Source organism: Myxocyprinus asiaticus, chromosome 5 (assembly GCF_019703515.2).
Source record: "Myxocyprinus asiaticus isolate MX2 ecotype Aquarium Trade chromosome 5, UBuf_Myxa_2, whole genome shotgun sequence".
Classification (NCBI taxonomy): domain Eukaryota; kingdom Metazoa; phylum Chordata; class Actinopteri; order Cypriniformes; family Catostomidae; genus Myxocyprinus; species Myxocyprinus asiaticus.
The window spans coordinates 3242622-3313008 of NC_059348.1; the positions used below are offsets into that span (position 1 = coordinate 3242622).

Below are 70387 nucleotides of genomic sequence, written 5' to 3' on the forward strand. Positions count from 1 at the left end.
CAAGTGGCAGAAATGAGCTTTCTTTGCATGATGTCAGGGCTCACCCTAAGGGATAGGGTGCGAAACTCTGACATCCAAGAGGAGCTCAGAGTAGTGCCACTGCTCCTCGGCGTTGAAAGCAGCCAGTTGAGGGGGTTCGGGCATCTTATAAGGATGCCTCTTGGACGCCTTCCTGCAAGCATGTCCAACTGGGGTCCAGCTGGAGGGATTATATCTCTCAACTGGCCTGGGAACACCTTGGGATCCCCAGGATGAGCTGGAGGATGTGGCCAGGGAAAAGGACATATATGCTGCTTACTTAGTCTTCTGCCACAGCGACCCGGTCCTGGATATGCGGTTGAAGATGAATGGATGGATGGATGGTTGGCTACAACAGTGAATGTCAGGGACAGTCACTATATTTTCAGAGTTTGGACATGAACTTTACTACCACCTGCTGGTGGAATCTCCAAACTGCAAATGCGGGAACTGAATTTAGACTTTACGATGAAAATAGACTTGCTTTTGAAACATCTTACCGCAATGACCTGTTTCTCAGGAAAATAGCAAATTGCGCTTTGCGCCATCTTATTAATATACACACAGTTTGCGTGCATACACCCACAGATAGCGCAAACACTCCCACCCAAGCCCACTTGCACTTTGCACTGGCACAAAAATTGTGCTTAGAATTAGTGCTCTCATGAAAATTGGATAAGATGTAGCACACAGTGGTTGTGCATAGCACTGCGCTTTGTGTGCTCACAAAAATAGAGCCCTTAATAATTAATCTTCATACAAATTAATTTAGTTTAAACATTGGCTACCAACATCTACTCAGTTTACTAATTTAAACCATTTCTTGTATTACACATATTGTAGATAACTAAGATTGGCATTATATACATGCTTTTAAAACAGAGGGGAACTGGCTCCCCCTGTGAGCCTGGTTTCTCCCAAGGTAAACTAACATCTTTATGGAGTTTTGTGTTCCTTGCCACAGTTGCCTTTGGCTTGTACACTGGGGGCCTAAAGAATTGTTTATTTTATTTTTTTCAATTTAAGGCATAATCTACAATCACGTTATTCAATCAAATCACACATTTAGGACTATAATAACATTACAAATTTTACTGAGGACTTTAAGACATTACAAACACTAAAGCTTCTTTTTTCTGTTAGAGCCTGGTTTTCTGTAAAGCTGCTTTGAAACGATGTGTGTTGTGAAAAGCGCTATACAAATAAAAATGACTTTACTTGGTTTGACTTGTTGACCAATCAAATTCTGCTGTGTGTAAAGGGATAAAAAGTATATCTAAGGGTCAAATATAGTATATAGGGTAAAATGACCATCAGGTGGTCAATTGTCTTGTGCACATTGTCTTTTCTTTATTGTTTAGTGCATTAGCTCAATAATATTGCATCAAAAATAGAAAAGAAAAAAAGGCTAAGATAACACAGTGACAGTAATGCACTTTTTGACTTTACAAAGAGTTGTTTATTGTGAACAGTTATTTGGCACTAATCTGATAATATAACACAAGCTCATGAAGGTTTCAGTATAAGCAATAGTTTCAGTTTGTAGAATAGAGCAGCGCAGGCTCAACAAATTTGTGAATACCAGGAAAATGACAAATTAAGTCATCTTAATTCAGCTTTTCCAGATTCTAAGGATAGTTGTGCTATATTATGTACTAACACTTTCTCCATGTGTGTCTCTTTAGAAATTAAAAACTAAAATGTGGCTTTGTCTGCATCAAAATTGTGACCACAATTGTGGTGTATATGATGATAAATGTATTACTTTTGCAATTCCATTTGGTTACGTGAAGAAATTGTGCACTTCAGTTTCAGTATTTGGGTTCAGGAGAAGCATTTGTGTCATGAGATCATACCCTCTCAAGCACCCTTAAGGACATGTTAATTTACATATTTTCTTATTTTGATGGAGCCTGTTTCCCAAACTTGGGCCCAGTTGCAACTATTTTTTTTAGTTAAGAAAACCCTCAGTTATAATTGTAAAGTTATGGCTTTTCTCAACTTAAGTGTTTCTTGCAATCGGCTCTGGTTCCCAGAGGTGCTGATATAAAAGTTAAAACCATGCATCATTTTATTTGAATAGTATTGTTTATTTAGAAGACTAATCACTATAATTTGGGAGTAAAAATGGCCACTGAATGTACAGTGGGAACAAAATATATTAGCAATATATAATAATAGACACAAATATATATGCAAAGATATCTAATGCTTTCCTCTGTCATGTAAAATTATTAGGTGATTTATGATTCAGAATGTGTATTTGTGTGTGTTTGGGGGGCTTTTATTGACACCCCTAAAGAACCAACCAGTGGTGGTTAAATATTATGGTCCATCTTCATATTTTACTTCTGTCAAAAAGGTCTAAACTTTTTATTTTTTATTTTTATTTTTTTAAGCATAGATAATAACTTTAAAAATGGCTACAGTGAAACCATTTTTATTTTATTTTTTAAACTATGTAGATACACTATATGTGCAAAGGAGAAAGGTGAAACTCAGGTCTGCCAGTCACTCTGACCTTTTCCCCTAAACAGTTCACACTGAGACTGTTTGCATCCACCCCCTTCCTGTTCAAAAAATTCGACCTTTAGAGTCTCTCATAAAATGGAAGAGTCTCTCATAAAAAAGTTGCTATGTGTTTCTTATCTCTTTAAACAACACAAGTTAATCATTCATTCCGCTCACAAGAGCTCAACAGAAACACAGAGACTCTCAACAGTTTCAGTGTAATCTTCACAGCAGGTTTGTGCATTCAGAATTAATTTAAGAATTCCAATTCAAATCCAGTTCAGTTGCTGAATTAGAATTGAATTAGAATTGAGGTTGCAAACAGGAAGTAAGATTGTAGAATTAGAATTAAAATAGAATTCAATTAAAAGAAATTCATATAACCATTAAGTTTCGTTTGACTTGATTTTTAAGTATAACATGAAACATGTTAACATACACACTACATATGGGGTATTTCCAGAAACATTACACGTCAAGTAAATAATGCTGAAAATAATAATAATAATAATAATAATAATAATAATAATAATTACTTGATATGTAGCTCTGTTTTCAGTTTGGCAACTCACAACTTTCAGGAACACAAGAAGCCTTAAGCATCTCGATGCAGACAAAAAAAAAACAAAAAAAAACAAACAAACAAACAAAAAAAAATAGATCAGATTTGTTTTAGTCAAACCAGCAAGCACTGCAGGGAGTTAGATAACTGCATTTATTTCATTCAGTTTAAATGGGCCACACAAAATATTTATCTTCTTTAGCCCTATTCATCCTAGTCCCAACAGGAGAATGAATAATATGGTTCCTATGGAAGGATTGGAAACAGTGCCATCTGGTGATTCATAAAATTGAACACAGCTATAAACCCGAGGATGCAGCTCCATTAGATAAGCGTTTCAATCAGATGTATGCAAATAAAAGCCTAACATGCTAAGTGATTGATTTTCACCCTCTGATGGAATCATTCACATATTAAAGTTTGTCAATAAATGCCAGTGTGGGACAATATTGATTAAATTGTATATAGTAAAATAATGACCATAAATAAATAAATACCAATAAATAACAGTTGTATGTAGCAAGGAGCTATTTGGTGATGCAGTTATTTTTGTAATTATCTATACTATTTGTATGGCAAGATATATCACAATGTAACACTGAAGAAGTTTGAAAATGGACAGAAACATCCATAAACCCATAAAGTAATGCTGCGTTCCATTCAAAGTGAAAAGGCTGCAGCATGCAAAATGAGCCCCAATTTTTAATCAAGTGGGTGGCTCAAGATTTCTGTTGATGTGTGACCAGTGGCGGACCTGGCATAGGCGATATAGGCAACCGACTAGGGCAGCAATGCTCCCTGGGGCGGCACGACAGGTGGGTGTTGCCCGACCCCGCAAAGAGCTCTCATGCTGGGTGTCCACTGGCGCATGGTGTGCGTATAGGGAAGCGGGCGTTTTCAATACATTCCAGGTGCGAGTTGGATTTTCATTGGAATTAATTGAAAATGCCCGCTTTGCTCACCATTGGACACATACAGTAAGATGCACACTCAACTACCGCTCCATACGTGGCAGTTTCACAGGATTCCTCGCTCCCAGGATTCCACACACACTGTATATCACCAGTGATTGGTTGAGTGTTGACCACTGATAGTCAGGGGGTGGGATGGGTGATTTTTAATAGCCTGTGTCATTGCATATCCTTAAAAAATCTCTGAAAATGAAAATATCAAAACTATCATGACTATTATTTCAATTTCGAAATAAAGGCTTCTATTCCATTACAGATAAAGGGAAAACATTTGAAAATTTTATATAACATCTACCCTGTCAAGTCTATGATTGCTAGATACACTATCATTGATGACATTTGTACTTTTTGTAATGAGGAAAAACACGACACATTATTTATTTATTTTTTACTGTAATTTTGTTAATGTGTTTTGGACCGAACTGGCAAATTATATATTTAGTACAGTGAATGTTAATTATTATTTTAAAATTAAATGTATTTCATTTAATGAAAATAAGGAAAATAAGGATCATGAATTTATTGTTAACCTCTTTTATTTCGTTAGCTAAATAATATATTCATAAGCAGAAATGTGCACCTTGAAAACTTTTTGCAATCATAAACAAAAAAAAAGTCCAAAGGTTTTGCAAGGTGGGTAGGCCTAATATAAATAATATATTCACAAATCCCTTTGGAGTGATATAACTTTTATTCATTGGATTTTACAATACTATGCTTAAGTAATTATGTACAAGTTTGTGTAAATTAAATTCATGATGTAAACAAGGTCAGTCAGTCACCGTCAGTCCCTCGCGAGTCGCTCTCATCTAATTCAGTTTTGACTGAGGGTCCGTTTACACGACAACGTTTTCAACTAAAAACGGAAAACTTTTTATGCGCTTTGGCTGTTCGTTTACACGACAATGGCGTTTTGGGGGCATGAAAACGCAAACTTTTGAAAACGGGTTTCAAAGTGCAAGTTTTTGAAAACGATGCCGTTATTGTCTCCGTGTAAATATACAAAAACAATGACGTCATGCGCACGCGTATTATGTGTTATATAAAGTGATGGATTGATAAGCATCAATTTGAGATGTATAATTATCAATATGAATACTGGTGTCTGTGCAAATAACAAAAATCAACAATTTATTCATCTGTAGTGTTTTATATGGAGTGTGAACATTGTACAGTTGGCAGAACCTGCAATTTGAAAATCTTGAAATTAATGGATTCAGATGGGAAAAATTTATTTGTATTTTAAATGTTATTTATTTATTTACTTAATTTTATATGATGTACCTTTAACCTGCAATTCATTCACCCACCACTTATGTATATAGCCTATAGACAGAGATGTGGTGCCATGTACAGTATTCAATGATATGCTTAGAATATGAAAACATGAGGCAGTGAAAATGCATGTTAGATCCAGTATACACAAGACGTCTCTCTCTGTCAGAAGATATCCATATATCAGAGTTCTGTCTGATATCCAAAACCAGTCAACATCAACAGCTTGTTATGTTAACTTACTCTCATACCAACCCAAGAGTCAGTAGGGGGAATACAGAAGGCAGGAGACGAAGTGATGGTAAAAAGTTGAGCAGAGATTATTGAATAATCATGAGAGTTAAGTCTATAGGCATGCGCGCGAGCACTTAAAAACTACAATGGCGGACTACAGTACTGTGTTTGTGCTGCTCAAGATTTTGAGTTTATTGACGCTTCTCCAGCAAAGTGTAGATTTACTGCATAACTACTACGACCAGCGATCGCCATCTTCATTGTTTGTATTCACCGCTCTGTGGAAGAATGCGTATGTGGACAGGCGCGTAGTGTTTCTTTACAAAGTGACATCGCCAACTACTGGCTTGGCATGCATAATACAGCGTTTAAGTCGTTTTCGCGGATCCGTGTGAACGGGGATCGTTTTGACAACGTTGTCGTCTGTACGCGAAACTTTTCAAAAACGCAAAGGAAAAGCTTTTCCGTTTTTAGTACATCGTTGTCGTATGATTCATTCGCTCTATGACTCGTCTCGCAGGGAGAAACCATTACTACCAATGAAAGCTGTGGTTACATTGCTCTAGCACGTATTGTTATATTAATTAAAATAAATGGAACTTTACTTACTAATTATAAATGTAAAATGGTATACACTGTCAAGCGTCTTGTTATGAAACGGTCTTGTCAGTTCATTGTTTAGAGTGAGAGTCAGCTCAGGACTTACCCACTCTCCAGACAGCAGTGGTTCAGTCTGATGTTTGTTCACAGTCACTATCGCTTCACTCGGCCAACATTAAATCAACATTAAACTCAACTAACAGAGAAGCATCATGTCTGTGGCGTTTGCACCGCACCGGCAGCGCGCTAAAGGTGATATAACTCCCGCGGGAATTCAAAAGGTGAGTTCATTCAGTCATTTATGTTAGTGATGTGCGTTAGCTGTAGCATCTCTCCCGCCAACACGCTCGTAACACCAGAAATCAACATCACACACGTCTATCATGATATTCATAAACTGCTGGAGAATAAACGCACACTCCTGCGGCATAGATGATTTACATACAGTATTCAGCGTTTCACAACGGCTCAGATTTCACCTGCTCTGCGGGCTCTTTGTTTACCGCGATTTGTTCAGCACTCTCATTTATCAACGCATTAAACAATATTCATAAGCATCTCGATGCATGTGCGCAAACAGAGAACAACTTGCTTGCCATTTAGCATAACTTAAGTGTTACTAATCGCACGTGTTTAGTTTAATATGCTTATCTTTACAAGCACGTACGCTAACGTCACTGCTGTCGATTACATGGGTCTGATCAGATCAGTCAAGCTCCATTTTTGATTACTCAGTTCTGATTTGAAGAACCGAAGCAGATACTCTTATAATCAGCCATCTATTGTTCTATAAAAACTATACAATTCATTTACAGGTTTTAAATGAGATGCCAACCTCAGCAGCTCTAAAAGCGTAAGAGTTTATGTCAACAAATTATCATTTGCGAAAACCAAACAAATTAATGGAAGAGCCGTAAACTGAATCATAGCTGTCTCAAAATTGTTTGACTTGTTTTATAAACCAGCACTTTTCGTACTGAGCTTCACACATAGTTCGCTCAGTTTTTTTTTTTTTTTTTTTTTTTTTTGTGTGTGTGTTAAAGATTAGTAAACAGGCAGTCAATTCACTGAGTGATTAGCTCTTCCCTCACAAAATCAGTTTTTCAACATAAGCCTAGTTTCCATCCACTTTTCGCTCCATTTTGTTATCGACAAAGTGAAAATGCGTTTGCGAAATGTGCCGTCTTCTGCTTGTTTCCATTCAAATTATCTTTTATCGATAGAAATGGTGTGATGACGGCATGCCTAAAAAACACTTTGACGCGTAAGTTTTGGTTTATCGCAAAATAAATCTGCCCTTAAGCCGTTTCCATACAGAAATGTGTGTTTATCGCTAATTGTGTACCTTTCGCCTCCCAAATGTCCCTAATTTTATTCCTCCGAAGTTTTGGTAAAATGGGGAGAGTATTGAGACAGTTCATTGAAATTTGCCTGCTTACTGCCATTTTAATTTCACAAATAAATGCAATCAGAAGACGGAATTGCAATCACAAGGGAGCATTTGCCCTTCTGATAGGACTGTAATATTGGTCCTGATGTTGCGCCTGTCGCATGTTGCCACATGTTTCAACCGAAAGCGAATCATCATGGCAGCTGGCAACCTGCACCAAGTAGAGGGGGAAACTTTCGGTCTTAGTATAGTGACCATCCATTGATGTTTAGGCTATATGCTGTGTGCACAGCTATTAAATAAATTGATGCAGTGTAATATCAGGTTTTACATATGATACATTCCTGATATTCAATAGACTATTTTGAACAATCATCTATTCTAAAGCATTGCCATCACAACTTCATTATGTCCTGCATATTTGTCCAGCAACTTTTAACGACCTACTGAACTTGATTGTCATCTAAAATTAATTTTAGCATCATAATGCAATTCACATTTTTGGACGAAGCTCAGCAAATGTGATCCGAGGTAAAGAGGGTTAGATTTAAAATATTTAAAAGTTTTAAGATGTTCAAAAGCTCGTTTTCTGACGATTGGACAGATAGTTCTGATAGTTTATAGTCTTGAAAAAAGTGTAGAACATTTTGAGAAAATCATTCAGCTGACTTTTTTGTTTACAGAACAGGGTAAGGGTAATTTAAGTTTGTGTATAGAAAAGGCAAGTATATATGCCTAACAATATTATTTTTTTCATTTGGTAATTAATTATTTTATTTAATGCTTTATTCATTTGGTAGGCTAATTTATTTAATTTAATACGGGGAATTTTGTTGGCATTTTTTTCAAAAGTAAGCTAAACAATAATTTTATAGAACTGGGCTAAATGTTAGTGTTCCAAAAAAGCACACTGAAGCTTTTCTCCTAGTATTGTGTATTTATTTTGAATTTAAAAATCTTTGTGCATAGAAATTATATTTTTATTTGTATTATGGGCTAAGTCCATGACTGCCGTCTATTATTTTGAATGGTGTGGAAAAGTAGTTTTAATAAATAAAAGGATAGCTACCGCGATTAAATTAATTGCAATCAGTGGCCATTAATTTTTTCTCTGTGCACTTGTTGATGTGCATGATACGAGATATTTGTGTTGGCACTCCTGGAGATCTGTGCCATGCCATTAAGATCAATCCATAATCACGTACAATAAATTGGCTTTCAAGGATGTATACCGTCGTCATGATTAACACAGGTTAACGATTGGGGTAAATTTTGTCATGTGACACTATTTTTGCATTAATGTCAATTGTCTCGACAAAAAGTGTTTCCATTCCAGTTTTTCGCAACATTTGAAGTATTGACAGAGTTTATGCGCTAGAGTTAAACGGAAAAAATATTATGTTGACACTTTACTTTGCGTTTCCATCAGCTTTATGTTGATGCGCTAAAACTTTTTTTGCAAAAAATCTTTGGATGGAAGAGGTTCTGACTGAACTTCTTTCTTACCTCACCCAAGAATGAAAATTCAGTCATCATTTACTTGCCCTCTTCATGTTGTTCATATGACTTTCTACCATGGAACACAAAAGAAGATATTTAGCAGAATGGTCATTGTTTTGTTCATGCAAAGTGAACAGAAAGAATGGGGCTGTTAAGCACCAAAAATGACAAAATAGCACCAAAAAAGTAGTCCACATGACTTGTGCGATATATTCCAAATAGTGATGCCGTGGTGTGAGTTTTTGACAGTTGTATTACCATCTATGAAAAAATCACGGTTAACCGGTTTTATGATTACTTGCAAATTTTCTTATGCAACAGCACTGGGACAAAGTCATATCACATCACAATTGATAGTGTTAGTGGACGGGTTTTTAGACTCTTAAGCACAGCCATACAATAGGACATCCGATAAATACACAACAAATAAATTTAAGGTATATAATAATAAGAGATGCTCCAACATTGTGCGCAACACAACATGGGCTTTCAATGTAACCTGAGTGCTTGGAGTCGCAGTGCGATCCTGGCTGCAGTTTCAAAAGTGCAGAACTGTTACATTATTGTGAGAGCGCAACATGTATTTCACGACGTCCAGCAATTGTTTTTTCTTCTGGAACAATTTAGTAAAGCAGTCCGATGTTTGTTGGACACCCCACCATAAAAAAATCATCAACAGGCTCTATAAAAATACTGTCCTTTAATCGGTCCACAACACCTCACAAATAAACATGTGGACTATGAATAATAACAGGAATATTGCTTACATCAGGCGATTAAAAGTCCAATAATGACTAAAATTTTTGATGAATGCTGTGAATTTGTACACAAGCAATGCTTTAAATGAGGATGATTTAAGATGCAACTTCTCAAAGTTTAACACACTGATAGTAACTACACGCAGATGCACTGCCAGCACCCTTAGTCATTACAAAAAGTTGCATCTCTCAATTCATCCCTACCCCTTTAAAGGTGCAATATGTAACTTTTTTTCATGTAATATTCGCCTTCTTTTTTTTTTTGCCAATGTGTGAACGGCTTGTAATGCAACTTTAAAAAATGAGCCCATCCCGGACTTCCTAGGTTGCCTATTAAAGCCTGTAGACTGATTTTCATGCGAAGGGAGCGGGTCGCTTTTGCTGGGAAAATCCAAAGGATGTGACGTTTACGTGCGCTCCCGAGAGCCTTGCCTCAGTGCTTCCACTATTCAACAGCAACAACAAACTGCAACACTAGGTAACGTTGTCTTAGAGATGGAATCCAGCAAACGTCCAGTTCCCAGTACAACACCAACTCCTACACAAACTCCGAGTAAGCTAAAAGAAAACATTCCCATCGGGCTAAGCGGAAACATGTTCGTGGTTGAGCGAAAACTAGAGTGAACATCAGCAGGCAGGGTATTTGATTCCTGGAGGGACATTTGTTCGGTTTTGGGGATCAAAACCGACCCTGAATTGGCATTCTTCTTATTGGACAGGTAAGCTTACATAACTGCAAAGCATGTGAAATATAGTGCCATAAGGATTGATCTGTGTAATTTTAGCTAACTTGACCTTGCCTGCTAACACTGACGAATTGCAAGCTACCTTGCTTCGTAACTTTCAAATAATTTCAACGATGTTCTCTTTATACTAAGTCAGGTATGCTGATTCACAGTAACTGACATAATGTTAATCTGTAATTATTCAGCAAGGTAAACTACAATAATACATGAAATGAATGCTAGACAATGTTCAAGGTAATGCAAAAAGCTCCAATCATTAGTGTAACATAAATTGGTTATACAGAAAATATATACATTCTATTATTATAAAACAATAGCGCATCGATATATCAAAATGACAGTTGTGATGGAATCATATCAATACTGAATTGTGTCAACATATTTATAATGTACAGTGTATTTTATAAACAGCTACTGTCATCATCCACCAAATGTAGCTAACAGCTATTGATAAAGCTGGCTAGCTAGCTAACGCCGACATAGGCTGTCACATAAATGCAGTCAATGTATCATGCAAAGAAAAGTGATTACTTCAAACTACAGTCTCGCATAGTCAGACCTATCTCCACACTTTGTTTAGCCCTGTTTCAGCACTGGAGAGTCAAATATAATATGCAGTCTCAAAGTTTGTAGTAAAACAATCATAACTGTGTAATTTTAATTATGCTACCTCATCTGTCACCATGAAGCCGGTGAATCACATTCAGTCTCTTGGTTTTGTTCCCTATGGAGTGCGCACAATCACGAGCTACAAGCTGCAGTTCACTTAACGGCCACAGGTGCCTGGTACGGCTCGGGACCCATCTTTATGATGGTAGCCCGTGAAAGGAACAGTGGCACACTCCTTCTCTCCGTAGTGCTAGGGTCGTCTCCTTGGGCAAGAGAGAACAACCCTCAAGCCCCCCCGTTAGTGTTACAGCAAAAAGTTTTTCCATCACTCTTGTAAAGACCTGGAGTAAAATAGATCCTTATTATCCCATTTCTGTTATAAGAAATATGGAAAAGGATGACTCGTTTGCCATGAGTTGCGACCCGTGTCGGTGGAGGAAGAGATCCTGGTCCCTGAGAAATGTGGTTTCCTGCGGCTTCCACTATTTTAACACGGTACTTCGGCTCCTACTTCACCTAGGCGGGAGGTTGGAATGGCTCGATCCAATCAATCGGCTGGTCAAGACATGTCCTGGGAATACTCTGTGATAGCTGAACTTCAAATATCTGTCAGATTCCCAGTAGGCATTGGCTAAGGGTCAATCAAGTAAAAATGCTTGAGTATATCATCCCTGTATCCCTGATGCATAATCTGCTGGAGATCCTCGGCGCTGTGCATCCCTTACTTTTGGGCTCCAAGGTGGGTGGGGAGCAAAGATGATGAAACTAAAAACCCAAAACATGGCTACAAAACACACCTCAAAAAAACATTTCTTGGACCTGGATACCTCAGAAAATAGACGTGCTCTTGTGCCGAGTAATGATGACTGGCCAAAATTCATCATCATTGAAGCTGCTGCTCCAGATTCTCCAATCATCAAGCTTTCCCCTTTCGCTATACAAAAAGGTATTGCAGGAATAGCGGGAACAGTAAAGGAAGTGAAAAAACTACGATCTGGACAGATTCTTGTGGAATGCAGTAAAAAGGCCAATGCTGAAAATAAAGCTTTAATAAACCGCTAATCCCAGATAAACTTCGAATTGCATACTTAAGTGTTCCAGTGGACTTATTTGTACCCAACCCTCTGTGGTGTTTCAACTGTCAAAAATACGGCCATGGATCTAATGGCTGCAACAACAATTATGCCTGTTGTAACTGTGGGGAGGTAGGCCACGACAAAGGGACTGTGAAAAACCATCAAAATGTTGTAATTCAGCTGCATCAAAACAGTGTCCCATGTGGATCAAAGAAAAGGAAATATAGAAGACCAGGTGTCCTAAGAATCAGTTACCTCGAAGAAAATGGTGGATGTCGTCCCTGTTTTTACGCTGAATAAAACCTTCACCTCTGTTGCAAAAAAAGCTGTGAGAACATTAGACTGCCAGACAAATAATCACCTGGATGCATAAAGACAAAAGCCCAAACCGTTAACCATAGTAATATTCCCCCAAAGATCAAGAACACAGGAACCTAAATGACATTCACTCCAGTCAGAGCTCAATAACAGGAAACCAAAAGGCAAATAAAAACAACGGTAAGGCAAGTTCTTCACAATCAAAAGTATCCCATGATGAAGCCTCAAAGACAAAACAAACAAAAGATGTGGAAATGAAAGAGAATGAATACCATAGTAGAAGTCCATCCCCTAAAGGCAGAACCAAGAAAACCGTCCCTATTCTCCCTAATAGGTAATGGAAAATTATATCATCCAATGGAACTGTCGTGGTATCAGGGCAAATTTTACGGAGCTGCAGCGTCTAACTGCAATTATTAACCCTCTAGCCATATGTCTTCAAGAAACACAATTACCACCAGACGGTACTCTCTCTTTTAAAAATTTTACAAGTTTTAACACTTTCGGTCCCAGTGATAAGCGGGCTTCCGGTGGTACAACCATTTTAATAAGAAAAGATGTGATCCATAATCATATAAATATTAATAGCAACCTACAGGCAACAGCAGTACACCTGACTTTGCAGAAAACCATTACAGTCGTCTCTATCTACATTCCTCCAAATTTTAACTTGACACACATGGACCTAGATCACCTCATCACTCAGCTCCCATCTCCTTTTATTCTCATGGGAGATTTTAATAGTCATAACACTTTGTGGGGCAGTAATCACTGTAACACAAAAGGAAAGAAGATTGAAGATTTTATAGATAACCACACCTTATGTCTTTTAAATAATGGATTGAATACCTATTTACATCCAGGACATGGAACGTACTCTGCAGTCGACCTAACAATTTGTCAGCCTGAATTATTTTTAGACCTCTCATGGAACGTTTGGCATGACCACTGTGGAAGTGATCATTTCCCAATCATTGTAACCATCAAAGGCAGAGAGGATGAAACAAATATACAAAGATGGAAAATTAAAAAAGCAAACTGACATGGTTTCCAGAAGACAGCAAAATTTCACTGAAACGCTCATCTATAGCTAATGATACAGTCCCAAGAACATCTTTAAACGTAAAACATAGAGGACTTCCATGGTTTGATGATACATGTAAGGAAGCTATAAAAGAGAGGAAAAAAACTAGCTGGAGTAAAAGTAAAAAAAGGAAAGCTGGAGAAGATTCGTTTCCAGCATGACAAGTACTCCATCATACAAAATATGGAACCTGATGCGAAAAATGAAGGGAAAAACACATCAAACAGCACGGCACACTCTTGACTTCAAAACAAGAAATTGCAAACATTCTAGCAAAAACTTTCAAAAACAATTCATCTATTAAGAACTGCCTTCCTGCTTTTCGAACTTTTCTTGCTCAACAAGAAAAATAAAAGATTAACTTTGGCTCCAGTAACACAGAGCCATACAACCAACCTTTTTCTATGGAAGAACTACAGCGAGCCATTAAAAAATCCCACGACACAGCTGTTGGACCGGATAAAATCCACTATCAATTTTTAAAGAATCTACCCCACTTTTCCCTGAAAATGCTCCTTAGAATTTTTAACTCCATCTGGATATCGGGGAAAATCCCATCTGCCTGGCATGAAGCAGAAATAATAGCTATTCCAAAGCCAGGAAAAGACCATAACGACCCCATAAACTACCGCCCTATAGCTTTAACCAGTTGTTTATACAAAACAATGGAGAGGATGGTCAATGATCGCCTGGTCTGGATACTGGAATCTAAACACCACATAAGTAACGCCCAGTGTGGTTTCAGGAAAGGTCGGAGCACTACAGATCATCTTATTTGTCTTGAAAGCTATATTCGTGACGCCTTTACCAGAAAAGAACACGTTGTAGCTGTCTTCTTTGATTTGGAGAAAGACTATGACACGACATGGAAACATGGAATTTTAAAGGATTTGTACCAAATGAATTTTAGAGGTCAACTGCCAATCTTCATTAAAAGTTTTTTATCGAACAGACTTTTTAGAGTTAAAATAGCAAACACCTTGTCTAACCTACATAAACAAGGACTTGGAGTACCTCAAGGAAGTATCCTATCAGTAACTCTCTTCAGTATTAAAATAAATAGCATTGCAAAAGTAATTGGCTCTGATGTCCTCTGCAGTTTATATGTAGATGATATCTGCATTTGCTACAAGAGCAAGTACATGAATACTATCGAGCGAAAAATCCAATTGAAGATAAACAAAATGCAGTCCTGGTCAACACAGAGCGGTTTCAAGTTCTCACAAGCAAAAACCATCTGTATGCATTTCTGTCAGCTTTGTTCGCTACACAATGAACCAGAGCTGTTTATGGATGGAGTCCCCATTAAAGTTGTTAAAGAGAACAGGTTTCTTGGTATCACTTTTGATAGGTCTTTTATTCCTCACATTAAATCACAAAAAAAGAAATGTTTTATAGCTATGAATGTTTTAAAGGTTCTATCCAAAACCAAATGGGGAGCTGACAGCTCAACTCTCATGAACTTGTACAGAACCATGGTACACTCAAAGCTGGACTATGGAAGTATCATTTATGGATCAGCTAGGAAGTCATACATACGACTTTTGGACACTGTACACCACCAAGGTATACGACTAGCTTTGGGAGCCTACAGAACATCACCAATCCAAAGTCTCTATGCGGAAGCCAATGAACCTCCTTTGGAAATCAGACGCCTAAAGTTGGCCTTACAATATGCAATCAAACTTAAAACAAATAAAGAAAACCCAGCCTATTCAGCAGTTTTCCCACTTCAGCGTTCAACAATATATGAAAAAAAAAAAGTTTCATTCGTCCATTTGGCCTACATATAAAAACCCATCTGGAGAATCTGAAAGTGGATCTAAGCAGTGTGGAACAGACACATTTCTGCAAAATTCCTCCATGGGATCTCAAAAAGCCTAAAATCCATCTGGCTTTAACAAGGAACTGAAAATCCAAAACACATCCAAATGATTTCCATCAACAATTTCTGGACATAAGAGCAGTATACCCACAACGTATCCTAATATACACAGATGGATCTAAATCTGGAAATAAAGTGGCAGCAGCTTTTGCAACAAACCAACTGTGTCAGGGTATCCGCATCCCTGACCAAAGTTCAGTCTTCACTGCAGAGGCAAACGCTCTACTACTGGCACTGAAGTTTACTGAGACTGCTCCACAAATTTTTTTTTTAATAATAACTGATTCAAAATCATGTCTTGAAGCTACTAAAACTGATTACCTAACAATCGTGAAGATTTTAATCAAACTGTCATCTCTTGAAGCAAAGAGTTTTAATATTATTTTCTGCTGGGTACCTGGACACTCAGGAATCTCCGGTAATGAACAAGCAGACAGAGCTGCCAGAGAAGCACAATCTACTGAACCAGTAAAATGCCCTATACCTTCCACAGATCTGAAACCAACTCTGAATGTATATATATAAAAAACAAATGGCAGTCGGAGTGGGATTAATGTTTAAACAACAAATTACGAGAAATAAATCTTGTTGTTGGAACAAGATATGTGTTCCCTTTTAATAATCGATCAAGTCATTTATACACTGCCGGATAGGACGTATAAGACTCACACACCAGTTTTTACTATCAGGAGAAAATTCACCAAAGTGCTCATCTTGTCAGAACCCACTATCCATTAAACATTTTACTGGACTGTCATACCTCTACACATCTGAGGAACCTGTATTACAGTGCATCCGGAAAGTATTCACAGCGCTTCACTTTTTCCACCTTTTGTTATGTTACAGCCTTATTCCATAATGGATTAAATTAATTATTTTCCTCAAAATTCTACAAACAATACCCCATAATGACAACGTGAAAGAAGTTTGTTTGAAATCTTTGCAAATTTATTAAATAAAAAACGAAAAAAAAAAAAAATCACATGTACATAAGTATTCACAGCCTTTGCTCAGTACTTTGTTGAAGCACCTTTGGCACCAATTACAGCCTCAAGTCTTTTTGAGTATGATGCTACAAGCTTGGCACACCTATTTTTGGGCAGTTTCTCCCATTCTTCTTTGCAGGACCTCTCAAGCTCCATCAGGTTGGATGGGGAGCATCGGTGCACAGCCATTTTCAGATCTCTCCAGAGATGTTCAATCGGGTTCAAGTCTGGGCTCTGGCTGGGCCACTCAAGGACATTCACAGAGTTGTCCCATAGCCACTCCTTTGTTATCTTGGCTGTGTGCTTAGTGTCGTTGTCCTGTTGGAAGATGAACCTTCACCCCAGTCTGAGGTCCAGAGCGCTCTGGAGCAGTTTTTCATCAAGGATGTCTCTGTAAATTGCTGCATTCATCTTTCCCTCGATCCTGACTAGTCTCCCAGTTCCTGCCGCTGAAAAACATCCCCACAGCATGATGCTGCCACCACCATGCTTCACTGTAGGGATGGAATTGGCCAGGTGATGAGCGGTGCCTGGTTTCCTCCAGATATGACGCTTGCCATTCAGGCAATCTTTGTTTCATCAGACCAGAGAATTGTGTTTCTCATGGTCTGAGAGTCCTTCAGGTGCCTTTTGGCAAACTCCAGGCAGGCTGTCATGTGCCTTTTACTGAGGAGTGGCTTCCGTCTGGCCACTCTACCATACAGGCCTGATTGGAGTGCTGCAGAGAAGGTTGTTCTTCTGGAAGGTTCTCCTCTCTCCACAGAGAAATGCTGGAGCTCTGTCAGAGTGACCATCGGGTTCTTGGTCACCTCCCTGACTAAGGCCCTTCTCCCCCGATCGCTCAGTTTGGCCGGGCGGTCAGCTATTGGAAGAGTCCTGGTGGTTCCAAACTTCTTCCATTTATGGATGATGGAGGCCACTGTGCTCATTGGGACCTTCAGTGCTGCAGAAATCTTTCTGTACCCTTCCCCAGATCTCTGCCTCGATACAGTCCTGTCTCGGAGGTCTACAGACAATTTCTTGGACTTCATGGCTTGGTTTGTGCTCTGACATGCACTGTGGGACCTTATATAGACAGGTGTGTGCCTTTCCAAATCATGTCCAATCAACTGAATTTACCACAGGTGGACTCCAATCAAGTTGTAGAAACATCTCAAGGATGATCAGTGGAAACAGGATGCACCTGAGCTCAATTTTGAGTGTCATGGCAAAGGCTGTGAATACTTATGTGTTTTTTTTTTTGTTGTTTTTTTTTTAACAAATTTGCAAAGATTTCAAACAAACTTCTTTCACGTTGTCATTATGGGGTATTGTTTTTTTTTTGGTGCAAATCCAGTATAAGATACAGAATGTGCTATAGAAACATTATATTTCACAAATGCCACACAAAACACATATGAAGACACACGTTTTTATTTCTGATCACCAAGACAAATTCCTTGTATGTGTAAGCATACTTGGCAATAAAGCTTATTCTGATTCTGATATAAAATGTACAATAGACTATAACAGGGTTTTCAAACTTGTTGATGCCAAGGACCCCTAAATATGGTGATGCCTATGTGAGTGACCCCTGTGTGAGAAAAATAGTAAACATGATTTTGTAAATTACATGTTTGAAAAATAAAAATTACTGGCTTTTTTTGTAATGCCATTGTACAAGAGCTAATAATTTGTGCCGATACCGATAAATCGGCCGATATTCTGACTTTTTAAATTATCGGCATTGGCCGATACATTTTCCCGTTTGGCCGATTTGTTTCTTGAGGTGCTGAGAATCGCCTGCTTGGATGTGAAGCGACTGAGACATGTAAATGACCAGTCACGGTTTGTTTTCTTATTACGTGCCATCGTGTTACTACAATAATAGACCAGTGTGCAACAGTCTCATTTAAACATTCCGCATATCAGAGTTTCGTGACAGACGCATTTGAGCTCATAATGTTGAAGTGCTCGCCTGTTTCATTCTCCTTCTCTCTCCTCAACAGTTCTGTCTTGTCTAATGATAAAAAGTCAAATATCAATAAAACTAATATCATACCGTCTGCAAATATGCGCGTATCTCGTTTAAATAGATGTAATAAAACAACCTCACACAACTTCAGCAGATCTAGCGTCCTGTGGAGGACTCATTTATATAATGTTTGCAAATGTGCAGATGTCTCGTTTAAACAGATGCAATTTATGAACCTCACGAAAATCCAGCATTTTCTTCCTGTCAAGCGATCATCTAATATCTTCCTCTGAAACGCATATTCTGTCAGCCAGAATCAAAAGTTCCTCTGATTCACAAATCATGACTGTCACTCCGTGTTACTCCAAGCAGGCGAACCAGGCTGTTTAAACTGACTGCTGCTTGCACTGGATCCGCATGAGTGCAACTTCAAGGCTGCGTCCGAAACCAGGAAAATGCTGCCTCCGGAGGCTGTATACGGAGATACGATGAAAATAAGGTGCTTTTCAAACTGTTCGGAGACCAGTTTCCTTAAGAGATCCATTCATTCAAAACAGATGTCAGTTAAGCCATTAACTGATTAGGCGGCAAGGTAGCAAGTCAGCTGCCTACGTTTTCGGATGCAGCCCAAGGTAAAAGCACTTCACGTGCTATAAGTAAATGTCTTATCCACTATGCACTGTATGTACAATTGGTTTGATTCTGTATTTTTTGAGTAAATGCGATTACTAATGTGGACATGCCATCCATGGTTGCTGGACTTCTGTGTGTACTGTTATTTCCTTCTTCCTAATATATTAACAATTTCTTCATGTGCAAATAAATTGCAAAAATTTGATGACTGAACAGAAATCTGAAGAAAGATCTACCATTTAAAATACAGTATTAATTTTTGTGTGAAACTGAGTAAATGTAGTGCTAAATATGAGTTTATATATTTATATTATAATTTTTAATTTTATGTTTGTTATTTACTATATTAAATTGTGATATATCGGCCTATCGGCCACCCTGCTTTCTGGATATCAGCATCGGCCATTAAAAAACCCATATTGGTCGACCACTAATAATTACGTTTACATTTATTTATTTGGCAGACGCTTTTATCCAAAACGACTTACAAAAGAGGAACACATATTTATTAGTGTTACGAATCAATTACTTTTTTTATTATAATAATATAAGATTCTTTCTTTCTATTATAGTAATGTCAGATGTTAAAACCTGAAGAGGAACATTTTCAATTCAAATTTGTTTGTATATAATTTTTCACAATAATTTTTTGTTTTCCATAACATTTGAAATTATATGCAGATTTGTTTTATCATGTTTTAAAACTACGGATGTCCATAGAATAAATGGTCTGATGTTCCCCACCCCTGCTCATTTTTGGTCGAGTGCTGGTGTAGGGCTTTACTGGTTGTTTAGATCAGTGTTACTATCAGAAATAATTAATAATTATTTCTGTAGTTATTAATTAATATTTAAGTTAATTAATTGGATCTAACTCATTAAAACCGCATATGGGACTCCAGTAAATGTAGTGAGCTATGTTTAGGAGCAAGTTTGGTTATTAGCAATAATTAATAATTATCAAAGATAGTTATTAATTATTAAAATCAATAGAACATTGATTAGAATCAATGTTAGTTTTTTAAAATCCTTTAAATCAACAGTTATCAAAGATAATCGTAAAAGACAATTGTTAACATCGATGAAACATTAAAGTTAATACTAGCTTATTGATCATTCAAATTCAATCATCCAAGATAATTATCAATTATCAAAAATCAATAGAATATTAATAAGGATTAACATTGACGGGGCACCACCCTGAAATCAGGGACTAATAACCGAATATTAAAACAGTCTCAATATTAGATTGTTTTCTTAGGAAAATCGACATCTGAAGAATATCGATTTTCGGGAAAAAAAACAATGAATGAAGGTTTGAATCCGAGCACTGACATCCCGTCAGCATGACACAGGTGTATGCAAAACAAACCAAAACACTTCTCTTTGTAATATAAACAAAAGTTTATTTATGCAGTAATATCAATTAATAATTAATACAATGCAGTCAAGAAACTTCCGACTTACAACTACAAACTAAACAGTGATATGATTAGATATGGAAATAAAAATAGTCCTATAACACACAAAGTGTGTGTGTGTGACAGTGTGTGTGTGTGTGTGTGTCAGTGTGGTTAGTGAGAGAGAGAGATTATTAAGTGACAGCCCGAAAGCTGATTTCGCGATAGCTGGAGAGAAAGCAGCTGTGCTCATCACTCAGAGACGCGGTTTTACGAGCGGGGCTCGTAAAAGTCCTGCGTTATTTGACTCTAATGGATGAACTCAGTTTCTGTCTCACCCGCGATGGTGAAAATGCACAACAATCCAATTTGGTTGGTCCACAATACAGCAAAACAAATTTGTGATAATTAATACCCTGAGTATTAATAATGAGCGGACATGGTGGTCCGTAAACTGTACAAGCAAAAACCTTGAAACACAAGAATAACACGCTATAATATTCTATCTCTGCCCAGACATAACCTCTTACTTGAATCGCATGAGGACACAGGTAGAATGTGTTTTCCTCCGTCCTTTAACTTTGTCCTGGAGGCTCGGGTGATGTCGGGAGGCCGTTTCCTCGCTTTGTCAGCGGGCGGTACGGCTGTTGATTGTCAGTGGGCGGTACGGCTGTTGATTCTCGGCGGGCTGGCGGAGAACTCCGAAATGTCGACTTGATTGAAGATGGAAGAGAAATCTTTAATCTCTTCACTTCTGTAGGCCAACGGATGAAGATGTGAATTGCTCAGCGGTCTCCTTCGGATCTGTTAGAGTGTTCGGTTGAACACAGAGTAATCTCAACTCGTCCAGCGAGATTACTGTATGGCTACAGTTTCAAGTCGGACATTACTTCCTTATGCCACGAGGTTGCACCAGAGAGCAGCAAGAAGCTGCTTCCGTATTCGGTGAACTAAGTCGCTGGAAGCGAATTCTGGACGCATTTCAGAATTATTTGAACTCCTGATGATGTCATGTTTGAGGGACGTTCTGTTGTGTGCCTCATCCAATAGGAGTTGAGAGCTTTAGTGAGCAAGGCTTCCTGAATTTGTAGTCTGTTTTGGATTCCCTTTGTTTGATTTTGGCGCGATTTTTATCAGTAAAATTTACGACATGGAATGTGTGGGGGCTGAGTTAGGTTTTACGACTGTTAGGCCTGCCTTTGTCTTCTATCTGAATACATGAGGCCCAACACCGGACTAGTCTAAGCTTCACTGTATGCGGGCCGAGCTGTTAATACATGCATAAACATTTGAAGTCAGAAGTTTACATACACCTTAGCCAAATACTTTTAAACTCAGTTTTTCACAATTCCTGACATTTTGTCGTAGAAAACTTTCCCTGTCTTAGGTCAGTTAAGATCACTACTTTATTTTAAGAATGTGAAATGTTATGGGGGGCATGGGTAGCTCAGCGAGTATTGACACTGGCTACCACCCCTGGAGTCATGAGTTCGAATCCAGGGCGTGCTGAGTGACTCCAGCCAGGTCTCCTAAGCAACCAAAATGGCCTGGTTGCTAGGGAGGGTAGAGTCACATGGGGTAACCTCCTTGTGGTCACGATTAGGGGTTCTCGCTCTCAATGGTGCATGTGGTAAGTTGTGCGTGCATCGTGGAGAGTAACGTGAGCCTCCACATGTTGTGAGTCTTCGCGGTGTCATGCACAGCGAGCCACATGATAAGATGTGTGGATTGACTGTCTCAGAAGCGGAGGCAACTGAGACTTGTCCTTCGCCACCCAGATTGAGGTGAGTAACCGCGCCACCACGAGGACCTACTAAGTAATGGGATCTGGGCATTCCAAATTGGGAGAAAAGGGGATAAAAAAAAGAAAAAAAAAGAATGCGTAATGTCAGAATAATACTAGAGAGAATGATTCATTTCAGCTTTTCTTTCATCACATTCCCAGTGGGTCAGAAGTTTACATAAACTTTGTTAGTATTTGGTAGCATTGCCTTTAAAATGGTTTAACTTGGGTCAGACATTTTGGGTAGCCTTCCACCAGCTTCTCACAATAAGTTGCTGGAATTTTGGCCCATTCCTCCAGACAGAACTGGTGTAATGGAGTCAGGTTTGTAGGCCTCCTTGCTCGCACACGCTTTTTAAGTTCTGCCCACAAATTTTCTATCGGATTGAGATCAGGGCTTTGTGATGGCCACTCCAATACCTTGAATCTGTTTTCCTTAAGCCATTTTGCCACAGCTTTAGAGGTACGCTTGGGGTCATTGGTCGCAAATGTGTCTTCCAAATGGACAATCTATAACTTACTGGCAGATGTCTTGTGATGTTGCTTCAATATATCCACATAATTTTCTTCCCTCATGATGCCATTTATTTTGTGAAGCGCACCACTCCTTCCTGCAGCAAAGCACCCCCACAACATGATGCTGCCACCCTTATGCTTCACGGTTGGGATGGTGTTCTTCGGCTTGCAAGCCTCACCCTTTTTCCTCCAAATATAACAGTGGTCATTATGGCCAAACAGTTCAATTTTTGTTTCATCAGACCAGAGGACAATTCTCCAAAAAGTAAGATCTTTGTCCCCATGTGCACTTGCAAACTGCAGTGGTTATGTCGAAATAGGACTCATTTTACTGTGGATATAGATACTTGTCTACCTGTTTCCTCCAGCATCTTCACAAGGTCCTTTGCTGTTGTTCTAGGATTGATTTGCACTTTTCTCACCAAACTACGTTCATCTCTAGGAGATAGAATGCGTCTCCTTCCTGAGCGTTATAATAATAATTTATTATTATTATGTTTAAATTATATAGCGTCTTTCCAGAGCTCAAGGACGCTTCACAATAAAGAAAAGTAACATAACAAACATATCGACAATCATATGGACAGTGGACAGTTGCCCAGTCCGGAACAGAAAGCAAATGCAGTTGCATACTATTTATACATGTTTATACTTGCATACTATTGCTTGTACAGATGAACGTGGTACCTTCAGGCATTTGGAAATTGCTCCTAAGGATGAACCAGACTCTAGTGGAGGTCCACAATGTTTTTCTGAGGTCTTGGCTGATTTCTTTTGATTTTCCCATGATGTCAAGCAAAGAGGCACTGAGTTTGAAGGCAGGCCTTAAAATACATCCACAGGTACACCTCCAATTAGCCTATCAGAAGCTAATTGCCTAAAGGCTTGACATTTTCTGGAATTTTCCAAGCTGCTTAAAGGCACAGTTAACTTAGTGTATGTAAATTCTGACCCACTGGAATTGTGATATAGTCATTTAAAAGTGAAACAGTCTGTCTGTAAACAATTGTTGGAAAAATTACTCATGTCAAGCACAAAGTAGATGTCCTAAACGACTTGCCAAGACTATAGTTTGCTAATATGAAGTCTGTGGAATGGTTAAAAAATTACTTTTAATGACTTCAACTTAAGTGTATGTAAACTTCTGACTATATGTGTGTGTGTGTGTGTGTGTGTGTGTGTGTGTGTGTGTGTGTGTGTGTGTATATATATATAAACAAAATATAAGTAACTGTATTCCACTACAGTTACAATTTAAATCATTGGTAATTAGTTACATTAAAAAATTATTTTGATTACTGAAGAGATTACTTTGCATTTTATTGTCATTTGTTTCATTTAATATTTAGTCCTTTCAGATGGAAAACATTTATACATATAAATTATGCGATCCAAAGTGCACTTGAACAGCGGTGAAACACCTTCTTAAGATGTGTTACATTCATACGAGCAGACAAAGAATTAAGTTTGGAGCAGAAGAAATAGAAATATTGTCAGCTTTACGCTGAGCTAAAATGCTATTTCTAGCCATTTTACATGCACATGTTACCAGGCACGGTCATATATTTTTTTTATCAAGAAAATTCACGTTAGGTCATAATAAATTTTTTTCTAGTAAGACCTTTGATATTAGGGCAAAATGTTTGTATTGTTTTCCTGTAAAAATATCGAAAATTCCTTAAAACAAGATCAGTTTGATTTATCTTGTTTTAGAAACACTGCACAATATATTTAGGTTTTTCAGAGAATGTATTTTTAACATGTGTATTTTGTTTACTGTACTGTCAGATTTGTTATAGTCAAAACAAGTGAAAAATTCTACCAGTGCTGTAGAAGTAATCCAAAGTATTTAGAATACATTACTGACCTTGAGTAATCTAAAGGAATACATTACAAATAACATTTTACTGCATGTATTCTGTAATTTGTAGTGGAATACATTTCAAAAGTAACCCTCCCAACCCTGTGTGTATGTGTGTGTGTGTGTGTGTGTGTGTATGTGTGTGTGTATATATATATATATATATATATATATATATATATATATATATATATATATATATATATATATATATATACACACACACACACAGTTGTGCTAAAAAATTTGCATACCCTGGCAGAAATTGTGAAATTTTGCCATTGATTTTGAAAATATGACTGATGATGCAAAAAAAACTCTTTTATTTAAGGATAGTGATAATATGAAGCCATTTATTATCACATAGTTGTTTGGCTCCTTTTTAAATCATAATGATAACAGAAATCACCCAAATGGCCCTGATCAAAAGTTTACATACCCTTGAATGTTTGGCCTTGTTACAGACACACAAGGTGACACACACAGGTTTAAATGGCAATTAAAGTTAATTTCCCACACCTGTGGCTTTTTAAATTGCAATTAGTGTCTGTGTATAAATAGTCAATGAGTTTGTTAGCTCTCATGTGGATGCACTGAGCAGGCTAGATATTGAGCCATGGGGAGCAGAAAAAAATGTCAAAAGACCTGCGTAACAAGGTAATGGAACTTTATAAAGATGGAAAAGGATATAAAAAGATATCCAAAGCCTTGAAAATGCCAGTCAGTACTGTTCAATCACTTATTAAGAAGTGGAAAATTCAGGGATCTCTTGATACCAAGCCAAGGTCAGGTAGACCAAGAAAGATTTCAGCCACAACTGCTTGAAGAATTGTTCGGGATACAAAGAAATACCCACAGGTAACCTCAGGAGAAATACAGGCTGCTCTGGAAAAAGACGGTGTGGTTGTTTCAAGGAGCACAATACTACGATACTTGAACAAAAATTAGCTGCATGGTTGAGTTGCCTGAAAGAAGCCTTTACTGCGCCAATGCCACAAAAAAGCCCGGTTACAATATGCCCGACAACACCTTGATTGACAACGCCTCACAACTTCTGGCACACTGTAATTTGGAGTTACGAGACCAAAATAGAGCTTTGTTTTGAGAGGGGTCAACAAGGCCTATAGTGAAAAGAATGCCATCCCCACTGTTAATTATGGTGGTGGCTCACTGATGTTTTAGGGGTGTGTGAGCTCTAAAGGCACGGGGAATCTTGTGACAATTGATGGCAAGATGATTGCAGCATGTTATCAGAAAATACTGGCAGACAATTTGCATTCTTCTGCACGAAAGCTGTGCATGGGACGCTCTTGGACTTTCCAGCATGACAATGACCCTAAGCACAAGGCCAAGTTGACCCTCCAGTGGTTACAGCAGAAAAAGTTGAAGGTTCTGGAGTGGCCATCACAGTCTCCTGACCTTAATATCATCGAGCCACTCTGGGGAGATCTCAAACGTGCGGTTCATGCAAGACGACCAAAGACTTTGCATGACCTGGAGGCATTTTGCCAAGACGAATGGGCAGCTATACCATCTGCAAGAATTTGGGGGCTCATAGACAACTATTACAAAAGACTGCACACTGTCATTGATGCTAAAAGGGGCAATACACAGTATTAAGAACTAAGGGTATGCAGACTTTGAACAGGGGTCATTGCCATGTTTTGTTTTATGATTGTGCCAACCTACAGTTGAATATGAATCCCATAAGAAATAAATGTGTTTTGCCTGCTCACTCATGTTTTCTTTAAAAATGGAACATATATTACCAATTCTCCAAGGGTATGCAAACTTTTGAGCACAAATGTAACAGTCTGTAATAATGAATATGCAAGATGTTGTAAGAACAACAAGATACAATGCAATTTTGTCTGACTTGACGAGTACTCGAGTAATTATTACTTTGCTTACACAAGTAGACAAAATGACCAAAATGCCTAATTCCTACTGAAAATCTTCCACTGTAACTCTAAATTTATTTGACCTCGTGTTTAATTTCAAACATTTCAAACGTAAAAATGCAATGCGAACAGCCACAAAATATATAGGAACCAGTGACGTTTGTTGTCATTGACCTGTCTTGAGATGTCATATTTGTACACTGGTGGCCAAAAGTTTGGAATAATTTACAGATTTTGATACTATGGAAAGAAATTGGTACTTTTATTCACCAAAGTGGCATTCAACTGATCACAATGTATAGTCGGGACATTAATAACGTGAAAAATTACTATTAAATGTTTTTTTGTTTTTGTTTTTTTTCAAAACTTCTTAAACTACTTCAGAGTTATCATCAAAAAATCCTCCACGTGCAGCAATGACAGCTTTGTAGATCCTTGGCATTCTAGCTGTCAGTTTGTCCAGATACTCAGTTGACATTTCACCTTACGCTTCCTGTAGCACTTGCCATAGATGTAGCTGTCTTGTCGGGCACCTTACAGTCTAGCTGATCCCACAAAAGTTCAATGGGGTTAAGATCCATAACACACTTTTCCAATTATCTGTTGTCCAATGTCTGTGTTGCTTTGCCCACTCTAACCTTTTCTGTTTGTTTTTCTGTTTCAAAAGTGGCTTTTTCTTTGCAATTCTTCCCATAAGGCTTGCACCCCTGAGTCATCTCTTTACTGTTGTACATGAATCTGGTGTTGAGCGGGTAGAATTCAATGAAACTGTCAGCTGAGGACATGTGAGGTGTCTATTTCACAAACTAGAAACTCTGATGTACTTAGTTGTATCTGGGCCTTCCACATCTCTTTCTGACCTTGTTAGAGCCAGTTGTCCTTTGTTTTTGAAGACTGTAGTGTACACCTTTGTATGAAATCTTCAGTTTTTTGGCAGTTTCAAGCATTGTATAGCCTTCATTTCTCCAAACAATGATTGACTGATGAGTTTCTAGAGAAAGCCGTTTCTTTTTTTGCCATTTTTGACCTAATATTGACCTTAAGACATGCCAGTCTATTGCATATAGTGGCAACACGAAAACAAACACAATGTTAAGCTTCATTTAATGAACCAAATAGCTTTCAGCTGTGTTTGATATAATGGCAAGTGAATTTCTAGTACCAAATTAGCAATTTGGCATGATTACTCAAGAATAAGGTGTCGGAGTGATGGCTGCTGGAAATGGGGCCTGTCTAGATTTGATCAAAAATGACTTTTTTGCAAATAGTGATGGTGCTGTTTTATACATCAGTAATGTCATGACTATACTTTGTGATCAGTTAATTGCCACTTTGGTGAATTAAAGTACCAATTTTCTTCCGAAACAGTAAAATCTGTACATTATTCCAAACTTTTGGCCACCAATCTGTGTGCAGAAGGGTTTTGTCCTTTTTGGAGCTTGCTGTCCCCATTTACTTTCATTGTATGGGAAAGGGTAGCTTTCTTTTTTTTAATTTTGTTTTTTTTTTTATAGTTAAACTATTCTTTTCTGTGTTCTCTGCATAATTATAAAAATTAATTTTACTCAGTTTCTATTTGTATTTCTTTGTTCACTATCTTTCTTTTAATAATATTTAATGTTGCAAAATTTTACCCGCAGTTACTGGATGAAAACAATCAGTTGATTCAGTGCATCATGGACTTTCAGAGTAAAGGAAAAACAGCTGAATGCTCACAGTAAGTTCATCCTCTGTATCTGTCATGAATGCACATCTTTGCTTTAATGAAAGTTTCTCAAGCGAGTCTTCTGTAAGACATGCCGCAGTGTTTCCCACAGGATTTTGTGAGACTGTGGTGGGTGGACCTTGGACATTCTAGGTGGGTTCGGGGCATGCTCCCCCGTAAGAAAAAAGTTAAATCAATCTGGTGCACTTTGAGAGCAAAATTAAGAGGCTAGATCTATGAAGAACTTTGTGCTCTTGTAAACAATTTTGTGCTCTAGTAGTAATTTAATCATATACACATTGGTTGTGTAGATATGAATGGGAAAAAAGTCACAACCACAAAGCATGGTATACGAGACGGAGTTTAACGCAGTTCACAAATGGTCAAAACACAAAATCGACTAGAGCATACATTTGAGCCAGGGCTCGACATTAAGCATTGCTTAAGCAAATTGGTCATTCACTTGTCCGAGTAAAAAAAGTTACTTGTCCGGAGAGAAAAAAGTATTATGTTACATGCTCAAGTAACTTACAGCTTTGACATATTTTTCTAAAATTATGACGATGCCCAACTTAATAGGGTACCTATGCAATCAACTCAATTCTCTGCACCAGAAATGTAAACTGCACTGGGTAGGGGAGGAGGCTATTGTCATATGATAATTATTTTATGTATGGTAGCCAAATAAAGAAAATCCTCCATCGCCATCATTTACAACAGGGATGCTCATAGTTCTTTGGAATGAGATCTTCTTTTTCATCATGTTATTGCAGCAAGTTCTATCATGTACAATAAAGGCTATACATTACCACAATACCAAATTTCAGTAGTCTGTAGTGAAATTTAACGATTCTCAATACCAGCTTCAAAACCACAACAAATAATAATAACACTAATATGTTAATTATGGAAGAAGGGTTTCAAGTTCTTAATTATTCAAGACTAGTAATAAAATAACAGTAAAAAACAGCAATGAATAGAAATGGATTAAAAATTTACTGGGAGTGAGAGATGCTTTGTCGAAGCAACGGTGCAAAACACAACGTTAGAGATCTTTTATGTTATTTTGAGAAGTGTAAAAATATTTTCGGTTCATTATGAAACTGTGTGGGACAAATTAGATTGGCAGGCCGCCACAGTCTAGATAATTAATGAGAAACACTGTGCCGCATTGTTTGCGTAAACTTGCACATATTACATAAATACATTATTATTCTATTGCCCCTTGCAGTGTACGCATTATGTGAATATAGTTGCTAATTTAATAATCAGGGATGCAAACTGTTCACCTCTGTGAAATTCACCCTTTTGAATCCAAAATTTGTCACTTTTGTGATTTTGTGTCAGTGGGGGAAGGGTCCTTTTAGCTATTTGTATCGTATCTTCTGACTAAAAAATAGTCAAATGAACGATCAGCATTTCTTCAAAATTGCTTTTAATATTCAGTCACTTACTCCTGATCAAGCTGTTGTCATTGCCCTTTGACAGCTACCAGCAAATGCTGCACAGAAATCTGGTGTATCTGGCCACAATAGCAGACTCGAATCAGAACATGCAGTCCCTGCTGCCTGCGGTGAGTGTTTATCCTCATTACATACAACAATGGATTCAGCTTAGGTTTTCTGCAGTGAGCAATATAAAGCAAAATGTAGTCATACTTGAGGCATGTATACATGGTTTATTCCATTCACTTCCATTCATATACACAAGAGAGCGGGAAAGCAAGCATATGTGAATTTTTCATCTTTCACTGTACGTCATAGATTAACCCCATGACTCAATAAAAAAGAATTCAAAATGGCAGTTGTAGTTAGTTACAAAATGTGGTTAGGCTTCTATTTTTCATAAATAATTTTCAGCAATATAAATCTTTTCATAAATAATTTTCATAAATTCAGCCAGACTACTTATGATATTCTGACAGTCTGACAGAGTTGGGACTGAATATCCGAAGGCAGACATGGCCAGTTTATTTACTAATATTAAACACAATTTGAACAGAACATATATTAGACTTTATTCATAATTTGTCTAAGTTTTGTAGGTCCAGACTTTAAACCCCCTCATGTACTTGCCCATGTATTTATAGTGAAATGCCATAAGCATAGTTAAGACCATGGATGGTTTCTCATTTCTGAGGTTTGGTCAATGTAGCTAGTCATTCTGAAAAACAAATGATAGAAATAAGGTGTTAATTAAATTTAAATTAAGTTTAGTTTATTAGATAAAACAAATTTACCATTTCTTGGTAAAACATGAAATGCAATCAAGTAATTTTGTTATATTAAATGTATTATGAAATAAACTTCGAGGCTGTGGATGACCGTGTATGTCAGTCACCAGCGAAGACCATTTTTGACCCAGGAAAAATCCTGACATACATTGCCAGCCTGCAGTATAACACAGCATAATTTATTATTTTTGTATCTCTGAAATAGCTGGTGGTGGCATATCCTGGAAGCACTGCTCATTCAAGTTTGATATTGTCCTCGTCCTAGTTACGTTGACAAATAATGACTATAATATTATGATAATATTGGGCTGGGCGATATGACTATATATATCGTGGCGACGATATGAAGTGTCAATCGACAGAGATTTTGCTATATCGTGCTATATCGCGATATGTAAATATCCATGTGCGCAGCACGACAGTATCTATCAGTGGGCACACTTTACGTGAAACAGAAACCAGGCTTGAGAGGGGAGTGAATTCGCCGGTTATTTGCGCACGCTGGTTTAATGCCAGATTCACTGCAGATCAGGTAACAGCACAAATGCGCCCACAAACTCGTGGCTGGTTCTTTGCAATTCTGATTTTGTGGGCCGTTTCTGAGCGCTCTACAGCGGAGGATGCAAAAGTCCACCGTGATCTGACTAACACACTCTGCCAGGACAGCGTCACTATAACATGCCAAGCAGTGGTGGAAAGTCCTGAAGTACTGTCCTGAAGAAATGATTCACTTGTGTACAAGTAGAAGTACTGAGAAATATTAAGACTCAAGTAAAAGAAAATAAGTAGGTTGCCGAAAAACTACTCATGTAATTACATGATTAAAATTATATATAGTATATACGCTTCCATTTTTGGAACACAAAGACATTTTTGTTCTTAAAAATTAAATAAAAATGATGCGTCCTTTCACCAAGGATGCATTTAATTGATCAAAAATACTGCCAAAATCATTAATTGCAAATTATTACGGTTTGAATTTTTTTTTTTAAGTGGTATTTATTCAATTTTTTCTTTACCCTTGATGGCAAACATATACTGAGTCAACTATTCCTTTCAAAAGCATTCTAAAGTGCTAATTTGGTACTCAAGAAATGTTTCTTATTTTTAGAAAATGGTTGTGCTACCATGCGGAAATCACAATACAGTGGGTTTTTTTCCCCATTTGCTGAGGTATTCAGTTCTTACAAGTTGATTTACACTTGTAAGTCATATTTTGGTTTGAAAAAAAGCAAAAAGACTATTGTTTTAGAGAGATGAGGGCTATTCCATGCATTACTGTTTTGAAAAAAGAATCTCTAACCAGGATAGAGAGGGAAGTGTACGGCCCAGTGCACAACAAAAAGACAAGTAAATCACAGTCTATAGTTTGAGAAACAGACTCCTCACAGGTCCTAAACTAGCAGCTTCTAAATGCCAGAGGACCTGCATTGTTGCAAGGGACAAACGGAAAATTAAGAATACAGCATTTATTGGGGGCCTGGGTAGCTCAGCGAGTATTGATGCTGACTACCATCCCTGGAGTTGCGAGTTCGAATCCAGGGTGTGCTGAGTGACTCCAGCCAGGTGTCCTAAGCAACCAAATTGGCCCGGTTGCTAGGGAGGGTAGAGTCACATGGGGTAACCACCTCGTTGTCATGATTAGTGGTTCTCGCTCTCAATGGGGCACGTGGTAAGTTGTGTGTGGATCACGGAGAGTAGCATGAGCCTTCACATGCTGGGAGTCTTCGCGGTGTCATGCACAACGAGCCACGTGATAAGATGCCCGGATTGACGGTCTCAGAAGAGGAGGCAACTGAGACTTGTCCTCTGCCATTGAGGTGAATAACTGCGCCACCACAAGGACCTACTAAGTAGTGGGAATTGGGTATTCCAAATTGGGAGAAAAGGGGATCAAAAAAGAAGAAAAAAAGAATACATTTATTTAAATAGAGCCATTTGTAACATTCTAAATGTCTCTAAATTGTCTCAAAACTACATAATGTGCATTGTGACTGAAACACATTCCTATTTCAGGTTTATTCTCATTCACGTATGTCCAAGTATTTTGACTATTAAGTTAACATACTGTACAAAACTAATATAATGCAATATCATAAAGGAGGAAATTTATCCTCTGTGATATTGCAGCAATTGTCCAGATATGGAATGAGATTAAGCAAACTTTTATCAACTCCATGCCCCATACTGCATATAAAATAAGGCAAAAATAAACATTTCACACAGTGTTTAGTGAGAGATATGATTGATTCAAACACTAAAAGTGGTTGTTCTATATATGTATTATTATATTACAGTTGAAATAATAAAGTCTTAATTAACATTATAGTTATTTAACATATTGAGAGATTATTATTATGATTAAGTAAATTGTAGCATTTGTTCATATTATGTTTTGTGATTTCTCATACCTTCTTTATATAATATCCATCCCTTCCACACATTTGGCCTCTAGCGAGTGAGGCTTTTCAGACAGATAAACAGCAGCACAGGTACTATTATTTATTCATATTTTAAAAAAAAGAACTAAACAAATTTGACAAATGTACTCAAGTACTGTAACGAGAGTAGTTGTAATTCATTACTTTCCACCTCTGATGCCAAGGTGTGCTTAACTACACCGCACATCTGTACGTCTCCATTATTTGATGAATTTTTGCTGATGTGATCAAAAGGTAAGTTAAGAAAATAAAGGGGAGCCTGTTATTAAGACCGGTGCGACATCTGGTTCACAAAATGTGACACAGATTAGAAAAATGTAATCTGCAAACTGTTGTGCGGTGATAATCACTTGTGGTAAAACAAACAATTTATTTTAACACCTTAAAATGAAGCACACTAATATATATTTTTTTATATAAATATATTTTAAAATTATTTTCTGCAAGACGTGTTATTTTTGTTGTGTATTTTTTACTAAAAAAGATCTTGAGTTTCTTGAGGAACATTTATAATAAAACTGGTCAACAACATAGACTGAAATGTGGCATAATGTGAAATTGAGTATTATGGTAAGGTTGATTTAAAACTGAGTGTTTATTTTATTTTTAACTTTGTCATTTTCTAAATAAGGAGAAAATTATATAAGAGGAAGTAGTTTTCATTTAAAAAGTATTAGATTACTAGATTTTCCAAAAAGAGGCATTACAATATGGTTATTTATTATGTTAACCATTTTCCAGAAAAATAATACTATATCACAATATATATCGTTATCGTGATATAAAATTACTTGTATCGTGATAAGATTTTGGTCATATCACCCACCCCTACGATAATATAATATTCAAGTTTACTGGGTTCCAAACAATAATAGTGAAGAATAGTTGGCTGAGACCCTATCACAAAGTGGACTAAAACAGGTTTATTATTGTTCTGAGAGTAAATCAGTGTCTTGTCTCTCTCTAGCCACCCACTCAGAACATACCCATGAATCAAAGCGGGGCTCCTTCACAGCAACCTCACGGTCACAGTATGCCCCCAGAGGGTCCACCGGCCCCACACATGCAGAACCAGATGAATGGGCAGATGCCTGGTAAAGACAGATCAAACCTCTCCTGTCCACTCACTGTCAAAATTCTCTGTTTGACTGAGATATACATGACATGTGAAGTTGTGTGTCACTGCAGCACTAATGACTGTGTGCTTTCTGTAGGTCCTAACCATATGTCCATACAGGGCCCCGGCCCCAATCAGACGCCGAGCATTCCCAGTGGCTCCATGAACATGCAGCCCAGCAGCCATGGCTCCATTGGGGTGTATAACCACACTGCACCCTCCTCACAGAGCTTGCCCTCACAGGGACAGATGAACATGAGTCAGGGGCAACCCATGGGCAGTTATGGCCCTCGACCCAACATGAACATGCAGCCTAATCAGGGTACTTTTCCTCTACTGTCACTAGCTATGTCAACATGCACTGATTTTCGTCATTCCGAATAAATTCAATTCGATTGTAGATTACGAATGTACGGTACTGTTTAAATGTCCCCTAAATTTTGCAGTGCGATTACAAATTGTTTATATATTTGAGCTGCACGATTCTGGAAAATTGAGAATCACGATTTTTTGGCTTAGAATAAAGATCATGATTCTGAAGGGAAAATGCTTATTTCAGTGATTTACAAAACCTGGACATAAGGGTATTAAACAAAGTAACATGTAATTTACTAGAGGTTCTGACAAAATGTTCTCTGCTTCAACCTATGCAAAAATGCAATAAAGTTGTAAATCAAATATATACATTTAAAATGTCATAAGTCCACAAGAGGGCACAACGAATACATTACAAACCAAACAGCACCTTGTTATTATTACAAAAAAATAAAATAATAAAATAATTTTGTTGAAAAAGTGCATGGAAAAAATAAATGAAACGATTTAGCCTGTTTCTCACTGCTAAGTAAAAGCAAAACGAGCAGAAAAAAGCTTCATTAACAGCTCTATGTTAACTTAGTTTTGCACTGGCAGGCAAAAATGCAATGAAATTTATCTTACAATAAAAAAAAATATATTAACTATTTAAATTAAAACAATGAGGCCTTCATTGTTTCTTGTAAATATTGCTTCAAGCTTTTAAAGGAATTATTCAAGAGCCAGTGATTAAATAGAGAACAGAGTAAACGGTGTTTTAAGTTTTTCAGCAACGGTAGCAATTAAACATGAAAAAAATATAATATAAAAACTTTAAAAAAGTAATTTAATGAGAGAGTCGTGTGGTGCCATGCGAGGTTCGGACGTGTGAACGGCGAGCTCTGCACACTTTGCTAGTTTTAATACTTTTTGTGTCAAACCGGTGAGATTCGATACACCCTGATTTTTAACTGTTCTAGGAAGACACTATGTCAAAGAATTAAAAATCCTCGGGCTCTGGAGACATTAAAAGACACTTACGTGCTCAAGCTGAAGCCCCTGAGCAGCAGGCAGCAAGCCCAGGAGTCAATTTGGCCAGTGAGGTGAAGGAAATTTAGCAACAGTTGATGAACATCGGCAATGCTGACGAAGGTTGTTGCTGACTTGGAGGATCTTGCTGCAATACGTCGATCAATCACTGCCATAGAGACGAAATTCACTGAGATGGTTACAAGAGTGGTGGATGTTGAGAAACGGACCAATTATCTGGAGTCATCGGAGAGGGAATTAGCTGCTAATCCGCTAGCGACCAAGGTGGACCTGGAGCGCATCTGGAAAAAGTTGGAAGATATGGAGAATAGCCGGCGGAATAACGTCCGGATTGTTGGAATTCCTGAGGGAGCAGAGGGTCAGAATATGTTGGAACTTTTAGGCGGGCTCTTTCTGAATCTGCTTGACGTAACAGGCCATAAGCTTGAAATCGAGCGAGTTGTCGCGGGGGCTCTCGTAGGCGTACATGGACTGTTTGAGTTTAGAGAAATGGACGCCGGTTGGCGCTCTCATGCACGGGGTTAATGCGCACGTTTTTCTTTTTTCTGTTTGTTTGGTTCTGGGGGAAGTTCGGGGTTTGATTGTTGCACTAATGGTGGAATGTGGTCTTTATAAAATTTTATTTGATGCACAATCTATTTTTTCTAATATGTCAAAATGTCAAATGTTAATATGAGTGGATTGTCTCTCTCCACATGGAATGTGAATGGGTTGGGGCACCCCATAAAAAGAAGGAAGGTTATTTCTCTTAAGTGTAAGAAATGTGATATAGCGTTTCTTCAAGAAACGCATCTTTACCTGCAGGAAGCTGAAATTTTCTTTCTTTAGTGCAGGCTCAAGTAAGAGCAGGGTAGTCATTACACTGATAAGTAAGCATCTACAATTCAAATGTCTCAAACAGATTAAAGATAAATTAGGAAGAGTCATTATTGTTTTATCAGAAATTCAGGGGCAAAGGTTGATTTTGGCTAATATTTACGCACCTAATGCTGATGATCAGGGCTTTTTTATAGATCTTGAAGGGATGTTGCAAGCCACTGGCACCTCTCATGATACACTATATTGCCAAAAGTATTCGCTCACCCATCCAAATAATTGAATTCAGGTGTTCCAATCACTTCCATGGCCACAGGTGTATTAAATGAAGCACCTAGGCATGCAGACTGCTTCTACAAACATTTGTGAAAGAATGGGCCGCTCTCAGGAGCTCAGTGAATTCCAGCATGGTACTGTGATAGGATAACACCTGTGCAACAAGTCCAGTCGTGAAATTTCCTTGCTACTAAATATTCCACAGTCAACTGTCAGTGGTATTATAACAAACTGGAAGCGATTGAGAATGACAGCAACTCAGCCACGAAGTGGTAGGCCACGTAAAATGACAGAGCGGGGTCAGCGGATGCTGAGGCGCATAGTGCGCAGATGTCGCCTTTCTGCAGAGTCAATCGCTATAGACCTCCAAAGTTCATGTGGCCTTCAGATTAGCTCAAGAACAGTGCGTAGAGAGCTTCATGGAATGGGTTTCCATGGCCGAGCAGCTGCATCCAAGCCATACATCACCAAGTGCAATGCAAAGCGTCGGATGCAGTGGTGTAAAGCATGCCGCCACTGGACTCTAGAGCAGTGGAGACGCGTTCTCTGGAGTGACGAATCGCGCTTCTCCATCTGGCAATCTGATGGACGAGTCTGGGTTTGGCGGTTGCCAGGAGAACGGTACTTGTCTGACAGCATTGTGCCAACTGTGAAGTTTGGTGGAGGGGGGATTATGGTGTGGGGTTGTTTTTCAGGAGCTGGGCTTGGCCCCTTATTATTCCAGTGAAAGGAACTCTGAATGCTTCAGCATACCAAGAGATTTTGGACAATTCCATGCTCCCAACTTTGTGGGAACAGTTTGGGGATGGCCCCTTTCTGTTCCAACATGACTGCGCACCAGTGCACAAAGCAAGGTCCATAAAGACATGGATGAGTGAGTTTGGTGTGGAAGAACTTGACTGGCCTGCACAGAGTCCTGACCTCAACCCGATAGAGCACCTTTGGGATGAATTAGAGCGAAGACTGCGAGCCAGGCCTTCTCGTCCAACATCAGTGTCTGACCTCACAAATGCGCTTCTGGAAGAATGGTCAAAAATTCCCATAAACACACTCCTAAACCTTGTGGAAAGCCTTCCCAGAAGAGTTGAAGCTGTTATAGCTGCAAAGGGTGGGCCGACGTCATATTAAACCCTATGGATTAAGAATGGGATGTCACTTAAGTTCATATGCGTCTAAAGGCAGATGAGCGAATACTTTTGGCAATATAGTGTATATTATTGGGAGGAGACTTTAATCTTTTGATGGACTCTATCCTTGATCAGAGTGAAGCAAAAGTGTGTAAGCCCCCTGAGCAACATTGACGTTTCACAGGATGTGTAAAAATCTTGGTTTTACAGATATTTAGAGACTTTTGAACCCATCTGGTAGGGACTATACATTCTTTTCATCAGTCCATAAGATTTATTCTAGAATAGATATTTTTTTTTTATATCTAAGTCCCTCATTTCATCTGTTGTTGATTGCTCAGTTGGAAACATCTTAATCTCAGATCACACCCTGGTGAGTTTAGAGATGTTGCCACATGGATGGATACTCAAGATGGCACCGAGTATGGCTGCTGCGTTGCGAGCTCTGACACAACTGTGGTTTTTTGTTTGTTTTGTTTACAATTCTTATGTTTTTTTTGTCTTGGGTGTTGTCTGCCTTATTGTCTACGACAGACAAACACTTTTGGACATTGGTTCTGCAATTACACACCGTAAACCGGACTTCAAATTCCTCAGTGCCAACCCGCTGTTTACAAACACGCCAGCGGAGCCCTTTGTCTGGGCAGCCTGGCCACGGAAACACATAAAAGAAAAGGGGAAACAGAGCCGGCGTTCTCATCAGAGTAAGACGTCGCGCAAATCGACCCCCGCTACCCAGTATTCTACTGGCAAATGTTCAGTCTCTGGACAACAAGCTTTGCGAGCTGAGAGCGCGGATCTCTTTCCAATGAGAGACGAGGGACTGCTGCATTATCTGCCTAACAGAAACTTGGATGTCTGCGGAGATTCCAGACTCAGCCATCGAACCCATGGGGTTCTCCGTGCACCGAGCGGACAGAGCGAAAGACCTCTCAACAAATCCTGGTTTGATCAGAGGAACATACATTCTGTCAAGTCTTTCTGCTCTCCTGATCTGGAATTTCTCATGCTTCTGTGTCGACCATTCTGGCTACCGAGGGAATTCACAACGGTCATTATCACAGCTGTGTACATCCCGCCACAAGCCGACACAGACCGGGCACTCAAGGAACTGTATGGGATTATAAGCAAGCAGGAAACCGTGCACCCTGAGGCCGCATTCATTGTGACCGGGGACTTTAACAAAGCCAATCTCAAATCAATCGCACCAAAATACCACCAAAACATCAGTTTTAACACACAAGGGGACCAGGTTTTGGACCATTGCTACTCTCCCTTCCGGGATGGCTACAAATCCCTCCCCCGCCCACCATTTGGCAAATCGGACCACTCTTCCATTCTGCTTCTGCCTGCTTACAGGCAAAAACTGAAACAGGAAGCACCCACCCTCAGAACGATCCAGTGCTGGTCGGACCAGTCAGACTCTACGCTACAAGACTGTTTTGATCACGCGGACTGGGAGATGTTCCGGTCCGCCTCTGATGACGACATAGATCTTTACGCTGATAGCGTTACGTATTTCATCAGAAAGTGTGTAGAGGATGTTGTTCCATCCAAAACAGTATGGATCTAACCAAACCAGAAACCAGATGTTCGCATGGCACTTAATGTGCGGACCTCCGCTTTTAATTCCGGGAACGCGGAGGAGCATAAACAAGCCAGTTATGCCCTCCGATAAACTATCAGAGCAGCAAAACACCAGTACAGGAACAAGATTGAAGGACAGTTTAACACCACCAACTCTAGAAGCATGTGGCAGGGAATTAATATCATCACGGACTTTAAAGGGAATAAAAACTCCGCCTTGAACACCGCTGCCTCTCTCCCGGATGAGCTAAATACTTTTTATGCACATTTCGAGGGAAATAACACCGCCCTCGCGGTGAGAGCTCTCACGGCCGAAGCTACAGAGTTCACTCTCCGTCTCTGTAGCGGATGTAACCCGATCCTTCCGACGGGTGAAGATCCGTAAAGCCGCGGGTCCAGACGGCATTCCGGGCCACGTCATCAGAGCATGCGCGAACCAACTGGCTGGTGTTTTTACAGACATTTTCAACCTTTCCCTCTCTTTGTCTATAGTCCCCACACGCTTTAAAACATCCACCATTGTGCCTGTACAAAAGCAATCCAAAATCACTTGCTTAAATGACTGGCGTCCTGTTGCTCTGACCCCCATCATCAGCAAATTCTTTGAGAGACTAATCAGAGATTACATCTGCTCTGTACTGCCTCCATCACTAGACCCATTGCAGTTTGCTTACCGCAACAACCGCTCCACTGATGATGCCATTGCATCTACAATAAACACTGCTCTCTCCCACCTGGAAAAAAGGAACACTTATGTGAGAATGCTGTTTGTAGACTACAGCTCAGCATTCAACACCATAGTGCCCTCCAAGCTTGATGAGAAACTCCGGGCACATATTTATATTGTTTATTACATATAGGCTACATTAATACTGATTTGATTAAGTAAGAATGCCTAAATGCCTATAACAGACAGCATGCAGCTTATATACATTTAGACATCGCACAGATCTAACATTTTGAAGAATTTGTCCTGTCTGCTTATACGTTAAGGGCTGTGTTTGCTTAAATATCTTATCAAGACAGCGCAGATTGAATCCCATCTGTTTATATCTCGTAATTCACTAACAGCTCTGTTTACATTAATATCGCCTGAAAATGGATTTAAAACAGCGCAGAGTCTCGTGCAGGAGCACTGCATTCATCACGAGACACAAGCGCACGGACATACACACTCATGCTAGCATTGGAAAGCGGCCGAATGTGATCAAACGGCGCACCGGTAGCGAATTTTGTCAGATCTTGGTATTGCTGATATTTTCTTTTTTTTTAGCATTGGTGGCTATTAAAATACTGAACTGAGCAGAGGTTCCATCACACTAGCTAATTATGGCTACACCCTACATTTGTAAAGCACTGTGCTGGACACTGTGCTGCGCACGTGCAGGAGCGCTGTGTTTTGTAGATGACATATAAAGTTGAAAAGATTATATAAAAATGCGTCTTGAAGTGAATTTCGAATTTAAATTTGACCAACTTACAAAGGCATGCCAGGGGAACATTAATATATATCGGCCAATATTCTGACTTTTTTGTAATTATCAGCATTATTTGGCCGATTATTTTTTTAACATTTTATTTATTTTTCTTGAGGGTGCCGCAAATTGCCTGCTTGCCTGTGAAGTATCTGAGACATGTAAACGACGGTTACTTGCCATCGTGTTACTACAATAATAGACCGGTGTCATGGTGTCATTGGAACAGTCTGCATATAACATCCACGTCTTCCTCTGAATGATAAAATGATAAAAGGCAAATATCAATAAAATATGCAGATATCTCGTTTAAAAAGATGTCATTTGCATATTCTGTCAGCCAGAATCAAAAACTTCAGGACCAGGATCAAAAGTTCCTCATTCACAAATCATGACGGTTTGTATGTTACAATCCAAGTAGGCGATCCAGGCCATTTAAACTGTCAGGAGATTGTTCCTCCAGCTGGATCTGCATGAGCGCGTGAGTGCAACTTGAAGGCTGCATCCGAAACCAGGAAAATGCTGCCTCCACAGGCTGTATACGGAGGTATGATGAAAATATGGTGCTTTTCAAACTGTTCGGAGACCAGTTCCTTAAGAGTTCCATTCATTCATAACAGATGTCAGTTAAGCCATTAACTGATTAGGCGGCAAGGTAGCAAGTCAGCTGCCTATGTTTTCAGATGCAGCCCAAGGTAAAAGCACTTCACATATGCTATAAGTAAATGTCTTATCCACTATGCACTGTATTGGTTTGATTCTGTATTTTTTGAGTAAATGCGATTGCTATCGTGGACATGCCATTCGTGGTTGCTGGACTACTGTGTGTACTGTTATTTCCTTTTTCCTAATATATTAACGATTTCTTCATGTGAAAATAAATTATTAAAATTTGATGACTAAACAGAAATCTGAAGAAACTGCTATCTACCATTTAAAATACAATATAACTTTTTAGTTTTGTGTGAAATTGAGTAAATATAGTGCTTAAGAGTTTATTTTTTATTTTTTTTAGCAATTTTATGTTTGTTATTGACAAACAATGATCCTAATCTGTCACGTAGTATTTAATGTCACTACGGCAAAGTAGATATGCTGTAGAAATGATGGTTACGACATCAGGAAGTGATGTCCCCATACCCTTAATAATAAGTGTTGGCATTGCTTTGCACTGTGCATGAGCGTAAGGTTCTTTAGAATACGATTGAGAAAGTAGTTGGATTCAAACCTTCACATGGCAAATATTCTTCTGTAAACTGATTATTTCTACACCACCCCTTTCGATCGGATGTAAATTTCATTCGGATCAAGCTCAATCGGGTATTTTTTCCAGATTGAGGTGTTTACATGAAGGCTTTTCAATCTGAAAAAATACATTAAAGGATTGCTAAACCCTGTACAGGGGTGTCACATGTTACACACAATTGAAAATGATATTGCAGAGTATTGTTAATATTAAGAAGTAAGTAGTATTTTTTTCCTGAGCTATTTGGTTAAAAACCTGTTAAAAATATGCCATTAATATATTAACTCATTTAGTTGTAATTGGTAGAAAGGATGTGTCTATAGATTCACTGCACTACAGAAACACGAGAGCACAAAATTGCAGGGAGGTCAAAATTGTGTGGGAACACAAAACTATTTCAGAAAAGAAATTCCCTGTCCTCTTAGGGGCTCCATAGTTTCAAAGCAATCCTGTTTTTGCTTTTTTGTTTTTCTGCTCTGTGTTGTTGTGCTTGGCCCTTTCCTGATGCTTTCACCTCTTCCCACCTTTCCACAGTTTTCCATGCCCATTTCTTGAGACTTTTTCAAAGGTGTAAACGACAGGTTCTAAAATCACGGTTTCATAAAGTCCAGTTACGTGTTTATTTGCTCACTTTGTGTTTGTGCTTATGTTGTTTCATAAGGGCCCATAATGCACCAGCAAGCTCCGTCTCAGCAGTACAACATGCCTCCTGCAAGCGGCAGTGGGCAGCATTACCAGGGTCAGCAGAACCCCATGGGCATGATGGGTCAGGGCAATCATGTGATGGGCCAGAGACCAATGCCGCCCTACAGACCACCACATCAAGGTACGTTAGCAATCGCTGTGTCTGTCATAGTGTCTGCTCTGTGCTGTCTTTTTTTATTTTGTTCTTTTCCTGCTTTAGGTTTGAAAATCATATGAGGTCTTTTTTAGTCAGTTCTCAGGCCTGTACCATGAAGCTAGTTGACCAAACTCTGCTTTTCAACTCGAAAGCAATCCTGTAAACTTAACAAATCCAGTCCAGTTAAATAGCACCACGATGCTCAATACAAGCCTTCTATGTCATTTCTGAGTTTGATCCTGAGTTTAATTGTATTTTGCAAGACCATGGACATGATGAGTTATGAGTCGTGGTGTGATTTACTGCTGAAGACAGAAAATTGTAAACACATTTACATAGCATAAGAGATAACTATGAAATTGTGAAGAATGAAAACATGTACACAGTACAAGGGATCACTGTAAAATTTAAGATTTTAAAGACATTTGCACTGCAAGAAGAAATGGCACTATTGCTGTGAGAGCTCGAGAGGACTGCTGGAAAAAATTCTGTATGGACTTTAAAATAAAAATAGCTGATCAATGCGAAAGTGAAATATAGGTCCACAAGAAGAACATGCAAGCTTATTGATTTAATTGATTTAAATCTTTGTTTAAAATATAAAAGCTTGATAAAGTGTTATATTATAAAAAATATACTATTAAGTAATTAAAATGTGAACACTTGGAATATGAGAGGAAATGATGCAGAAATAAGATTTTGCTCTTTCTCTCTTGCGGCATGACAAGTAATAAAGACATACAGGTGCATCTCAATAAATTAGAATGTCGTGGAAAAGTTCATTTATTTCAGTAATTCAACTCAAATTGTGAAACTCGTGTATTAAATAAATTCAATGCACACAGACTTAAGTAGTTTAAGTCTTTGGTTCTTTTAATTGTGATGATTTTGGCTCACATTTAACAAAAACCCATCTCAAAAAATTAGAATATGGTGACATGCCAATCAGCTAATCAACTCAAAACACCTGCAAAGGTTTCCTGAGCCTTCAAAATGGTCTCTCAGTTTGGTTCACTAGGCTACACAATCATGGGGAAGACTGCTGATCTGACAGTTGTCCAGAAGACAATCATTGACACCCTTCACAAGGAGGGTAAGCCACAAACTTTCATTGCCAAAGAAGCTGGCTGTTCACAGAGTGCTGTATCCAAGCATGTTAACAGAAAGTTGAGTGGAAGGAAAAAGTGTGGAAGAAAAAGATGCACAACCAACCAAGAGAACAGCAGCTTTATGAGGATTGTCAAGCAAAATCGATTCAAGAATTTGGGTGAACTTCACAAGGAATGGACTGAGGCTGGGGTCAAGGCATCAAGAGCCACCACACACAGACATGTCAAGGAATTTGGCTACAGTTGTCGTATTCCTCTTGTTAAGCCACTCCTGAACCACAGACAACGTCAGAGGCATCTTACCTGGGCTAAGGAGAAGAAGAACTGGACTGTTGCCCAGTGTTCCAAAGTCCTCTTTTCAGATGAGAGCAAGTTTTGTATTTCATTTGGAAACCAAGGTCCTAGAGTCTGGAGGAAGGGTGGAGAAGCTCATAGCCCAAGTTGCTTGAAGTCCAGTGTTAAGTTTCCACAGTCTGTGATGATTTGAGGTGCAATGTCTTCTGCTGGTGTTGGTCCATTGTGTTTTTTGAAAACCAAAGTCACTGCACCCGTTTACCAAGAAATTTTGGAGCACTTCATGCTTCCTTCTGCTGACCAGCTTTTTAAAGATGCTGATTTCATTTTCCAGCAGGATTTGGCACCTGCCCACACTGCCAAAAGCACCAAAAGTTGGTTAAATGACCATGGTGTTGGTGTGCTTGACTGGCCAGCAAACTCACCAGACCTGAACCCCATAGAGAATCTATGGGGTATTGTCAAGAGGAAAATGAGAAACAAGAGACCAAAAAATGCAGATGAGCTGAAGGCCACTGTCAAAGAAACCTGGGCTTCCATACCACCTCAGCAGTGCCACAAACCGATCACCTCCATGCCACGGCGAATTGAGGCAGTAATTAAAGCAAAAGGAGCCCCTACCAAGTATTGAGTACATATACAGTAAATGAACATGCTTTCCAGAAGGCCAACAATTCACTAAAAATGTTTTTTTTATTGGTCTTATGATGTATTCTAATTTTTTGAGATAGTGAATTGGTGGGTTTTTGTTAAATGTGAGCCAAAATCATCACAATTAAAAGAACCAAAGACTTAAACTACTTCAGTCTGTGTGCATTGAATTTATTTAATACACGACTTTCACAATTTGAGTTGAATTACTGAAATAAATGAACTTTTCCACGACATTCTAATTTATTGAGATGCACCTGTATTTGGTGCACCAATGTTTAACTCCAACTTCAAGTGAAGTACTGTAGGATCATGGGATGGGCACGAGTACCCTAAAGTGACCGTAATTATCGATCATGAAAACGCAAGATGTGACTTTTCGAAATCTAGTGACAACTATACCCAAATATGTCAAAGAGGGACCTTATTTTTAATTTCGAGATTGATTACGTTGGGATTTTCAGCAATACCTTGATTGTCAACAGACGTCTCATAGCAACCAAAGTGATAAATGCTGCTGCAATGCTAGCATTTGTTGTACGGGTTTATGATAATCAAAAGAGAGTATAAGGGCATTTTTTTACAACTAGTTTGTTTGAGCACTCCAAGCGCTCTCAGAGCAGTATAACGTGTATATGTGAACAAAATAAATGATCTCAGACCTCCCTAAAAGGACCCAAAAGCCAACTTCAGGAGGTGGTCTGCGTATGGTTCGTTTGTGGGTCCTTTTGTGGTTCGATTTGATTTGTCCGATGTAGGGCTGAAACTAACGATTATTTTGATAATCGACTAATCTAACGATTATTAGAACTATTATTCGACTATTCGGGCGATTATTGCAACGATTAATCATTAGCTCGAAACCGAGCTTGTGCCCCGACTTAAAAGGTTGTATTAAACGTGCTTGCTAACAATAAAGAGGACAAAATCATCTTTTAAAAATACCTCTAAATGACATTCACTGAATTAAAGGGAAAAAATACTTTTATTATGTTTAATTCAGTAAAGATTTCACTACAAAAAATCCTATTGTTATCAAGTGTATTTGACTTTTTTTCCATTTAAAATTGTCTAAAAATCCTTAAAACAAGATACATTTACTTGAGAAGTAACATATAAGATATTTAGACTTGCTTTAAGAGAATGTATCTTAAATATAAATGTATTTTGTATATACGTGTATTTTTTAACTTGGTTATACCTCTGCGAGTGCAGTAAAGACAAAATACACTTATATTCAAGATCTATTCTCTAAAAGCAAGTCTAAACATCTTATATGCTGCTTCTCAGGTGAATGCATCTTTTTTAAAGGATTTTTAGATATTTTAAAATATTTGTATTTTTAATATTATATTCAACATTCTCAGATAATAAAAAAAATTCTTCTGCAGTATAGCTGTTAAAGTAAATGTACGTTGTTTTAAAGGAGTTTTAGATATTTATATTGGAAAACAAGCCAAAACAAAAACAAATAAAAAATTTATTTTTTTGCAGTGTATAATGGGGTGAAGACTACCCACTCTCACCTTTTTGTTCAATTCAATCCATCTTTAACTCACAAAAAAACAAACTCTCTCTTATTAATAAAGCTGCGTTTAGCCAATTTTCTTCACGATAAGAAATGCACAGTGACATATATTATGATTCAGTAAATTGCCATCGCGTTATAATCTAGCTGCATTGAACGCACGCACTCGAGGGATGAGCGTCCCCGCAACAGAGTGTACCTCAGCCGGGTGCAGTTTCAATCTCTCCCCCTTAGATCGGGCAACTCATAGAAGAGGCGCTGACCGCACAGAGAAATGCCAGTTTCCTTATTATTTTAACTTTAATAAAGCTATAACGCATTAAATAGAACTGCATTAAAAATGTAACGCCCCGGCGGGACGCTCATCCCTCGAGTGCGTGTTTCCTTTAAAGACGCTCGACACGCAAGTTTTGCTTAAGCTGAGCGTTAGTTCCGGCTCTGCTTATTCCACAACAAGTGTGCTTCTGTATTTACTTATTTTGTATTTTTGCATTATAATTCCCTCATACTTTGCGATCTACATCACCTGAAGCTGTTTGGAAAGTTTAGAGTGCGTCTGGACTGTGAGATTTGTTTTCTTCCTCTCCTCAGTCAGGTGCGAGCTGCAGTGCTGCTCTTGTGTGCAATCATTAGAGTTTCATATGATCTTATGTTATGTTAAGATCAAATGACTATTCGACAACGAACATTATTGTCGACATTGTCGATAACGTCGACTTATCGTTTCAGCCCTAGTCCGATGTGAAAACGGGAGAGTTACCAGTCCGCTTTGCATTTCATTATGACATAAGTTCCTTGAGGCTTGCCATACAAAGTTGCATTACATAATCGCCTGTCTGCGAATTATTTGATCTAACCGTGTTTATTGTGTACTTCATATTCCAATCACATTTTACTGCCCAAAAAAGGGAATTTTAAGCAAATAAAGAAATACCATGATTACCATGACACGTTTTTGTGTCGTTTTCCGTTCTTGTCATATATGAGCACTCCAAATGAACTGCGGACAAGCCGCACTCATAGCAGAGCAGTGCGTAAAGATAAACCGCTTTGAAGCGCCCTGATGCGGCACAGTTTGCAGAGGTTCACGCCAAAGTCCAGTGAAATACAAGCAAGGATTTTGATAGTTTCACTTTAATTTAACGTTTGCGTTATGTTCTTGGTTCATATATGCAGGAGGAGACGCTTCCCCCATTTCTGTGGAGATGATAGATAAAGAAACATATTTTCTATTACATGGAGAATCTGAAATGTTTTCCTTCATGCGAAATAAGGGCTTGTGGGTTTTATCGGAGAGCCTTTACATAATGTGTGAAAGTGAAGAATGTAGGACTGAAGGATTACCAAAATGCCCATCCCTAGTTAGGTTAGGGTAAGGGGTAGGGTTAGGTGGATTTTAAAAATTATTTCTGTGAAGTGCACTTTAAATTGGGTTATTGAGTTATTTTATTGCGTCATAGATCTGTCAAATTGCTCACAGCTGATAGATTCAGTATCTGTTTTTGATCTGTTACCCAGAATAAAACCTGCTCCAGAGGAGCCCACCTGAGGGTTGCAAGTTATAACCGATCCACCATTGTGGTTCCAAAATCCCAGCTTTGGCTCACACTTAGCTAAAACTTACCTGGCTAGACACCTAATCCGGCTTCGTGGTACAGGCCCCAGGTTTGTCTAAAGCCGTGTGTATGTTTTTAGGACCACCTCAGCAGTACCCCGGTCAGGATGAATACTATGCAGAACAATACAGTCATGGAGGACAGGGGGCGCCAGAGGGTACGACATCATTCCCTTGTCTCAATATCTAAGAGATGAGCGCTTGGCAACCATAAGTGTAAAACATACAGCTTCTCAAGTACTTGCAGAGAAACCTAGCATTAAAGCTAAGGCTTTAACACCAATTCTTGCATTTAATAGTGTGTTCTTGAGTTTACCTTTAGAAAGGGGAGACAACCTTTAGAGAAACTCACTGAAGTGTGTGTAGGTGAGTTTACTGCTACAGAAGCTTTTGTCAGCTGTGCAGTATAATGGAGGAAGTGTGATCGCATCAGCTTGACATGATCAGTCAAATTCAAGTGGTACCAGGAAATTCTCCACCAGAATGTCATAACTCTATGACAGCAAGTCAAGCTTCTTTAGCATTAGTGTTGCATTATGCCAGTGATGTGTTGAAGAACAGTCTTCCCAGACTAAATGTTGTGCAGGAGGACATCAGTATCGTCCATAACACAAAACGTCAGCTGGAGTTTGTGCAAACACATTCAGTACATTTTACTTAGCAGGTAGTTTTGCTTAAGTTTCATGGCTCACTCGGCTCAATGAATGTTTGTGGTGTTTCCATAGGAAACACGCAGTATGGTCAGCAGCAGGAGGCGTATCAGCAGGGTCCAGCGCAGCAGCAGGGTTACCCACCACAGCAGCAGTACACCGCACAGCAGGGTTATCCTGGACAACCACAGGGATACGGTATGAATTAGATCACTTTCACAGATTAATGTATGAAAACATCGCGTGCATCTCGAGATGTAAACTCTTTGAACCAGGCTGAGAATTTCTTTGAGAGTTCAGATTTGAATCATGTACACTCTGGCTGGCTGGTCAGAGCATCAGAGTATTTTAGCTGATAAAGACGACGAATGTGCAGTTGTTTATAAACCTGACACAGGTTTCTCAACAGGTGGACACTGATGGAGTGAAATCACTTTGTTGTGGACAATCTGTTTTAAAACAAGTGTTCATATTTAATGAAGCAAACAGAGATGTTATGATTGGTTTTCGGTTTCTAAACGACACGCTGTAACATTCAAGCACTACTAGTTTTGCAGTTTAGGGTTAATACTGCTAATGCAGGACTTCATAACCCAGGATTAAAAGCAGTGTAAACCATATGTGCAAACACATTGCCTTTTGTATATGGTGCAGTTTGTCATATTGAATTAAAAATATTTAATTTACGTGATTTGCCCATTTGAGGGGAAGGGGCTATGTAGGGACTTTCTATTAGTCTATAAATCCATGTAAACATTTTGATAAATGTCAGTTTTATGTGAAGACGTACAACAAACTCTTTGACTTAAGGCTAATCACACTTCTAAATGCAGGAATAAAGGAAAAGTTTACCCTTGCAGTGTAGGTTAGAAAACTGATGTTCTAAATTTATCAAGAATAAATAGTAATTAGCCACTTTCTTCACTGAATATCAAACGTTTGAGCTGAACATACAAATAGCTTTGTGATCTGTTTATTGAATTTTATATGTGTGTGGAGGAAGAGTAAGGTCATTGATTAATCTACTAAAGTCCAATAACAATAATAATTATTGATGTGAATTTGATTAATTGAGGATCATTTATTACAGTGTTGTGAATGTGAAATAACAGGTTCGTCTCAGGGTGCTCCAGGTCAGTACCCAAACTACCCCCAGAGTCAAGGGCAGCAGTATTCAGCCTACAGACCACCACAGCCCGGACCACCACAGGGACAGCCACAGCGCCCTTATTCATTTGACCAGGTGAAAAACATTTCCACTCACAAAACATGAACGGACTCAGCACTTCATGATGATCGATTAATCTAGAGTTTATTCATGGGCCTTACAAAGTGAATTCAAATTACACAACACATTTTTTGAGGAATAAATAATTTTCTTCTACTGAGAGGTGGCTTAATCACAAATATTGTCTATTTTAATAAGAATCAGTAATGGAGACCAATGTAACTAATTTAGTAACTAAATTACTTCAACCCTTTTAAATAAGCTTCATTATGACTGAGCTATGTGACCTGTTAAAGGGATAGTTCACCCAAAAATGAAAATTCTCTCATTATTTACTCACCCTTGTGATATCCCAGGTGTGTATGACTGACTTTCTTCACCAGAACACATTTGATGAAAAATAGAAAAATATCTTAGCTTAGTAGGTCCTAAAAATGCAATTGAATGGAGATTTCTCTTTTGAAGCACCACAAATCACAGACAGTCAGCATGAACTTCATCCATATGACTCCAGCTGTTAATGTCTTCTAAAGTGATACGATCTCTTTTGGTGTGAAAAAGATTATTTTTTATTTTGATTTTTTCACCTACATTGTACGTTGCATAGCGTGTGTGGAGGCTTCACGCCATCCACCGCGGCATCCGCGCTCAACTCGCCACGCACCCCATCGATAACGAACCACATTATAGCGACCGCGAGGAGGTTATACTTCCGTTCAGCAGCGGTATGCACGTGTGACGTAATGGTATTGGCATTTGAAACACGCAAGAACTGCTGGAAGAGCAACGCTGTTTACAAGTGAGGAGGAATGCTGTACAGTAGCTTGGTTGGTCTTGGTTTAGATCTGTATTTATGTTTCTTTACTCACAATGGTGCATTTGTGTACTTATCGGATCTGAAATCCAAATTACCGATGAAAAGCATCGTCGCTAATTTGGATTTATTTTGGATTCGTTACATGTTGCACTGTTCGCTTGCAATGTAGATGGTAAATGCACTGAAAACTATCAACGTGAAAACTAGATTGCTCCCATTAAAATCAAAGCATAGACTCAGTGTAAATAATTGATTGATTGTGTTGATAACACCGCTTCATTTATAGAACATTTGTGAGAGTGCAGAACACTGTGTGGACATCAGTGAGCTTAAACAGTGTAAAACTGCAGTGAGTGACAGCTTCAGTCATTATAATGGAAGAGTTTTAATATTGTTGCTTTGCTTTCTTTGCACAATTTATAGAAAAAAATGTATTACAGCTTACTTTGTCATGCTACTACCAATGTTAAGTTGATTTACAGTAATAAAGTAATTCATCTTAACAGTTCTCCACTTGTTTGGACGTGTAGCCTACATAAAGAATATGGCTTGAAGGTGAAAAAAATGTGTATTTAATGTAACATCTGTTAATCGACATATTTTTTTTTTTTAAAAAGGCAATAGTAGACAAGTATGTTTTTGGTTGTTTTTTTATCATAATCGTGCAACCATGTGGTTTGTAATGCAGCCTTTCTAAAATCTTGCTAATAGTTAAAGCAGTAATTTAATGCTGGTAAATTTGAACTAGGGTTACAGTATCAATAGCAAATAAGGATAGATTTGGAAAAAATTAAAAATACATTAGCATTGGGATACGTAGAAATGCTCTGTAGAATGAATGTCTCAGTCAAAAAGCCACCTCAAAAGTGTGTAACGGCTATGTTTCAGGAGGAGAGTAGTCCTCCACAATCCACTGCATGCTCCCATTCACCTATTCATTTTGGTATGGAGCACCCATTTTTCAGCATTCAGTCAATTCCTCTTGGATAAAATGTCAAAGTCTTTTTAAATATATTGTTTGACTCTGAAATACATCCCATTATGTTAGTACAATGGGTCACAAATGCTGTTTCATGTTGACAAAATACTTCAGATGTCTTAAACTAGTGAGCACATTTCAAATGTTGGAACATGAAAAACAGGATATTGACTTGTGTGTGTCTTTCCTCACAGGGTCAGTATGGAAATTACCAGCAGTAAATTCAGAGTGCTTGACTTCCAGTCGGAGTGTGTCCTGTCGTTTGCTGTGTGTGACCTAAAGGGCTTGTGCTGTCTTTTAAACTCCCTGTACATCACCTGTGAAGAGCGGAAACTTCCCCGCTCTTGCAGACTGAACTCTAAATGTGGCCACAAACTCAATAGTGATTGGCTTGATTCTCAGCACAGATGGTCTAAATGTGAATAGTCACTTCACAGCATTAGGAAAGTAAAACAGAATTTCCTGTCAACATTTATCAGCATTTTTGAGTTTCACAAAGAAGCCATCTCATAGCAGCAATGCCTTAAATGATACAGCTGCCTTATTTACAGAAAAACCAGTGAAAATAACATGCAGACACACAGCAATGCTCATAACCTACAGAATGTGTTTTGTTTCTCTAATAAAGTGCATCATGTGATTTCCAAGCCCCTTCTGCCAATATCAGAGAAGCAATAATGCTGAAGGCTGCTGAAGGAAATGTTTTTACATTTCAGGTTCAAAACCATGCTATGATGTTTAAAAGTATTTTATGCTTTATGAAATAGAGCTCAGGCTGAGTCCAGGTGTTGTCCAGTACTTAATGACTGTATTTGATCTTTTTTTTTTTTTTTTTTTTTTTGAGGCTGGGAAGTTCCATTGATGAAACCGTCTGGTACTGTAATGACTTGTATGTCAATCATGAAAATACTGCTTTGTGTGGAATGTGACCGTTATATATAGAAATAATCTTTGAAAGTGAAGTCTCATTGAAATTGTCAGACTTTGTATCAGTGGATAGCTTTTAATAAAATGTCTTTTTGCAATTTTGTTGCCTTTGACTTTTTCCTAAAAATAATACTGGCAAAAACAACCGTGCCAACATGCATTTAATAAGACATTTAACTCGTTAAACTCTGATGCATTTTTGGCAAATTTAAAAGCTCACCATTCTCGCACTGAGAACTAACTAGAAAAAAGATATTTTCTCACAATATACAGATCTGAAATGTAGATGGCGCTCTAACGTATTTTAGCCCTCACAGATTTGCTGGGCCATAGACCTTATTCACACTAGCGCCATCTTTGATTTTTAATAGGAATGACAATGAGGCTGTGAGGGATAGACTTACCATCTCTGTAGGTCACATCTGATTTTCCACAACTCATGTTGTCTGGAGTTCTTTGATAAAATATCTGTCCAAGAACATCCAGTATACAATGTTTTGTCCGCAGAATGATCCAAAAACACTTTAAACTGCAGTACAGCCCATTGAAGAGACTGTAAGTCTATCCCTCACAGCCTCGTTGTCATTATATTACAAATCAAAGATGGCCCTAGCATTAATAAGGTATATGGACCAGTAAATCTGTGAGGGTTAAAATACGTTAGAGCGCCACCTACATTTCAGATCAAACATTCGGTTTAACATGTTTTGTGTTTTATAGAAGAAAGGCCATCAAAAGGCTATTAGCAATAAATGACTTACTTTTTTGAATGTACGCACACACATAACTGAACTTGATGTGGCTCGCCTCCTGTTTTCACACTCTACCTCTGCACTGCATCACTGACTTAATAGGTGAAATACGCGTAGCCTTTGAAGCTACAATTACATTGATATTTGCATGTTATTTGTTACAGAAACTATTTTCTGTTATGTTTGGATGACAAAAAAACAATACTAGGCTTCTTTTAACATCTTTGACAGCATATAGGTCCCTTGGTGGTTGGAAACTCTATGCAACTTGCATAGTTTGAGTATAGGGAGGTCTGGCACTGCCACTATGTCTCCAACATTTCACCCTACCTATCTTAAGTAGACCACATTCCACTTTTCCTGAACAAAGGAATGAGGCACTGTGTAGCTTTGCCACACTACTGTTTTCCTTGCTGCCTATGGTCGTGCTCTCTTCCCTTCGGTAGGTAATCTAATTAAAATGGCGCTGAGCCATCTGCCAATGAATTGGTGTGATTCTATTAAGGCTTTAGTAATAGTCTCTCCTGACAGAGTTCCCATAGTGTCAGCTGCAGTGTCTTATTCCCTTATGCAGGGAACAGGAGTTTTAAACATCTTGGTTATGACTGTAACCTTGGTTCCCTGAAAGGAGGGAAGTAGTTTGGTCAGTGTCAGTAACTGACAGTATGGGAACTCCTCCCAGGAGTGATGGTCTCTTAAGCCAAATGGAATCACGCCAACTTTATTGGCAGATGGCGCTGGCACTCCACACAATATGTGTGTCATCACAAGCATATAAATCAGAAAGCAGCACCATTTCATCAGGATTTTTTGACTGAAGGAAAGAGCATCGCTCGGTCCCTTAAAGGTATAGTTCACCCAAAAATTAATAAAAAAATTCACTCATCATTTACTCACCCATATGCCATCCCAGATGGGTATGACTTTCATTCTCCTGCTGAACAAAAACGAAGATTTTTAGTACCAACATTTTGAAGCTCCAACATGCACATAAAGGCAGCATAAAAGTAACTCCAGTGGTTAAATATCTTCAGAAGCGATATGATAAATGTGGGTGAGAAACAGATCAATATTTTAGTACTTTTTTATTATCAGTCTCCACTTTCACATTCTTCTTTTTTTGTTTTTGGCAATTCACATTCTTCATGCATATCGCCACCTACTGGGCAGGTAGAAGAATTTAAAGTAAAAAAAAAAAGGCCTTAAATATTGATCTGTTTCTCATCCATACCTATCATTTCAAGTCGTCATTTTTTTTTTTTTAATTAGCGCTTTTCACAACACACATTGTCTCAAAGTGATGTGTCTATAAAAAGAAAGGTCTGTAATATCTTAAAGTTTTCATTGTGCATTTTGATAAAAATTATTGTAGATAATGCCTTAAAAATATTATTTGTCTTTAGACCCCCAGTGAGCAAGCCAAAGACGACTGTGGCTAAACAGCATGAATATAATGCCAATATTAGTTATAAACAGTATGTGTAGTACAAGTCTTGGTTTAAATTAGTACACTGAGTAGATGTTGGTGGCCAGTGTTTAAACAAAAGGATTTTGTATGAACTGTAAGATTAATGAGTAAAGTCCATCCTGAATTAACTGTGGAACTGCACATAGAAGCACTGTAATTTGTTTTATGGCTGATAAAGGCTTTAGTTGGCAATAATCTATTGCCTATGCATTCCATTTTAAGAGAGTGTAGTCCATCCTATGACCAAGATGATGCAGGCAGTGGTCAGTGAGGTGCTTTGCAGTCTGGCTGGAGGCTTGTGGCAATTAATTTCCAGTGAAGTCTATCCTGAGTCTGAGGTTCAGGCAGTGGTCAGTGAAGGACTCTTATGTCTTATGGTTGGAGTTGGCAGCAGTTCATCCACTGTGAAGTCCATTGTAATAGACTGAAGTGATGTCTGGCTGGCATATGCTGCAGTCAGTAGTCATCACTCAGCGACACATAGCAGTGGGAGTAGGACATTGGGTAGGACCGGAGTTGGATCTGGCAGGCTCTGGTATCCTCGGGATATGTATACCGAGGTTGAGAGGGAAACAAATAGAACAATATTAGCATAGATGCCATTCCCTTTAAAGCAGAGTGATATAATATGAGAAGTGTTTCCGGTTCCGGCAGACCTGACTAATGCAGCATATCTATGGGTTGAGAGATAAATTACTGTAGGTGTACGCCTGGCTGAAGAGATGAGTCTTTAGTTTAGACTTAAACTGGGAGAGTGTGTCTTTCAGAGTCCCAAACAATGCTAGGAAGGCTATTTCATAGTTTAGGAGCCAAGTAGGAAAAGGATTTACATCCTTTTGTGGATTTTGATATTCTATGCCCCTGGGTGCACATATCCACGGATATCACACTACGTTCCATCAATACTCCCATTTGTAATTAACAATCTCAAATGATGACAATATACAATTTGTATTCATTTGACCTTTTATTGACATAGTTCATTCTTCAGTTGCCAAGTTGTCTGCAAAGTTTCTGTCATTCCAGCACTCTCACTTACTTCGGGGTGGGCTGCACGTTTCCCCTGGGAGGTGCACACACCCATAGGGGCATGCATTTAAAGGGCCGGGCAAGGCAATTTCATTGCTGTTATTATAAATTATTAAGGAAAATAATTGTTTTAAATTTGATCATATTCTAAATATTCAATAATAGCCCAAGTTTGTTAAATATACAGTATATATAAGTATATACAGGTGCATCTCAATAAATTAGAATGTCGTGGAAAAGTTCATTTATTTCAGTAATCCAACTCAAACTGTGAAACTCGTGTATTAAATAAATTCAATGCACACAGACTGAAGTAGTTTAAGTCTTTGGTTCTTTTAATTGTGATGATTTTGGCTCACATTTAACAAAAACCCACCAATTCACTATCTCAAAAAATTAGAATATTTTGACATGCCAATCAGCTAATCAACTCAAAACACCTGCAAAGGTTTCCTGAGCCTTCAAAATGGTCTCTCAGTTTGGTTCACTAGGCTACACAATCATGGGGAAGACTGCTGATCTGACAGTTGTCCAGAAGACAATCATTGACACCCTTCACAAGGAGGGTAAGCCACAAACATTCATTGCCAAAGAAGCTGGCTGTTCACAGAGTGCTGTATCCAAGCATGTTAACAGAAAGTTGAGTGGAAGGAAAAAGTGTGGAAGAAAAAGATGCACAACCAACCGAGAGAACCGCAGCCTTATGATTGTCAAGCAAAATTGATTCAAGAATTTGGGTGAACTTCACAAGGAATGGACTGAGGCTGGGGTCAAGGCATCAAGAGCCACCACACACAGACGTGTCAAGGAATTTGGCTACAGTTGTCGTATTCCTCTTGTTAAGCCACTCCTGAACCACAGACAACGTCAAAGGCGTCTTACCTGGGCTAAGGAGAAGAAGAACTGGACTGTTGCCCAGTGTTCCAAAGTCCTCTTTTCAGATGAGAGCAAGTTTTGTATTTCATTTGGAAACCAAGGTCCTAGAGTCTGGAGGAAGGGTGGAGAAGCTCATAGCCCAAGTTGCTTGAAGTCCAGTGTTAAGTTTCCACAGTCTGTGATGATTTGGGGTGCAATGTCATCTGCTGGTGTTGGTCCATTGTGTTTTTTGAAAACCAAAGTCACTGCACCCATTTACCAAGAAATTTTGGAGCACTTCATGCTTCCTTCTGCTGACCAGCTTTTTAAAGATGCTGATTTCATTTTCCAGCAGGATTTGGCACCTGCCCACACTGCCAAAAGCACCAAAAGTTGGTTAAATGACCATGGTGTTGGTGTGCTTGACTGGCCAGCAAACTCACCAGACCTGAACCCCATAGAGAATCTATGGGGTATTGTCAAGAGGAAAATGAGAAACAAGAGACCAAAAAATGCAGATGAGCTGAAGGCCACTGTCAAAGAAACCTGGGCTTCCATACCACCTCAGCAGTGCCACAAACTGATCACCTCCATGCCACGCCAAATTGAGGCAGTAATTAAAGCAAAAGGAGCCCCTACCAAGTATTGAGTACATATACAGTAAATGAACATACTTTCCAAAAGGCCAACAATTCACTAAAAATGTTTTTCTTATTGGTCTTATGTATTCTAATTTTTTGAGATAGTGAATTGGTGGGTTTTTGTTAAATGTGAGCCAAAATCATCACAATTAAAAGAACCAAAGACTTAAACTACTTCAGTCTGTGTGCATTGAATTTATTTAATACACGAGTTTCACAATTTGAGTTGAATTACTGAAATAAATGAACTTTTCCACGACATTCTAATTTATTGAGATGCACCTGTATATATATATATATATATATATATATATATATATATATATATATATATATAATATCAAATATAAATAAATATATAAATAGACATCAACTTTGTAGAAAAGGCCTTCAACAGCATCCACAGAGACAGTTTTTGGCATATGGGATCCCACAGCAGCTGGTCACCCTCATCAGGAGATTCTATGCCAAGGTGGGAAATAGCGACCACAACTTTGAAGTCAAGACAGGGGTAAGACAAGTGTGCGTAATGTCAGCACTGCTTTTCAACTTGGCTATTGACTGCGTTATGAGACAAACAACTGAGAACCAGCCACGAGATATAAGATGGACTCCCTTCTCAACACTGGAAGATCTGGATTTTTCACATGACCTGGCACTGCGGTCTCATTCTCACCAGCATATGCAGGAGAAAACATCCCGACTTACCACATTCTCACAGCAGATAGGATGTGATGGAGCAGATGGAGGTGATGACATTGAACATCCCAAATCCCTCATCAATTCAACTTGATGGAAAAGACCTACCCACAACTGAAGAATTCACTTACCTCGGCAGCATTGTAAGGAATGATGGAGGAGCAGGTAGTGACATCAAGAGCTGCCTCAACAACACTAGAAACACATTCCAATGGCTGAACTACAAATGGAAGTCCACACAATATAGCCCCAAAACCAAGATTAGAATATACCAGCGCTGTGTTCTTTCCACCCTGCTGTATGGCTCAGAATGCTGGAGAATGACAGAGAGCGATTTATCCAAACTGTCAATGTTTCACACAAAAAACTTCAGAAGAATATTGTGGATCTTTTGACCCAACACCATTAACAACCAACAGCTCATCATTCGATGCAATCAAGAGTGCATGGACACCATAATCACCAGAAGACGTTGGAGATGGATTGGACACGTCTCCAGGAAAGAACAAAGAGACATCTCCAAAACTGGCCTTCACTGGACACCAGAAGGGAAACGCAAAAGATGCCAACCAAAAAACACCTGGCGCAGAACAGTGGAGAGCGAGATGAAGGCCTTGAACCAGACCTTGGGGGACCATGCAGTACAACGGCTAGCCCAGAACAAACAGCAATGGCAGGCTTTTGTTGCTGTCCTACATGCCGATAGGCATAATAGGGAATGAGGATGATATATATAAACTCAGCAAAAAAATAAACATCCTCTCACTTTCAACTGCTTTTAATTTCAGCAAACTTAACGTGTAAATATGAAGGGCTTTACTGGTTGTTTAGATCAGTGTTACTATCAGAAATAATTGATAATTATTTATTTAGTTATTAATTATTATTTAAATTAATTAATTAAATCTAACTCATTAAAACCTCATATGGGGCTCCAGTAAATGTAGTGCACTATGTTTAGGAGCGGGTTTGGTTATTAGCAATAATTAATAATTATCAAAGGTAATTATTAATTATTAAAATTAACAGAACATTGATGAGAATCAATGTTAGCTTTTTTTTAATCCTTTAAATCAACAATTATCAAAGATAATCACTAATCATTAACATCAATGAAACATTAATTAAAATTAACACTAGCTTACTGATCCTTCAAATTCAATAATCATCAAAGATAATTATCAATTATCAAAAATCAATAGAATATTGATAAGGATTAATATTGCTGGGGCACCACCCTGGAATCAGGGACTAATAACCAGATAGTATAACAGTCTCAATATTAGATTGTTTTCTTAGGAAAATTGGCATCCGAAGAATATCAATTTTCGAAGAAAAAAAAACAGTGAATGAAGGCTTGAATCCGAGCACTGACATCCCGTCAGCATGTGACACAGGTGTATGCAAAACAAACCAAAACACTTCTCTTTGAAATATACAAAGTTTATTTATGCAGTAATATCAATTAATAATTAATACAATGCAGTCAATAAACTTCCGACTTACAACTACAAACTAAACAGTGATATGATTAGATATGGTAACCAAAATAAGCCTATAACACATGAGGGTGTGTGTGAGAGAGAGAGAGTGTGTGTGTGTAAGGAGCACAAAATGGCGGACGTGATTCTCGTGGAGAGTATGTCACGTGAGACTTCCGGCCAGAGAATATGGCCGCGAATGTGGGCGGAGAGAAACCAGTCAATGGCGTCTACCTGTTTACCGCGTGTATCCGCTTGTACGATAGCTTAAGGACAAAGCTGAGCTTTATCACAAAGCTATCTACTAGCCAAAAATGTGTGCGAGAATGATTGTGAGTGGTTGCGTGTGTGTGGTTAGTACGAGAGAGAGAGAGAGAGAGAATAAAGTGACAGCCCCAAAGCCAATTTCGCGATCGTGGGAGAGAAAGCAGCTGTTAGTTTATCACTCAGAGATGCGGTGGACGGCTCGTAAACCGTCCCGCGGTCTTTGATTCTTTAATGGATAAACTCAGTGTGCCGGTCTCACCTGCGATGGCGGAAATGCACAAAAGTCCAATGTGGTTGGACTACAACAAAGCAGATCTCATTCGTGATAATTAATACCTTGAGTATTAGCCGCAATGAGCGGACTCGGTGGTCCATAAACTGTACAAGCAATAACCTTGATACACAAGAATAACACACTATAATATTCTATCTCTGCCCAGATGTAAACCTCTTACTTGAATCGTATGAGGACGTAGAACGTGTGTTCATCCGTCCTTTAACTCCGACTCGGTTCCTCGAGGCGCGGGTGATGATGGGAGGCCGTTTCCTTGATCTGTCGGGGGTTCGGTGGAACACAGAGTAATCTCAACTCGTCCAGCGAGATGGAGATTGTATGGCCACAGTTTCAAGTCGGATGTTACTTCCTTGTGCCACGAGGCTACACCTGAGAGCAGCGATGAGCTGCGTCTATGCACGGCGAGCAAAGTTGCTGGAAGCAAATCCCAGAAGCATTTCAGAGGCATTTCTACTCCTGAATGATGTCATGGTTGAGGTGCGTTCTGTCGTGTGCCTCATCCAATAGGAGTTGAGAGTTCGATCCTTTAGTGAGCAAGGCTTCATGGGATTTGTAGCCTGTTTTGGACTCCCTTTGTTTGATTTTGGCATGATTTTTATCAGTAAGATTTATGACTTGGTATGTGGGCCTCAGTTAGGTTTTGCGACTGGGTTAGGCCTGCCTTTGTCTTCTATCTGAATACATGAGGCCAACAAATATTTGTATGAACATAAAAAGATTCAACAGCTAAGATATAAACTGAGACATGTGACTAACAGAAATGGAACAATGTGTCCCTGAACAAAGGCGGGGTCAAAATCAAAAGTAACAGTAACTGGTTTGGCCACCAGCTGCATTAAGTACTGCAGTGCATCTCCTCCTGATGGACCGCACCAGATTTGCCAGTTCTTGCTGTGAGATGTTACCACACTCTTCCACCAAGGCACTTGCAAGTTCCCGGACATTTCTGGGGGGAATGGCCTTAGCCCTCACCCTCCGATCCAACAGGTCCCAGATGTGCTCAATGGGATTGAGATCCGGGCTCTTCGCTGGCCATGGCAGAACACTGACATTCCTATCTTGCAGGAAATCACATACAGAACGAGCAGTGTGGCTGGTGGCATTGTCATGCTGGAGGGTCATGTCAGGATGTGCCTGCAGGAAGGGTACCACATGAGGGAGGAGGATGTCTTCCCTGTAATGCACAGCATTGAGATTGCCTGCAATGACAACAAGCTCAGTCCGATGATGCTGTGACACACCGCCCCAGACTATGACAGATCGATCCCGCTCCAGAGTACAGGCCTTGGTGTAATGCTCATTCCTTCGATGATAAACGCAAGTCTGACCATCACCCCTGGTGAGACAAAACCGTGAATCGTCAGTGAAGAGCACTTCTTGCCAGTCCTGTCTGGTCCAGCGAAGGTGGGTTTGTGCCCATAGGTGACATTGTTGCAGGTGATGTCTGGTAAAGACCTGCCTTACAACAGGCCTACAAGCCTCAGTCCAGCCTCTCTCAGCCTATTGTGGACAGTCTGAGCACTGATGGAGGGATTGTGTTTTCCTGGTGTAACTCGGGCAGTTGTTGTTGCCATCCTGTACCTGTCCCGCAGGTGTGATATTCGGATGTACCGATCCTGTGCAGGTGTTGTTACACGTGGTCTGCCGCTGCGAGGACGATCAGCTGTCCTTCCTGTCTCCCTGTAGCACTGTCTTAGGTGTCTCACTGTACGGACATTGCAATTTATTGCCCTGGCCACATCTGCAGTCCTCATGCCTCCATACAGTATGCCTAAGGCATGTTCACACAGATGAGCAGGTGTTTTTCAGAGTCAGTAGAAAGGTACACCAAATACTATCCTTTTACTTATTGGACAGTTATTGAAAAAACTTTGATTTAATTACATTAAACAAAACTGAAATGATAAATAAGTATTTTGTCTCAAAAGAAATTAGTTAATTTCAGGGATTTTCATTAGCTACATACATTTTTAACATTTAAAAAAATAATAAAAATTAGATCAAATTGCCTCAAAATCAACCTTTAGACACCACACGCAAAGATCTCATGGAACAGGAACATTTTGCGGTTCACAGTGTCAAACAGGTGTTTATTTAGTGTTTTGGGAGAAAATAAAATCAAAGGAGACTTTTACCCCATGGAGCCTTTAGCTCGTTGTACCCTAATGGAACCTTGGGTGCATCTTTCAAACTAGCAACGGCAGCTTTGGCTGTTTCTGCGTAATATCCTAAATCTGTGGCGTAATAAAGTAGTTCCACACACAAGAGCATTTATTGAGAGGTTCCTTAGTCTTTCTTTGCCTATTTACTTACAGGTCTTTTGAACTATTGTATAAAAGCAATGCCACACTTGCAATTTGTATTGGTCTGTATTACCTGCAGCCTTTTGCCTACGACGAATCATAGCTGTGCTGATATACGGACACAACAGCACTCTTGCTTGTGATGAACTGAACAGAGTAATGTGCATTTGTTGTTTTTTTAGCAAACACTTTTTGTTCAAAGAGATGCATAAGTCTGTATGGTTCACTTATTGACCTTTTTCAGTGATATCACTTTTTCCCTGCAGCCACCATATTTGTGACCATCAGCGGAAGAAAACAATGCCAGTGAATAGAAAAACAACCGAGAAACGATATCAAGAAAAACATCAAAAATTCCTTTTGATCTATGCCAAGTCCCAGGAGAAGTTCATACAGGTCTGAAGACAGTACAAATATAGCCAAACTGAACTTTTGCAGACATTTAAAGATATTTTATCCATGATTAATCTTAGCGGGTCTGATGTGTGACCAGCGAGAACACGCCCACCGGTACATCACCGTAAGCATCTCTCATTCAGAAGTTACAAATGATTTTGTGTTGTTTTCTGGTCTGATTTAGTCACAGTATTAAAAACGTCTGTGATGATCCTGTCTGTATGAATGTAAGAGCTGCTTTCAACTCGAAGGTTTTTGTTACATCCAACAGCACAGCACATTGAAGATATATGGAATTTTGGTCACAAACATGTCATTCAGTGACATCATGTGAAACAGGTAAATAGAGACAGTTTATCATTTCATATCATATCATATCATATCATATATCATATAATATCACACATGTAAAGACATTCAGAATTCAGAAGGTCAGTGTCCTTTCTCTTCTCCACACCATTGTGATAATGCAGCAGGAGTGATTCTGCTTCTTACAAAATCTCATGTTTTAAAAACAACAGCTTTTAATGGACAGAAATGTGCCTTTTTCAGGCCATTAAAGCAAGTTTGTCACATTTCACATAACAAACGTGACAATGAAAGTTTCTGTGCTGCAAGTCAACAACACCACACTATATAAGACTAGAAGAAGTGTTGCTCCTAATGAACGCTGGAGAAGTCTGTGAGGGTTTGGAGCACTCTTTGTTTGTGTTTGTTAGGAACGCTGGGGGCTATAGGTATAAAAGAGTTTCAGATTTAGGGAGAGAGTTTGACAGCATGTAGGGACCCAGTGCACAGCACATATTCAATCCAAAGAAAACAGAGACCCCTTGACAGAACCAAACCACATACAAAACATTTGCATCCCGCAAACACTGTGAATGCAGCAAACAGCAAATCATATCAATTTTGCATTGTTTGATCATGCTTTGTTTGTGCTTTTGTCAGATGGTAAGTGGGGAATTTACTTGCAGGAGACGCCACATATTTAAATAGGCTTTTTATCATTTAAAGGCATTATAAAAAAGGTGTGAAATTACTTTTGTGAAAATATTATATTATATTCAAATACTAGGTCATCACATCACAATACAAAAAGCTCTGGTGCTGATGAAAGACAGCAACTGCTCAGATTAAATGACAGAAACTGTCATTATTTTTTTCACAATGAAGTGCTAAAATCTATGAGGTAAAACCATAGTGTCACATAAAATCCTTATTAAGAAAAGAATTCACAAAGGGGGAAAAATAAATTCTTTCACAATAATTAATATTAGTAGTTAATGGTTTGGAAACTTTTAAATCAGTCAAATATAATGTATATGTTAAACTTATTAAACATTTGTGGAATCAGTGAGTTTGTTGTGTGTTTCCTGAATTCATTATGTAGTGTATGTGTGTGTGTCTTTCACAACACACATCTTTTCAAAGCAGTTTTACAGAAAATCATGCATTAACAGAAAATTAAACTGTAATATCTATAATGTCTTAGAGTCATCATTGTGTAGTTTGATAAAATACGATTGTGAATTGTGTTTAAAAATAAGTAATTAAATAATAATTGTATTTAGAAATCCAGTGAGCAAGCTGAAGGCGACTGTGGCAAGGAACACAAAACTCTATAAGATGCTGGTTAATAGAGAAAAATAACCTTGGGAAAAACCAGGCTCACTGTGGGTGCCAGTTCCCCTCTGGCTAACATCATGAATATAATGCCAATATTACTTATGTATAGTGCAAGTCATGGTGTAAAATTATTAAACTAAGTTAAGGGTCAGTGTTTAAACAAAGATTTTGTATGAACCGTAAGTTTAATGACTAATGTCTTTGAAGTCCATCCTGGATTAACTGCAGCAGTTCACATAGATGCATTGTCCTTGTTCTGGTGACCTCAGGATAGAAGTCCCAAGGTTGAGACAGGTAAACAAATAGAATAATATTAGCATAGATGCCATTCAATTTATTGCAGAGTTATAGATCATGATAAAAGTTTCTGGTTTCTGGTTCCGGCAGACCTAACTAAAGCAGCCTAATTGTGAGTTGAAGGATAAATTAGTGGTAAAGTGGTAGCGGTCTGCTAAATAGGACCTAAACCATGCTAATGCAAGTCCACAAGTGCCAACATAATTCTCTAGCCTATTCAAGAGAATGTCGTGATCTATCATGTCAAATGCAGCACTAAGATCTAAAAGCACTAGAAGTGAAATACAGCCGTGATCAGATGATAAGAGCAAGTCATTTGTAACTCTGATAAGTGCAGTCTCTGTGCTGTGATGGGGCCTAAATCCTGACTGAAATCGTTCACATATACTATTTCTCTGTAGAAATGAACATAGTTGGGAGGATACTACCTTTTCTAGTATTTTCAACATAAATGGGGGATTTGACATTGGTCTAGAACTAGCCAGTTCTCCAGGATCAAGTTGTGGCTTCTTAATAAGCGGTTTGAAAACTACTATTTTTAAGTTTCTTGGGACATGTCCTAAGGATAGTAAGGAGTTAATAATATTGATATGTTAATATTCTGAGATTACAGGAATACCTCTTTTAAGAGCTTAGTTGGTATTGGATCTAACATACATGTTGTGGCTTTTGATGTTTTGATAAGTTTTGTTAGCTCTTCATGACCTATGACAGCGAAGGATTGAAGTTGCACGTGAGGAAAATTATGAGACACTGCTTTCTGAGGTACTGTGACAGATAATTGCATAATTCCAATGTTATTTCTGATTATTTTTATTTTTTTCAGTAAAGAAATTCATGAAGTTATTACTCTTGTGCTGCGACAGAATATCTGGTTCAGTTGAGGCTTTATTCTTAACCAATTTAGCCACATTACTGAATAAACACCTAGGATTGTTGTGGTTATGTTATACGAGTTTGCTAAAATATGCTGACCTAGCAGCTTTTAGTGCCTGTCTGTAGCTTCTGACACTATCCTTCCATTCACCACGAAATACCTCTAATTTTGTATTCTTCCACTTGCGCTCCATTTTCTGAGCTGCTCTCTTGAGAGCATGAGTGTGATCATTGTACCATGGTGCAGGGCTTTTTTCTTTAATTTTTTTTAATCGAAGTGGGGCGACACTATCAAGAGTGCTAGAGAAGACTGTATTTATATCTTCTTTTATTTCATCAAGGCTTTGGGGCTTACTGAATATATGAGATAAATCTGGAAGAATATTAGTGAAGCTATCTTTAGTGGTTGAAAGAATAGTTCTACCTGAACGATAGTGTAGATTGAGTAACATTAGCTGATCGCAGCATACAAGAGACAAGGTAATGATCTGAGATGTCATCGCTCTGCGGTAGAATTTCTATAGTATCAACATCAACTCCATTTGACAGAATTAAATCTAGTGAATGATTATGGCGATGAATTGGTCCTGTCACATTTTTGTCTGACTCCAAGAGAGTTGAGAATATCGATAAATGCTAATCCCGATGTGTCATTTTCATTATCTATGTGAATGTTGAAGTCACCAACAATTAAAGCTCTATCTACAGTAACTACATGATCTGATAAAAAATTAACAAATTCACCAAGGAAATCAGAATAAGGCCCAGGTGATCTATATACAGTAGTGCTCAAAATGTTGCATACCCTGGCAGAAATTGTGAAATTTTGGCATTGATTTTGAAAATATGACTGATTGTGCAAAAAAAACTGTCTTTTATTTAAGGATGTAATCATATGAAGCCATTTATTATCACATAGTTGTTTGGCTCCTTTTTAAATCATAATGATAATAGAAATCACCCAAATGGCCCTGATCAAAAGTTTACATACCCTTGAATATTTGGCCTTGTTACAGACACACAAGGTGACACACACAGGTTTAAATGGCAGTTAAAAGTTAATTTTCCACACCTGTGGCTTTTTAAATTGCAATTAGTGTCTGTGTATAAATAGTCAATGAGTTTGTTAGCTCTCACATGGATGCACTGAGCAGGCTAGATACTGAGCCATGGGGAGCAGAAAAGAACTGTCAAAAGACCTGCGTAACAAGGTAATGGAACTTTATAAAGATGAAAAAGGATTTAAAAAGATATCCAAAGCCTTAAAAATGCCAGTCAGTACTATTCAATCACTTATTAAGAAGTGGAAAATTCCACTTCATGTCTTGATACCAAGCCAAGGTCAGGTAGACCAAGAAAGATTTCAGCCACAACTGCCAGAAGAATTGTTCGGGATACAAAGAAAAACCCACAGGTAACCTCAGGAGAAATACAGGCTGCTCTGGAAAAAGACGGTTGTAGGTGTTTCAAGGAGCACACTTGAACATGGTCGAGTTGCCAGAAAGAAGCCTTTACTGCGCCAATGCCACAAAAAAGCCCAGTTACTACACCTTGACACGCCTCACAGCTTCTGGCACACTGTAATTTGGAGTGACGAGACCAAAATAGAGCTTTATGGTCACAACCATAAGCGCTATGTTTGGAGAGGGGTCAACAAGGCCTATAGTGAAAAGAATACCATCCTCACTGTGAAGCATGGTGGTGGCTCACTGATGTTTTGGGGGTGTGTGAGCTCTAAAGGCATGGGGAATCTTGTGAAAATTGATGGCAAGATGAATGCAGCATGTTATCAGAAAATACTGGCAGACAATTTGCATTCTTCTGCATGAAAGCTGTGCATGGGACGCTCTTGGACTTTCCAGCATGACAATGACCCTAAGCACAAGGCCAAGTTGACCCTCCAGTGGTTACAGCAGAAAAAGGTGAAGGTTCTGGAGTGGCCATCACAGCCTCCTCACCTTAATATCATCGAGCCACTCTGGGGAGATCTCAAATGTGCGGTTCATGCAAGACGACCAAAGACTTTGCATGACATGGAGGCATTTTGCCAAGACGAATGGGCAGCTATAACACCTGCAAGAATTTGGGGCCTCATAGACAACTATTACAAAAGACTGCACGCTGTCATTGATGCTAAAGGGGGCAATACACAGTATTAAGAACTAAGGGTATGCAGACTTTTGAACAGGGGTCATTTCATTTTTTTCCTTTGTTGCCATGTTTTATGATTGTGCCTACAGTTGATTATGAATCCCATAAGAAATAAAAGAAATGTGTTTTGCCTGCTCACTCATGTTTTCTTTTAAAATGGTACATATATTACCAATTCTCCAAGGGAATGCAAACTTTTGCACACAACTGTACTGTTGCAAGGGAAAAATATGCCAGAGTTTTTTTATTTATATCTGACAGTGTCACATTAAACATTATTAGTTCAAAAGACTTAAACTTATTAACTGTCTTCTGAGTAACACCAAAAATGTCACTGTAAATTGTAGCAACTCCTCCTCCACCCTTCAGATGAGGCTCATGTTTATAACAATAACCTGGGGGAGTAGATTTATTTAAACTAATATATTCATCTGGTTTAAGCCAGGTTTCAGTCAAACAGAGTGCATCCACACTATGATTTTTAATAATTTCATTTACAGTTAGTGCTTCAGTAGAAAGAGATCTAATGTTTAGTATTTCTACCTTCATATGATTTTTATCTTTAATCTTTTTGTTTTATTCAAGTTTGACCGTAATCAAATTTTTTCTAAATGATTTAGTGAGAGTTTTGTGTTTGGAAGTTCAGGGAACAGACACAGTCTCTATGTGATATCTAGGTGATACAGTCTCAATGTGTTGTAGTTTATGTGAGCTGTGTGACATCTCAAGGCAGCTAGCAGACGTTCGGATTAACCAGTTTGTCTGCTTCCTGACCTGGGCCCCAGTTTGTCAAATACTATCATTATTAAGACTATGAGCCAAATTACTAGAGAGGAGAGCGGCACCTTCCCTGGAGGGATGGAGTCTGTCTCTCTTTAGCAGGTCAGGTCTACCCCAAAAACTCTTCCAATTATCTATAAATCCTATGCTATTCTCCAGACACCACTCAGACATCCAGCCATTCAGTGACACTAATCTACTATAAACCTCATCACCACGATGAGCAGGGAGGGGGCCAGAGCATATTACAGTGTTTGAGATCGTTTTTGCAAGTTCACACACCTCTTTAACATTATCTCTATTGATCTCTGACTGGCAAAGCCGGACATCATTAGAGCCGACATGAATAACAGTTTTAGAAAATCTACATTTAGCATTAGCCAGCACTTGTAAATTTGATCTGATGTCAGATGCTCTGGCACCCGAAATGCATTTAACAATACTGGCTTGAGTCTCTATTTCCACATTCCTTACAATAGAATCACCAATTATTAGGGCTCTTTCAAAATGATTCTCAGTGGGTGCATCACTGAGTAGATAGAATAGACTGGAAACCCTAACAGGAATGGGAGAGTGGTGTCGCTTTGCTGAGCGAGTATGCTGCCGAGACGTCACCCAAACGACCTGCTGTGGGGGCTCTAGAGCTGGAACCAAACTGTGTTTGTTGCTCGCTGTTCTTCCTGCATCCAAAAAAGTATCTGCCAGCATCTCTTTCTCACTGACCTCCACTAGCATTCGGATGCGTGTCTCTAACTCATTAAACTTCTCTGTCAGCCTGACTAATTCCTTACATTTATCACATGTGAATCTCTCACTGCTGACAGAAGAAGCTATTGTAAACATGTGATATGCAATGCATGAAGAAATAACATGAGCGGATGCCATGACTTACCGCAATTGATTGTTGTTGTTGTTGGTTGTTCCTGAGCGGTGAGGGTTTGAGATCGATGTGAATCCCTCACGCAATTGGTTGTTGTTATGGTTGTTCTTGATAAGCGGTGCTTTGAGATCGATGCAATAATCCGTGTAACACAGAGGAAAAAAACAAGTGCACACTGTAAAATGCACGCAGTTTAATCGCGATAAAAATAGAAAGCGGATGCACGCGGAAAATGCATGCAGTTGAATCGCGATAAGAGAATAATGTGGGGTAAAACATGATGCGCACTGAAAAATGGCAGATGTTAAGGATTAAAAGCTGAAAACAGATAGATAAGTGATGCTAAAAAAGCTACATAGCTACAGAGATGAAACAGTAGAAAAGTGGAAAAACCCGAAACACGCGGTAAAATGACAAAGGATAAAACCATGAGCATATGACAATAAGAATAAGCAATGCTAAGCAGGCTAGCAGGCTACTCGTGCAGCGTGCCGTCAGCAACAGGAACATCATTAAAAATATTATAATAAAAATATGTTATTGTGTATGCTCGCCGAGCTTTCATTGGCGCTCACAAATTATTAATACAGCCAATAGAGTTAGTGAATACTAATACGTAGAGTATATACCGGGGTACTCAATTAAAGTTCCAAGAGGTCCAGTCTCTACATTTCCTTCCCAGCAAAGGTCCAGATAATAATATGTAGCTTACATAGTGTCAGTAGTTAAATGGCTAGGATATTATGTATCTTTTTTTAATAGTTTTTTATCATTTGCCATGTTCGCAGCAATAGTATGTTGTAAAAGAAAAGAAAAAAAATCCTAAATAGTCAAAATAGTCTCTTCAAAACTGGGCAGGGATGAGGACATTGGGGGCCCAGAAACATCTAAATTAGTGGGGCCTGAGAGATCTTTTCTACCAAAAGATTAAAATATTTAATCAAGACTTCATCAGTCGAGGGCACTTGGATATGAATATTAAAAAATAAGATCATTTTGACTTTTAGACACAAA

At 38.6% G+C, this 70387-nt stretch overlaps 1 protein-coding gene across 6 annotated transcripts; it reads left to right on the plus strand.

Annotated features, from left to right (window-relative positions):
- Positions 1 to 5326: 5326 nt before the first annotated feature.
- ss18 (SS18 subunit of BAF chromatin remodeling complex) lies at positions 5327 to 52671 on the plus strand. 6 transcript variants are annotated; one of them, XM_051697764.1, is made up of 11 exons: positions 5327 to 6452; positions 18847 to 19109; positions 28212 to 28288; positions 29765 to 29849; positions 33918 to 34044; positions 34165 to 34389; positions 42600 to 42764; positions 48057 to 48134; positions 48702 to 48824; positions 49739 to 49869; positions 51845 to 52671. In XM_051697764.1, exons 2-11 carry the CDS (start codon positions 19098 to 19100, stop codon positions 51869 to 51871), a joined length of 1050 nt encoding a protein of 349 aa, XP_051553724.1. In that variant the 5' UTR covers positions 5327 to 6452; positions 18847 to 19097; the 3' UTR covers positions 51872 to 52671. The 6 variants fall into 6 exon arrangements, with proteins under 6 accessions (XP_051553724.1, XP_051553725.1, XP_051553728.1 ...); XM_051697765.1 differs by having other exon boundaries at positions 18850 to 19109; XM_051697763.1 differs by lacking the exon at positions 18847 to 19109 and having other exon boundaries at positions 5330 to 6452.
- The last annotated feature ends 17716 nt before the right edge of the window (positions 52672 to 70387 follow it).

Excerpts from the sequence above, each read along its gene's own strand:
- ss18 (XM_051697763.1), top strand. The coding sequence starts at position 6,384 with ATGTCTGTGGCGTTTGCACCGCACCGGCAGCGCGCTAAAGGTGATATA. Across the intron at positions 28,289-29,764 it reads AAAACAGCTGAATGCTCACA|CTACCAGCAAATGCTGCACA; the intron begins GTAAGTTCATCC and ends GCCCTTTGACAG. Across the intron at positions 42,765-48,056 it reads CTACAGACCACCACATCAAG|GACCACCTCAGCAGTACCCC; the intron begins GTACGTTAGCAA and ends GTATGTTTTTAG.